The sequence below is a fragment of the Arachis ipaensis genome, chromosome B05 (assembly GCF_000816755.2).
Source record: "Arachis ipaensis cultivar K30076 chromosome B05, Araip1.1, whole genome shotgun sequence".
Classification (NCBI taxonomy): Eukaryota; Viridiplantae; Streptophyta; class Magnoliopsida; order Fabales; family Fabaceae; genus Arachis; species Arachis ipaensis.
This window is the reverse complement of record NC_029789.2, coordinates 84,485,439-84,557,527: the sequence shown is the minus strand read 5'-3', so window position 1 is coordinate 84,557,527 and position 72,089 is coordinate 84,485,439. Positions and strand designations below refer to the sequence as shown.

Here is a 72,089-nt window from a genome sequence, read left to right as displayed (position 1 = left end):
ATTTAAATCATATATACTAAACATACTCAAATTTCACCTCCAATTGGTTGCATCTCAATATCATTCCAGAATTAAAAATTATAAAGGCTCAAAGTTACTGACTTATAAAACAAAACCTAATTTTTACTGCTTAATACATCTTACTTTAAAAATTCATATCTTTAAAACCACAACTCTAACAATTCTAAATTTTTATGAAATTAAAGTACTAGGACCAGAGTTTCATTTAAAATTGGTTCCATTTCAAAATTCAAACTGGAGAATTTTTAATAGAGGAGACAAGTTGCTGCTGTCTTAAGCGTCCTGCAGAAAACCAGATTTGGCATTCCTAATTCAAAAATTTACCATAAATCATAAACTTAATGAAAAAGCCTCAAATTCACTAGTCCAGCTTCCTATATTCCAAAGCTTAATCCAGACTTGGTCCCACGCAATTCTAATCATCACAGAATTAGTTTTAGATTTTCAAAGTCTCCGGCTTCATTTAAAAGTAATGCAGAAAATCAAGTTTTACATTTTAACTTTGAAAAATCTTAACTAGTTCTATAGTTAATGCAAACTTCCCAAAATTGAATCCCAACAACAACTTTAATTACAGTTTACTCGGCCTTTACTCTCATATCATTTTGATTATTGTTGAATAACTGATTCACTTCCAAAGTCATCTTTTAATCTCAAAAATCAGATTTTCAGCAACTAGTTCAACATTTTAAGATTCAATCTTCCAATTATTCCTTAAGCCCAACTTCAATTAATCACTAACTAAACCCATTACAATAAACCAAGTCAACAGCAATAGTTTCAATTTGACTCATCAAAATATGGAAATCACAATAATCTCTCATCAAAAAATTTATAATTCAATCTCACAAAATCAACAAATTCAACCAAAGTTCCAATAAAAAATCTCAATCATTCCAATCATAATTTCAGCTACACAACTCAACTAATTCAGTATAATCACATAGAGTCAGAACTTTTCAACAATTCCATCCATATCAGAGAACACAATATCAATTACAACTTCAAACACTCACAACAAAGCCCAAAGACATTCACAGCTTTAACCTGAATTCAATAATCCAATTGAAGCACTAACACATCATCAAACTCACTCCAAATTCAATAACCCCAAACCAAACACAAATCTAACTCAGTTCATCAATTATCATTACGACAACTTTTCAATAATTAACTCATCAAATTTCAATTTAACAAGTATTATCAAATGAATCACCATTCACAGCCACATTTAATTCCAGTCACAGCTCAAAATATTCACAACAACTAACAAATTTCAAATGCATTTCAGGTCATTCATGACAATTAAGAAATTCTAAACCATTGTTAACCATTTGCACTTATTCAAATAACTTGGTGGGCATTCTAAATTAAAAACGTTAAATCCCCTACCTCAATGTCGCATTAACTACACAATCAAACCAAACATCAGCCTCAATAACATTTTTCTGATGAGTTCCCTTCCTCCGGCAACAACAAAGCAGCTCCGAACCTACGTAGCAGCATCAGAATCATCAAGGGCAGCTCCAACATTGGTTCCCAGCGACTCCAACGGTAATACCCACGGCGGCAGAGATTCAGGTAACTGCGAAAATCAAAAGCAGAGGAAGAACAGAGGACAACCGTGAGCAGGGACAAGGATGAATTACATCAGAGTCAAACAGCAACTTCGGCAGTCTCAATTAGTACCAGCGGCGGACTTCACTCACGGTGATGGCGATGGCCACAACAGCAACGTCAGTGGCTCCTCTGGCTCACAGTTCCTGCGGCAGCTTCGTACGTCACTTCCTCTCCCTCGCAGCTTCGGTCTCTCTCGCTCTCCTCAGTCGCACTTGCTTCCTCTTCCTCCGTGAATGATGACGGCAACGTCGTGGAGTGTGGCGGCAGTAGTAGCTTGAACGACGACGACAGCAAGCTCTACGGACAGCGCGACCCAACCTCCTCTCTCTCCCTCGTGACGCTACTCCCTGCCTCGGCTCCGGTCTTCCCCGTGAAGGCGTTGGCGACAGGACGGCGGCTGCGTGGCAACGGCTCCCTCATGGTGGTCGCCCTCCTTTCGGCGATGTCAGCGGCGGGACGGGCTCGACGTGCACGGCGCAACAATGGGATGGACGGCGGCGGTACCCAGCCAGCGGTGCCACGCCCTTCTCCTTCTCTTCTTCCTCTCCATCTCTGTGTTTCTTTCTCTATTTTGTGTGTGTATTGTGTTTAGGAAGAAAAGGGGGTGGAGGCTGCGTTCAGAGGCTGAGGAAAGGGAGAAAGTTAGGGTTAGGGTTTCTGATTCAATTTGGGAATTAAAGTTAGAAATTATGATTTTATAAAAGAATATGGATAGATATGAATAGATATTTTGATAAAATTGGAGGGTAGAGTAGTTTTAAAATCAAATGTACTCTATTAAAAATATTTAGAAACATTATTTATCAACATATTGCTAAGTTGAATTAATTATTTCTAGTTTAAATTATAAAATAAGCATATTAATCATATAATTATAAAATATAGTTTAAACTCAATATTAATTATTCAAATTGAATGATATAACTTTTTATTATATTTCTATTATCAAAACTCTAATTTCAATTTGTGTAGAATAACTAATTATAATAAAAATTGTACTTAAACATTAAGTAACTTAAGCTTAAACTATTTATAAAAATCAAACTAATTATTTCTAGTAAATTAATCTCTAAGAGTATAAATTAATAAAATAGAACATAATTCATTCATAATAAAAATTACTTAAATTTAAAGGTACAATTCTTTCTTATTTTTCAATTACTAACATTATAATTTCAATTATATCAAATATTCAATAAAAATTATATAAGAATTCTAATTAATTTAAACTTCAATTATCATGAAACTATATTTAATTACCTTTAATAAAATAATTTTCTTAAAATAAATCACAAATAACTAATTATTTTATTTTCAAAAACTAGGGTTGTTACACCCAAGTTTCATGGCTTACCTGATCAGGAGCCCATCAAGCACCTCAGGGATTTTCAGACAGCCTGTTCTCCTGTTAGGCATCAGGGTGCAAATAAAACTTCTATTCTGTTAACTGCCTTCCCATTTTCTCTTGAGGGAAAGGCGAGGGAGTGGTACTACTCCCAACCTGAAGCGACTGTTACCAACTGGGATACGCTTAGAAGAGAATTTTTGGAGAAATACTTTCCAGCTGAAGTTACAGACAGACTAAGGAAAGAGATCTCATGCATTGTTCAAGGTGAATCAGAAACTCTCTATGAGTACTGAGAGCATTTTAAGAACCATCTGGACGCATGCCCCCATCACATGATTGACAGGCTAGTGTTAATAAGCTATTTCACTCAAGGCATGAAGCCTCTGGATAAAACTACACTAGATGGTGCAAGTAATGGTTCTCTAAAAAAGTACAAGACCGCAGATGAAGCATGGCAACTAATCAGCGACTTAGCTGAGTCCACCAGGAATCACAGGCATAGGAATAGCCACTCAAAAGCTATTGCAGAAATTTCCTCTAGTACTGAGACTTCTGCTCTTACACAGAATATATGTGAAATGACCAACCTACTTAAGCAATTACAGTTGAATTAACAACAACAAGCTCAGCCTTCCCCACCACAACAAAGCCAACAGTTAGTTCTCCAAAGAGTATGCGGCATATGTGCTGATTATAGTCATTATACTGATGAATGCCCGCAGCTCCAATAAGAAGACAATACTGTGGCAGCTACTCATAACTTCTATGACCGCCCAAATCAAGGATACAACCAACAAGGCGACAACTACAACCAAGGTGGGAACTATAACCAAGGATGGCAAGACAACTCCAACCAAAGTTGGAGAGATAATTCCAAACATGGCTGGAGGGACAACTATAACAGAGGAAGCAGAGACAACAATGGAAACCAGAGGTGGAATAACAACAAAAGACAGCAGAATTAGAACCAACCTTACAGAGCTCCTCACTTAAGACAATCACAAGGACCCCAGCAAAACCAACAACAAGTACCTCAAATCACTTATCCCACTTCCTCATCAAATGACGAGATGCTTCGTTCTCTTGCACAAGGACAACAAGATATGTAGCCTACACTGAACTCTACTCTAAATGGTCTGAATGCCACTTTACAAGCTCTCGCTACCCGGATAGATTCATTACCTACTTCCACTAACCAACCTTTAAACTCCAGTGAAATTCCTTCTCAACCCTTACCTAACCCCAAGGGTGGCATCAATGCCATCACTTTGAGGTCTGGAACCACACTTCCAGAGAGGAATCAGGAGTAGCCAAGCCCAATAGAACACACTCCAATTGAAGACTCAGTGGAAGTAGAAGATGCTGAAATGGAAGATGCTGAAGAGGAAGATGAAGTACAAGACAAGGTTGAAGAAGAAGTAGCTCAGCAAAGGAATGGACCACCAAAGGATACAGAAGCTACAAGTGGTGCCATCCCTATCCCATTCCCACACCTTGCAAGGAAGTCCAGAAAGTAGATTGAACTTGATCCCAAAATGGTAAAAATTTTCAAAAAGGTTGAGGTAATTGTTCCACTTTTTGATGTTATTCAGCAAGTACCTAAATATGCAAAGTTTCTGAAAGATTTATGCATTCATAAAGAGAAAATTAATGAATTAGAAACTATCCCTTTAGGTAGTTCTATATCTGCTTTAATGGGAGGTATACCTGAAAAATGTAGTGATCCAGGTCCATGCATGGTTAACTGTACCATTGGAGGTGTAATATTTTCTTATTGCATGTGTGACTTATGAGCGTGTGTTAGTATAATGCCATTGTCTATGTATGATACTCTAAGGCTCCCTCCCTTAAAAAGGTCGGCAGCTCGCTTTGTGTTAGCAGATAAAAGTATTATTACAGTAGTTGGAATTGCTGAAGATGTATTAGTGAGCATTAAGGGGCTCACATTTCCCATTGACTTCTATATCCTGGAAATGCCCCCCAATGACTCAGGAAGACCATCATCAATCCTGCTTGGAAGACCATTCCTGAAAACCTCAAAGTTCAAGCTGGATGCATTCTCCGGAACATACTCCTTTGAGATAGATGGCAGAACGGTAAGTTTTAGTTTAAATGAAGCTATGAAGCACCCTCCGGAAGATCATTCTATCTTTCAGTGCGACATCATTGATGAAACTATAGCTAAAGTTCACCAAGAAGAAATATAAGAGAAGTACATGGAGCAATGTCCAAGTGTGGGGACACCCTCTGAACATAATGAAGACACCTTACCATTACCACTAGCCCCGGATGATCCAGAACCTAGCCATGAGCAGAAATTGGAATTGAAGGCCCTTCCTCCACACCTCAAGTATGCTTACCTTGAGGATAATCAGAAGTTTCCAGTTATTATTGCAAGGGAACTCACTTCTCAACAGGAGGAGCAACTGCTCAGTGTGCTGAGGAAGCACAAGAAGGTAATTGGTTGGAGCTTGGCAGATATAGTAGTCATCAGTCCTCAAGTTTGTAAGTACAGAATATATTTAGAAGAGGAACCAAAACCTGTCCATCAACCCCAAAGAAGATTGAATCCCACCATCTTAGAAGTTGTCAAGAAAGAAGTAACCAGGCTACTTGAAGCAGATATCATTTACCCCATCTCAGACAGTGAATGGGTCAGTCCAGTACAAGTGGTGCCCAAGAAGTCTGGAGTCACAACAATAAAGAATGAGCATGGAGAACTCCTGACAACAAGAGTGCAGAATTCATGGAGGGTTTGCATTGACTATAGGCGTCTCAACCAAGCTACTCGCAAGGATCATTACCCTTTGCCATTTATTGATCAGATGCTCGATCGCCTGTCAGGTAAATCCCATTACTGCTTTTTAGATGGTTATACAGGATATTTTCAAATTCATATAGCTCCTGAAGATCAGGAAAAGATCACTTTTACATGTCCCTTTGGAACGTATGCATATAAAAGGATGCCTTTTGGCCTATGTAATGCACCTGCTACTTTCCAAAGATGCATGATGAGTATCTTTTCAGATCTTATTGAGAACTGTATGGAAGTATTTATGCATGATTTTAACGCATATGGTGATTCATTTGACCTTTGCTTGGATAGTTTAGCTAGACTATTAGACAGGTGTGTTAGTACAAACTTTGTATTGAATTTTGAAAAATGTTACTTTATGGTAAAACAAGGAATTGTTCTAGGATATGTTGTCTCTAAAACTGGTATTTCAATAGATCCAGCAAAGGTAGATGTCATTTCTAGTTTACCTTACCCCTCCTCCGTGAGGGAAGTCCGTTCATTCCTAGGCCATGCAGGTTTTTACAGGAGATACATCAAGGACTTCAGTAAGGTAGCATTACCTTTATCCAGACTGCTACAGAAAGATATTGAGTTTGAGTTCAGTGAGGATTGTATGAAAGCATTTGATAAGCTGAAAATTGCCCTGACTCAAGCTCCAATTGTGAGAAGACCAGACTGAAATTATGTGTGATGCCTCCAACCATGCAGTAGGAGCGGCGCTGGCTCAGCGCGAAGGTAAGGATCCTTTCGTAATTGCTTATGCATCTAAAACCTTAGATGCTGCTCAGTCTAATTACACTACTACTGAGAAAGAGCTTCTTGCTATTGTTTTTGCTCTGGATAAATTCCGAGCCTATTTACTTGGTACTAAGGTAGTAGTGTATTCAAACCATGCAGCTCTAAAATATTTATTAGCCAAAAAAGAGTCCAAACTAAGGTTGATACGTTGGATACTGCTGCTACAAGAATTTGATTTAGAAATTAAGGATAGGAGTGGTAACCAGAATTTAGTGCCAGACCCCTTGAGTCACCTTGCGCACATTAAGGATGACTCCACTCCTATAAATGATGCTTTTCCATTTGATAGCTTGCATGCAGTATCTGAAGTAGTTCCTTGGTATGCACCTGTAGCTAATTATCTAGTTAGCCATACTTTCCCTCCCAATTTTACTAAACCTCAAAGGGACAAGCTGAAATGCGAGTCTAAATATTATATATGGGATGACCCATATATATGAAGGTGTGGTACTGACCTGGTAATTAGGTGTGTGCCTCAAACAGAATTTCAATCCATCTTAGAGGCCTGCCACTCTTCTGAGAGTGGAGGACACTTTGGCCTTCAAAGAACAGCTAGAAAAATCTTAGACTGTGGATTCTGGTGACCTACTATTTTTAAAGATGTTGCTAAATTTTGTAAATCTTGTTCCCCATGCCAAAGATTTGGTAATATATCCAAGAGGGATGAGATGCCTTAACAGATTATGCTTTTCTGTGAAATTTTTTATGTTTGGGGCATTGACTTCATGGGTCCATTTCCAAACTCTAATGGTTACCTTTATATACTGTTAGCCGTAGATTATGTTTCTAAATGGGTGGAAGCAATTCCTACCCGTACTGATGACGCTAACACTGTTGTTTCCTTTGTTAGAAACTATATTATTTGTCGCTTTGGATCACCACGAGCAATCATGAGCGATCAAGGAACTCACTTTTGTAACAGGAGACTAACAGGATTACTGAAGAAGCATGGGATTGTTCATAAAGTAGCAACAGCCTATCATCCCCAGACCAATAGACAAGTAGAAGTGTCTAACAGAGAAATTAAATGCATTCTGGAGAAGATAGTAAAGCCTCATAGGAAAGACTAGAGTGCCAGGCTATAGGATGCACTCTGGGCATATAGAACAGCATATAAGACACCCATTGGGATGAGCTCCTTCCGCTTAGTGTACAGAAAGGCTTGCCACCTTCCAGTAGAGGTGGAACACAAAGATTTCTGGGCTGTAAAGGAATACAATATGAATTTTGAAGAATCTGGTGCTGAAAGAAAGCTGCAACTAGCAGAATTAGAGAATCTTCACCTAGAAGCATATGACAATTCCAGGCGATACAAAGAGAAGATGAAGGCTGTCCATGACAAGCACATAAAAAGGAGAGAATTCAGACCAAGGGAGTTAGTTCTTCTTTATAACTCTAGACTGAGGCTTATGCTAGGCAAACTATGATCAAAATGGGAAGGTCCCTATAAAGTAGAAAAGGCAGAGCCATACAGAATTTTTCACTTGCGTCATCCTTCTAGCTCCAAATTCCTAAAGGTCAATGGACATCGCCTGAAGCTTTATCATGGAGAGAAGATGAAGGATCACAAAGAGCTAGAGGTTTTCCTCTTGGAAGACCCAACAACAGAAGTAGAATGTGCCAGAAGACCGTCCAACTTAAGGATGTAAAAGCAAAGTGCTAGGTGGGAGACAACCCACCATGGTATGATCGTTCAGCTTTAGTCTTAGTTTTATTTTACTCTATTTTGTTTTTGCTAATGACTCTTCTCATAATCTTTGCATATAGCCTGCATTTGCATTTGCATACTGCGTAAAAAAAAATGCACGCGATGCGCAAGCGTCGCTGACGTGTCCACGTCATTAGTGCATTAGAAACTAGGAAGAAAATAAGCAAAGAGTCACGCGGGAGCATGGCTGGAGGCGTGCCTTAGGCACAATCACGTCCACGTGAATGCATCCCTGACACGTCCGCGTCCCTGACGCGTCCGCGTCATTTGAAAAATTAACCCCCCACGCGTGCATGTCGCCCATGCGCACGCGTGACCCTGCGAACACGACGTAAATGGGTATATGGTAGAGAGTTATGGTGGATTAGGGCTGGAATGGTGCTGGAAGCATAAGCCCTACCACGCGAACGCGTTGATAAACCACTATTTTATGGTTTATATTGTGTTTAATTGTGTGGTTTTATCATAATCCTTACCCACTTATTCATTAATTTAGCATGCATTTATATTTCCTTCCTGAAATTATTACATGATTGAAAACTGCTTCCTAGAGACTTTTAATTATGCATTTTAATTCTCCTTTATTCCATTCGATGACGTGATCTGTGTGTTAAGTGTTTCAGGCTTTATAGGGCATGAATGAGTTGGAGATTGGAAAGGAAGCTAGCAAAAATGGAAGGAACACAAGAAATTGAGGAGATAACCAGCGAGAAGTGACGCGGCCGCATGGCTCATGCGACCGCGTGAAAGAAGAGAAATCGCAGTGACGCGGCCGCATGGCTCACGCGACCGCGTGAACTAGAAAAGCACGAGCGACGTGGAGGCGTGGACGACGTGAACACGTGGCAACGAAAAGGTCGAATGATGCGTCCGCATGGATGACGCAATCGCGTGACATGCGCGATCTGCATAATCTACAGGATTTGCTGGGGGCGATTTTGGACCCTATTTTGACCCAGTTCTCGGCCCAGAACAGCAAACTAGAGCCAGAGAACATGCAGAAACCAGGGACAACATCCATTCTACACAGTTTTAGTTTTTAGATCTAGTTTTACTCCTCCCCTAGGTTTTCTCTCTGAAGACAATGATAGTTCTTAGGATTTTATTTTTCTCTAGCTTTTTGCATTGGGATATTGAGAAGAGTTATCACCTCATCAAGACTTCGTCATTCTAGTTCGTTTTCTTTACTTGGCTTACTCTTCCATGTTCTTTGATTTGTTTAATTTTACCATTGGAATATTTTTAGGAATATTTAATACAAGGATCATTTTTATTTTTAATTGACTATTTTAATTTTTATTTACAATGTATTTCTTTAATTCCTTTTCATATGCTATGAATTTTACCTTTACAATGAGTGAGTAGTTCCCTAACTTGATGGGGAGTTAATTGAAAGGAACCCTTGAGTTGGAAGGTTCAAGAGAAAGATTGTAATTGGGTTATTGTTGGTTTGCTCTCTAGTTCCTGACACCAATCCTCCCAAGAGTGGATTGGGACTTGTGGATAGAACAGTATTCCAACTTGTTTTATCTTCCCTTACTTAGTAAAGGATAACTAAACGAAATAACTCTCAATTGTCAATTAATCTTAAGAGTGTTCCATCAAGAATAGGGCTTCCATGTAATCAACTCCTAGTCAAGGATTTTATTTACATTATTCAATTTCATCAGTTTAATTTCCTGTTTACTCAACTCAAACTTTTTCGAAAACATCTGATTAATAAAATAGCACCCTTTCCTGCAACTCGTTGGGAGACGACCTGAGATTCATACTCCCAGCATTTTAAATTTCAATTTTCTGTGACACCTTTCTAAATTGAGCGGTGGATTTCTGGCGAGTTAAGAACTATACTTGCAACGCATATATTCTAATAATTTTTAATTCACCAATTTCTGCCCGCATCACGCGTGCCCCACGCAGCCGCGTCATTTTTCAAAATATGGCCATTTACGCGTGCGCGTCACCCACGCGCACGCGTCACCCAGATTTTTGCCAAAATACATATAAAACAGAGAGTTGTGCGTACGCAAGGATGCACTAGCGCCAATAGCACAAATCAGGCCACGCGTGCGCGTGACCCACGCGTCCACATCACCTGAACTTATCACACACCATGCGATCGCATGCCCAACGCGTCCGCGTCACATGCGACGTACAGCTTATCCAGATCAGCGCCAAATATCTTATCTTGTCTTCCCCAAATCTAAATCTTTTCTTTTCCCTTCTTGTTTCTTTCTTATCTCTTCTTCTTCTTTATTCTTTCTCACTTTTTACTTTCTCCTCTCTTATTTTCTCATCCATTATCAAGGTTATTTTCTTTCTTTCCTTACTTTTTACTTTTCCTTTATTATTTTTTAATGTTTTCTTCTTTTTCTTTTCACTTTTATTATCTATAATTTCTTTTTCTTTCTTTTTTTTTTCTTTTTATTCCTTTAATTACTGTTAGAAATTTAATTGGGTGATTATTTTCTTTTACATTTTGCTTGTGAGTTATTGTGAAATTGTTTGACAATTTATATTACTTCTTAAAGGGTTGCTTGCATATTCAATTTAATACTTTCAATAACATATTCACCATGCATACTATGTGTTTGTGAAAAAGCCCGTATGGCATTGTGCATTATTTTTACATTACTCTATTCTACTACTCTAATGTCTGTTTTTTACAAAACCCCTTTTATATTTTATTGATTAAATATAATTTTCAATACAAACAGATTGTTAGTTTAAAAGAGTTGATAGTCAAACATGGACATTTAATGCTTGATCTATGCTACTCATGCCTTTGCCGGCATGCCAATAAACATCTTGCATTTAATAGCCATCACATGCACTTGCTATATTTTCATTGATGAACTTTTCACATGTAGTCATGACCATGTGTTAACGACATCCTTCTTTACTGTGCATTGATTATCACCTATACCATCCTCTTCCTTGCTCAAACCTTTAGCTTTACATATTACTTTCTTTTTCCTTTCTCAGGATGGCCACCAATAAGGGTAAAGAGAAAGCTACTCCCAAACCACCAGCAAGGAAAGGAACAAAAAGAAAACTAGTGGCAGAGCCATCTCCAACAGTAGTAAAGCCCTCAACAAAGCAAATCAAGAGGATCATCAAGGTCGATGAAAAAGAGAAAGCTTTTCCAGCAAAGGACACTGCGCGATTCACTAATCGCCACTGTGAGCAGATGTTCCCTATCCTGGATGAGAGAAACTATAACAATGGGTATTTACTAATCCTCCCGACCAACATTGTTGAATTTGTTGAGCCCCACATTGAGCGAAGACAATGGGGATTCCTACGGAGACAGCCACGGCAAATTAATCTATCATGGGTAGTTGAATTCTACTCCAATTTTCACATGCCAACCATGCCGTCTGTCTATGTCCATCAGAAGCAAGTTCCTATAACTGAAGAGGCCATTTAAAAAGCTCTAGATCTTCCCCCTGCACCAGAAGGATTGGACGCATTCCAAGAAGCCTCATTCAAACGCCAGACACACCAATTTGACTGGAACACCGTTCTCAGAGTTATAGCACAACCTGGCAGCATATGGATCTATGGATACCATCGATCTCGACCTAAGAGCATATTGGCTTCAGCACTCACCTTGGAGGCTCAAGTATGGGCACAGATTATGTCCCATTACGTCTTTCCGAGCACTCATGAGTCCTCCTTCACTGCAGACATGGTTGTTCTACTCTGGTGTATCCTTACAAACCAACACCTCAATTTACCAAGACACATTCGGCATGCTATGGAACACGTACAGATTGCGGGCAACCTACCTTTTCCAGCCTTGGTTTCAGATCTAGTCTCAGCAGCCAGAGTCTCCTACAGAGCTGGGGACACCAAGGCCATAATTCCACGGGATGATCAAGTCGTCCCTAACGGGAAGTATATCAGACCTCCAGCAGCCACTTGACGTTAGGATTTTTGCCAGTAAAGAATTTCATAAAAACAGTCGCGTTGTAGATATAGTCTCTAAACAAACAAAAATCCCTTCGTACAAACGTTTTGGTTTTCACAAGTAACAAACCCCTTTAAAATTGATAACCGAGTATTTAAACCTCGGGTCGTCTTCTCAAGGAATTGCATGGAGGTGTTCTTATTATTGGTTATGAGTCTTGTAAATTAGGGGTTTTGAAAGTAAGGAAGCAGTATGTTGAATGATAAGAAAAATAAATAATAATAATAAAATAAACTCTTGGCAAGGTATTAGAAATTGGAAGTCCAGACTTAGTTATCCTTATCAATAATAATAAAAGTTGAATCTTAATTCCATTTAGTCAACCTTTACTAAAGTAAAAGAAAGTCAAGGGATTAATTAGTTTGATCTTCGAATCCTATTTATTTCCTAAGAAAAGATTAGGATTATTGAAGTTCAATTCAATTGGCAAGATAACAATTATCAATTATGCTGTTGAATTGGATAACTCCTGAGTTACTGATTTCTTAACCAAAACCAAGAATGTAAAAAGCTAAATATAAATCACAAATCTGAAAATACCTCAATTGCATTAATAAAGAAAATCATAACATGAAAGCCATAAGCCAATTATTCAAAAGATAAATATCAATTAAAGTACTAAGGTAAATAAAAATGGAAACGAAATTAAACAGAAAAGAACATTAAACCTGGGATCGAGAGTCACTCCTAAAACTAAGAGAAGTCCTAAATCCTAATCAGAAGAGAGAGAGGGGAGAGAACCTCTCTTTCTAAAACTACATCTAAAACATGAAAAGTGAATTATGAGAGCCTCCTTATGAATGGATGCATTCTTCCACTTTATAGCCTCTAATCTATGTTTTCTGGACCGAGAACTGGGTCAGAAACAACCCAGAATTTGCTGGTCTCAAATTCAACCATGCTGGAATTCTGTCACTGCGACGCGGCCGCATGGAGCACGCGGTCGCGTCGCCTAGCATCAAAGAAACTATAGCATATTATATATCAAATCGAAGCCCCGAACGTTAGCTTTACAACGCAACTGGAACCGCGTCATTTGGACCTCTATAGCTCAAGTTATGACTGTTTGAATGCGTAGAGGTCAGGCTGATAGCTTTGCAGTTTCTTCAACTTCTTGTATACCTTCCACTTTTGCATGCTTCCTTTCCATCCTCTAAACCATTCCTACCCTGTAATCTCTGGAATCACTTAACACACATATCAAGGCATCTAATGGTAATATGAGAGGATTAATAATAAGCAAATATAAGATCAAAGAATCATGTTTTCAATCAAAACACATAATTAGGAAGGAAATATAAAACCATGCAAATAGTATGAATAAGTGTGTAAAGAGTTAATAAAAACCACTCAATTGAGTACAAGATAAACCATAAAATAGGTTGTACTGATCATACCACGGTGGGTTGTACTGATCCAGGAAGCTCCACCAATGTTTGTGATTCCAATGGCCTCCGGGATCCCAAACTAGGCGTAGAAAGCCTTCAAGTAAGTTAAAGCAAGTGACAAGGCCCCAAGAGTGCTGATTTCTTGATTGAATTCCGGGGTCCCAGACCTTGCCTTTGCACCCATCTTCTTGTTGATCATCATCATTTTTCCACTTGGGTGGTGAACAGTCGGAATTCTCACTGGGACATCCAAACAGCTTCTTAGACCCATTCAGTTGAGCTTTATACCACCCATTGCGTTTAAACTTAAAGCTTCCAACCATAATGAACCTTGCAGGATAATTCTTACCACTGGCCATCTTCCTCTTACTCTTAATGCTACAAAGAGCTCTAAGTTGACCATCCGTCTCCAGTAGCCCATATTCAAGTGGGATTAGAAAGCTAAGGGATATGAATTTTACCCACTTGAATGTTGTGAAGGATGATAGCAACTTAGGGGGAGGTGTTTTTAATGAAATTGCAAGCTCCACTCCCTTGTGCTCTTCTCTGATAATTACCACCTCTTTGCAAGCTTCTTCAATTTCAACCTCTTCTTCTTGGTAGCTTTCTTCCAATTCAATCTCCTCTTCATTGCTTTCCAAGGGCATGGGATGTTGTGCTTCTTCTTCTTGAATCTCCATCTCTTGATCAACCTCTTCCAAGTCTTCAACTGTGATATGCCTTGGAGGTTGTACACCCTCCTCAGCATCAATTTCAAATGTCTTGAAAGGGGGTTCTATGACTGGACTTTCCCATGGAGGTTCTGCATCTCCTAAGTCTTCAACCACTTCTTCTTCTTCAATAATTCCGGCTTCCTCCACTTGTTCCAGTACAAAGTCATGTTCCGTACTGTTCACTGGAGTTTCTAGTATCTCTTTCATGCTACGTTCTTCATTAGATTGTCCACATGAAGCCATGTGGGTTCCTTGAGTGTCTGAACGTCGGGAAGCTAATTGAATTATCGCTTGCTCCAATTGACGAATGGTTGCATGAAATCGATCCACTGTTTTGTTGGAACGATCCTTTGTCTCTTGATGCACTCGGTTTTGATAAATAGGATCATAGTGCTCTTGGATTGATGGATATGGAGATGGTGAATATTGAAGTGGTGGTTCTTGTGAGTAATTGGGTTGGAATTGGGGTGGTTCTATGTATGGTTCATATGGCTCATAAGGTGGTTGGTATGGTGGTTGAGGGTTAGGGTCATATGGAGGTAAATGGTGTAAAGGGGCTTATGAGTTTGGTGGTCCAAAGTTATGTTGAGGAGAGGGTTCATAGGCATATGGTGGTGGTTGTTGATAGTCCATTGGAGGTGGTTGTTGCCATGAGGGTTGATCAAATCCCTGTGGCTCCTCCCATCTTTGATTGTTCCAACCTTAATGCCTGTTCTCATTGTAATTTCTTCTTCCTGCAACATTATTGTAACCAGACTCATAGCCAAAGGGGTGAGAGTTCATAGTAGCAAATAAAAATTAAAAAATAAAAATAAATTGAAATTAAAAGGTTATTTAAATTTTGAATTTGAAAATTAAATTTTGAAATTTGAATTTTAAATTTTTGAAATTTGAATATTTTTGAAATTTGAAATTTGAAAAATTTTAAATTTGAATTTAAAAAAAAAATTTTTAATTTGAATTTTGAAAATTGAATTTTGAAATAAGATAAGATGAGATAAAAATTTTAAAATAAAAATCAATAACCTCTTAATTTATGAAAAAGTAAAATAATAAAAATAAAAATAAAAACAAATCAAAAAGCAAATATTTACAATAACCAATAATAAGGCACACGTTTGCAATTCCCCGGCAACGGCGCCAATTTGACGTTAGGATTTTTGCCAGTAAAGAATTTCATAAAAACAGTCGCGTTGTAGATATAGTCTCTAAACCGACAAAAATCCCTTCGTACAAACGTTTTAGTTGTCACAAGTAACAAACCCCTTTAAAATTGATAACCGAGTATTTAAACCTTGGGTCGTCTTCTCAAGGAATTGCAGGGAGGTGTTCTTATTATTGGTTATGAGTCTTGTAAATTGGGGGTTTTGAAAGTAAGGAAGCAGTATGTTGAATGATAAGAAAAATAAATAATAATAATAAAATAAACTCTTGGCAAGGAATTAGAAATTGGAAGTCCAGACTTAGTTATCCTTATCAATAATAATGAAAGTTGAATCTTAATTCCACTTAGTCAACCTTTACTAAAGTAAAGGAAAGTCAAGGGATTAATTAGTTTGATCTTCGAATCCTATTTATTTCCTAAGAAAAGATTGGGATTATCGAAGTTCAATTCAATTGGCAAGATAACAATTATCAATTATGCTGTTGAATTGGATAACTCCTGAGTTACTGATTTCTTAACCAAAACCAAGAATGTAAAAAGCTAAATATAAATCACAAATTTGAAAATACCTCAATTGCATTAATAAAGAAAATCATAACATGAAAGCCATAAGCGAATTATTCAAAAGATAAATATCAATTAAAGTACTAAGGTGAATAAAAATGGAAACGAAATTAAACAGAAAAGAACATTAAACTTGGGATCAAGAGTCACTCCTAAAACTAAGAGAAGTCCTAAATCCTAATCCTAAGAGAGAGAGAGGAGAGAACCTCTCTCTCTAAAACTACATCTAAAACATGAAAAGTGAATTATGAGAGCCTCCTTATGAATGGATACATTCCTCCACTTTATAGCCTCTAATCTATGTTTTCTGGGCCGAGAACTGGGTCAGAAACAGCCTAGAATTTGCTGGTCTCGAATTCAACCACGCTGGAATTCCGTCACTACGACGTGGCCGCATGGAGCACGCGGTCGCGTCGCCTAGCGTCAGCGAAACTATAGCATATTATATTTCAAATCGAAGCCTCGGATGTTAGCTTTCCAACGCATCTAAAACCGCGTCGTTTGGACCTCTGTAGCTCAAGTTATGACTGTTTGAATGCGAAGAGGTCAGGCTGACAGCTTTGCAGTTTCTTCAACTTCTTGTATTCCTTCCACTTTTGCATTCTTCCTTTCCATCCTCTAAACCATTCCTGTCCTGTAATCTCTGAAATCACTTAACACACATGTCAAGACATCTAATGGTAATAAGAGAGGTTTAATAATAAGCAAATATAAGATCAAAGAAGCATGTTTTCATTCAAAACACATAATTAGGAAGAAAATATAAAACCATGCAAATAGTATGAATAAGTGTGTAAAGAGTTAATAAAAACCACTCAATTGAATACAAGATAAACCATAAAATAGTGGTTTATCACCACTACTAGCCGACCTGCCGAACCGGCCGAAGATATTCCTACTCCTTCCACATCACAAGCACCTTCAACAAACCAACTACTCCATCAGATAATTGAGAGGCTAGACCGGCTTGACCGGAAAGGAAAGCAAAGGGAGTGCCGTAACAAGCGCCGATTTACATACCTCAAGGAGCTGCTTGTAGGTCACCACCCACCTAAAGAAGACCCAGACACCCCGGACTCCACTTCATTTACTAGCACAGGGAGCCTTGACGGTCCCGATTGTGGAGATGCTGCTGCCATCCCCCCTTTGTTCCTAACTGATGGCACCGAAGACGGTGCCAAGCTTTAAGTGTGGGGAGGTCGGTCAGTAACTGACTTCTAGAGGTAATTTCTCTTTCTTAGCACCAATAGAATAGGATATTTATTTAATTTTTCTTATGTTTAGGATAGGATAAATTGCATAGTAATAGGTTATTTGCATGCATGTTCTATTTGGTTAGAAAATAATAAGTTTCTTTTTAAGACCCTATTTTTGAAAGATTTCACTAATTTACATCAAAACTTTTGTGTTAAACTTGTTTGGAAGTTGTATTTGGAACATAGTTAAAAGCTAGAACACACAACCTGTGAGACTTGAGCTTAATGACATGGTTACAATATTTAACCATAAAATTTTATTCTTGTGTGTTTGCTTCTCTATGATTGTAATCTGTATTTTGTTCCATCCTATATGTCCAATATGTAATGTGTTACATGCATGCATATGATTGAGGTCATTACTTTATTAACTCACTTACCCCAAATAGCCTACCCTTCCATTTACCTTTGTTAGCCAAATTTAGCCTTTTAATCCCATTTGTTCTATATTTTACCACATCACTAGCTTTAAGTAGAAAAACAAGTAATACCCCAAATTGAATCTTTGGTTAGCTTAAGATAGAAATTGTGTGTCAATAAAGAGTGAGAAAATTGTGGGAACATGGGTTAACAAGGGAATGTGTAATGCTAAAATAATTGGAAATTTGGGTACCTACTCATGTGAAACTAGAAAAATTATAAATCCATGTGCATTGATAAGCTATGTTTATATTTTCAAAAAAAATCCCAAAAATATTCAATTAAATAAGTAATTAGATAAATGAATAAGGGGACAAAATTACCCCAATGCTAAGTTCAGTTTAATGAAAAATCAATGCATATGTGATATAAGTTAAAGAGAAAAGTTGATGCATGAGTATGTAATACAAAAGAGGGAAAATTTTGGGTAGCTAAGGCATGATTTAAGAGGAAAATAGAGTATGTATGTTAGGTGATCGCTTAGGATAATCAAGGATTCAATTTATAACTCACTTAGCCATATATATACCCTCACCTTTACCTTAACCCCATTACAACCTTGAAAAGACCCCATGATGTTTGCATTGGTGCATTAAATACTTGTTGATTGGTTAGGTGAAGAACAAGGTTTAGAAAGCATGATTAGAGAAGAGTAGAGTGATTACCCTATACACTAGAGTGACTATAGTGCATATACACCATCAGTGAGGGTTCAAATGCTTAATTCTATGTCCCCTGCTTTCATGAGCTGTCTTCCTACAAGTTTACTTGTTTTTACTGTATAATTTGAATTAGTGAAATTTGATTTATTTTTGTCTTGAAGAACTTATTTATTTTTAAGTAAGTAGGCAAAATCATTTTATCATATAGTTGCATTCATATACATAGGTTGTATTACATTACATGAGTCTCACTTTTCCCTACTCATTTGTTTTATCTCCTTAAGCTAAGCATGAGGACATGCTAATGTTTAAGTGTGGGGAGGTTGATAAACCACTAGTTTACGGTTTATCTTGTGTTTAATTTAGTGGTTTCATCAAGTCTTCACCCACTTATTCATACTAATTGCATGATTTTACATTTTTCTTCCTAGTATTGTTCTATGGTTGAAAACTTGTTTCTAGAGATCTTTAGTTAGTATATTTTAATTATCCTTTATACCATTCGTTGTCGTGATCCGTGTGTTAAGTTTTTCAGGCTTTATAGGACAGGAATGGCTTAAAGAATGGAGAGGAAGCTTGCAAATATGAAAGGAACACAAGAAACTAAGGAGATGACTAGCGAACACTAACGCGCGTGCATGGCTCACGCAAGCGCGCGGAATGGAGAAAATTGCAGCGACGCGTGCGCGTGCCTGACGCGTACGCGTGGATTGGAGTCTGCACAAATGACGCAAACATGTAGATGACGCATACGGGTGACAAGAAAAATCGATGAATGACGCGCACGCGTGGACGACGCATACGCGTGACCTGCGCGATCTGTAGAAATAACAAAAAATGCTGGGGGTGATTTTGGGCCGCATTTTGACCCAATTTTCGGCCCAGAAACACAGAATAAAGCCAGGGAACATGCAGAGACTCAACACAATTTTTTTTACACACATTGATACATTCTCATTAGGATAGTTTTAGGTTTTAGATCTGAATCTAGAGAGAAATTACTCTTCCTCTAGGTTCTCTTCTACATTCATAGTTTATTAGTTTTATGCTTTTCAATAATGAAGAGCCATTACCTCCGTTGAAGATACTATTCTAGTTTGTTTCCTTACTTACTCTTTTATTTATTTGATATTCTTAATTCTTGTTTAAAGTAGTAATTTGATTATTTTCATGGATTGTTAGTGAAAAGGATTACTTTTATCTTTAATTAATTCTCAAAGCTTTATTTTATTCAATTCATCATGTCTTCTTCTTATATTTCTATGAGCGTTATATTCATGTCAATGGAGTAGATTCCCTACTTGACATGGGGGTTGATTAAAAGGAGACACTTGAGTTGGAAGGCTTAAGTGCTGATTAAACTAGAAGTTGTTGTCTAGTTCTGTATTTACTAACGCTAGACCTTCCCAAGGGAAAGGACTAGGATTTGCGAATAAGAGTTAGCTCAATTACTTGACTTTCCTTTATTTAGTAAGGGTTAACTAAGTGAAAACAACAACCTTTTTAATACTACACTTAACTTACGAGATCCCAACAAGGATAGAACTTCTAATTAATCACTGCCCCAATCAAGGCTTTTTATCTAGAATATTAATAATCATTCTTAGTTTTTGTTGCTTTAATTTACATTTATTTAATTACTCATTATCCAAACTCAAACTCTCTTGGAAATTCCTAATTAATAAAATAGCATCCTTTCTCGCAACTTGTTGGGAGACGACCTGGGACTCATACTCCTAGTGTTTTTATTCTAAATTTTTGTGACACCTTTCTAAATTGGTGAGGCGGATTTTAGCTGGTTAAGAGCTATACTCGCAACGCTGTTCTTATATCACAATCTCTTAATTGGCCTAAATTCTGCCACGCACCATTTCGCTTGCCTATTTTTGGCTATTGTAAATATGTCAATATGTGAATATCTTGCTTTTTGTTTGTTATCCTGATTTTGCTTGTATGGAAAGTAAATTTTGGTAGCTCATAGCTTGTTAGACACTCCCTCTAAACTTGGTCCAACCAATGGAGAGTTGGGAGACTCAAGCATTGTTAGAGCTCTCCATAAGTCCAACATAAGGACATTAAACCAAAGTGTTAGGTGGTAGACACCCCACCATGGTAACATTGTTTCACTTCTCTTTGTTTATAATTTGCCTTAATTACATTTTTGTTTGATTGGTTCACTTATAATTAGTTTAATTTTCAGATTTGATAGGTTAATTTTGGTTTGGATCATGAATTTATGGGTTCTTGCATGTTTTGATGTCGAGTTTTGATAACCAGTGATAAGAAGATGGTTAAGGCTTGGAGATGCTTTGTTCTTCTGGATTAATCTTGTCTTACTATCTCCTTCAACTGTGAATGATTTCTTCTATGGCAGGCTATATGTGATCAACACCGGTTGAGAGGTCGCCAATGCTCCTCCAGATCTGAACCCCAGGGTTAGTGTAGATCCATTTTGATTGAGGGTGAAGCTCCTGCAGTTCATTCTCCTTAGTGATCCTACTCAAAATGCCACAAAGAAGGTTAAATCTTCCGGATCAGAGAATGCTGCACCTTTGGTTCTAGCCTCTACCACAAGGACTCTAATCTCTCTATACCTAGGTTGAACTGGTGTCTTGAGAAGTTCCCAACGAAGTCGTGGATTAGACGTCTAAGAGATGTATGATCAAGCTAGTGGTTCATTGTTGTCCGATGAAAGACTCACTCTGAACCCACGTAGAATGAGATAACCTTGGTGACTGTTTGGGCTGAGCTTGATTGAGATCTATGTGCTAGGAGGCCTCTAGGGTATTGAACACTGGCTAAGTGGTCCTTCTTGGGCGTTGGATGCAAGTCTCTTCTCATTTGGGTGTTGGATGCCTAGACTGTGGTAGATGGCTGTCGTTGAACGCCAGTTTTCGGCCTTCAATTCAGAATCAAAGTATAAACTATTATATATTTCTGGAAAGCCCTGGATGTTAGCTTTCCATAGTCGTTAAGAGCGCTTCATTTGGATGTTTGTAACTCCAGAAAAGCTCTTTCAAGTGCACAGAGGTCAGATCTAGACAGCATCTGTAGTGCTTTCTTCGCCTCTAAATCAGACTTTTGCTTCATCTCCTCAATTTCAGTCAGAAAATACCTGAAATTGCATAAAAATACAAAAACTTATAGTAGAATCAAAAAATGTGAATTTTACACTAAAACCTATGAAAATATAATAAAATTTAAACAAAAGATACTAAAAACTATATGAAAACAATGCCAAAAAGCGTATAAAATATCCGCTCATCAGAACACCAAACTTAAACTGTTGCTTGTCCACAAGCAAAAAAAAATAATGTAGGATAAAAAAGAAGAGTGAGGTACAATAAATCTTAGAGTTTCCAATGAAGCTTAGTTTCAATTAGATGAGCGGGACTTAATAGCTTTTTGCTTCTGAATAGTTTTGGCATCTCACTATCCATTGAAACTCAGAGGTGTTGGCATCTTTAGGAAATTAGAATCTAGATGATATTATTGAATCTCTTAGTTTAGTTCTTTTTTATTCTTGAACACCGCTTTTTAGAGTCTTGGCCGTGGCCCTAAGCACTTTTTTTTCCTGTATTACCACCGGATACAAAAATGCCACAGACACTTAACTGGGTGAACCCTTTAGGATTGTGATTCAGCTTTGCTAGAATCCACAGATAGAGGTGTCTAGAGTTCTTAAGCACACTCTTTTTGCTTTGGATCACGACTTTAACTGCTCAGTCTCAAGCTTTTTACTTGACACCTTCACACCACAAGCATATGGTTAGGGATAGCTTGGTTGAGCTGCTTAGGCCAAAAACTTTTTGTTTCTTTTAGGCTCTCCTAACCATTGATGCTCAAAGCCTTGGATCCTTTTACCCTTGCCTTTTGGTTTAAAGGGTTATTGGCTTTTTCTGCTTGCTTTTATCATCATTCTTTCAAGAGCCAACATTCTTAATTCCAATTTCAAATATGCACTGTACATTCATACATTCAGAAAACAAAAGCAATGCCACCACATCAAAATAATGGTCTTTTCTTATTATAAAACTCGAAATTCATGTATCTCTCAATTCTTTTCAAATAAAATTTTCTTTCAAGTAAGGTGAGAGATATACGAAACATTTTATAACTATAATGTAATGGCCCAATTTTCAGTATATCTAGATGATAACGGGAACTGAGCGTCACCAACTTGTCTTCCTAATTATTATCTATTATTTATTATATGAGTCGGATTCGTTGTTAAGAGCGTAGTTATTTAGCGAGGTACTTTTTTTTTTGAAAATGTTTGGACTAATAAACAGAATCATTCACAATCAATTCGCAAATAATAACATATACAACAGTTATAAACAACCACACTTATATACATCTCAAACAGTTAACAACACTCGGTTATGTTCTTAGGTGGTCCTTAAGCACTTTTTCCTCCAAAAACACATCAAGAACAACTTTGAATCCATAAAACCTCAGCTGAACAAACCTTAATCAACATGTTAAGAAGGGATTCCTCACCTTAAACGTGCTGGGAATTGAAGATATTTGGCCCACAACTCAAGCTAAGCAAGAGATCTAAGGAAGAACATCAAGAAAACACATGTTTATGCATGTTTTCTTGAAAACTGAATTCAAAGGGGAAAGGAACAGCCATCTGACCTTATTTCCAGCCTTGATAAGTTACATGGTTATGTAGAAGAAGAAGAGAGGATCATTGATAAACCACTATTTTATGGTTTACCTTGTGCTAATTTGAGTGGTTTTGATCAACTCTCTGCTCACTTATTCATATAATTTGCATGGTTTTACAAATCCTTTCTAATTCTGTGATATAGTTGAAAACATGTTTCCTAGGCCTTTAAACTATCAAATTTAATTATCCTTTATTGCCATTCGATGTCGTGATCTGTGCGTTAAGTGTTTCCAGGCTTTTTAGGGCAGGAATGGCTTAGAGGATGGAAAGAAAACATGCAAAAATGGAAGGAGCACAAGAAATAAAGGAGATAACCAGCGAGAAGTGACGCGCACGCATGGCTCACGCGTGCGTATGAATTGGAGTTTGCACGGCGATGTGTGCGCGTACCTGACGCGTACGCGTGACACGCGAAGATGACCAGCGACGCGCACGCATGACTGACGTGATGCATGACGTGCGCAGCCTGCAGAAATCACAGAAAATGCTTGGGGTGATTTTGGGCTGAGTTTGGACCCAGTTTTTGGCCCAGAAGCACATACTAGAGCCAGAGGACAAGCAGAGACTCAACACACATTCTTATTAGCATAGTTTTTAGTTTTTAGCTTTGAATCTTAGAGAGAAATCACTACTTCCTCTAGGGTCTTCATATTCATAGATTTCTAGTTTTAAGCTCTTGATGCTTTGATTTAGATATTGAGAAGAGTCACTACCTCCGTTGAAGTTGCCATTATTCTAGTTTGTTTTCTTATTCCTTTACTCTTTTGATTACCTATTAACCCTGTTCAGATAAGGATGGTTATGATTTTGGCATTTATTAATGCAAAGAACTACTTTTACCTTTAATTATTTTTCCGTTATTATTCTATTTAAGTTATCATGTCTTCCTCTTATTCCCTGTATGTATTTGTGAAAGCAGTATCCATGTCAATAGAGTAGACTCCCAACTTGACTTGGTGGTTGATTAAAAGGAGACCCTTGAGTTGGAATACTCAAGTGTCAATTTCAATTGGAAGTTGTTGGCTAACTCTCTATTGACTAACTCGAATCCTTCCATAAGAGAGGATTAAGACTTGTGAGTAAGAGTTAGCTCAATCACTTGACTTTTCTTTATTCGGTAAGGGTTAACTAAGTGAAAACAATAACCTCTTGCTATTACACTTGGGAGAAATTCAACAAGGATAGAACTTCCAATTAATCTTCCCTCGGTCAATGCTTTTATTTTGATTATATAAATTTTCTCGCTAATTTGCATTGCGTTAGTTTACAATCATTTATTTTTCTGTCCTCCAACTCTTAAATTTCTCAGAAAATTCCTAACTAATAAAATAGCACTCTTTTGTCAACTCGTTGGGAGACGACCTCGGATTTCTACTCCTAGTATTTTTATTCTAAATTTGTGAAAACCCTTTTAAATTTATAAGCGGAATTTTGTCGGTTAAGAACTGTACTTGCAACACTGTTCTATTTATAAATTCTTAAACGGCAATTTTCCGCCCGTTCAATTTTTGGCGCCATTGCCGGGGAGTTGCAATATTGTGCTAAATTATTGGTTGGTGTAAATATTTTTAATTTTACATATTTGCATATTTTTATTTTATTTTATTACCATGAGCTGTATGTTTCTTTCATTGAATAACGCGTTCACTGCCTGATCTGAGCTTTGCTGCGTTTGATCCTAAAATTGAAAGATCTATTTCACGTATTAGGCGAGCTCAGCGCAGGTTAGCCTCTGAGGTTTGTGAGGTGGTTACTACTAATTCACCAGTCTCTTCTAAAGGCGAATTTGAAGCGCCATATGAGGAAAAAACAAGCTCCTCTGCTACTGATTTTGTTGATTTACGTGCAGGTAATATAGCGGAGCCCAGAAGGATTACTCTCTAGGAAGCAGGAGCTCCAGACTTTACACTGCAACCGTATCAAGTGTGTCACCCAAATCTGGCTACAGATTTTGAATTGAAGACTGCGCTAATCAACTTACTGCCCAAGTTTCACGGCTTACCTGCTCAGGAGCCCATAAAGCACCTCAGAGATTTTCAGACAGCCTGCTCAACTACTAGGCGTCATGGTACAGATGAAACTACTATTTGGCTATATGCCTTCCTATTTTCTCTTGAGGGAAAGACAAGGGAGTGGTTCTACACTCAACCCGAAGCAGTTGTCACTAACTGGGATCTGCTCAGAAGGGAATTCCTGGAGAAGTACTTTCCAGCTGAAGTTACAGATAGACTGAAGAAAGAAATTTCCTACGTTATCCAAGGAGAGTCAGAGACTCTATATGAATATTGGGAACGCTTCAGGAATCTCCTAGACTCATGTCCCCACCACAAGATTGACCAGTTGGTGTTGATCAGTTATTTCACACAAGGCATGAAGCCGCAAGATAAGACTACGCTAGATGCTGCAAGTAATGACTCTCTGAAGAAGTACAAGATGGTGACAGAAGCGTGGCAACTGATAACTGATCTAGCTGAATCTACCCGAAATTTCAGGCACAGGAACAACCATCCCAAGGCTATTGTGGAGGTTTCCTCTAGTAGTGAGACTGCTGCTCTCACACAGACTCTGGGAGAGATGACCAACATACTGAAGCAGCTACAGCTGAATCAACAACAACCTCAGCTTCCCCCACAACAACACTGTCAACAGTTGGTTCCTCAGAGAGTGTGCGGAATATGTGCCTGCTATACTCATTACACTGATGCGTGTCTACAGCTCCAACAAGAAGACAACACGTTGGCAGCTATTCATAATTTCTATGAGCGCCCAAATCAAGGATACCATCAACAAGGCAGTAATTATAACCAAGGTGGGAAATACAATCATGGTTGGCAAGATAACTCCAGCCACGGCTGGAGAGACAATTCCAACCAAGGATGGAGGGACAACTATAACCGAGGAGGCAGAGACAACGATGGAAATCAGAGGTGGAACAACAACAATAATCAGCAAAACCGGTATCAGCAGAACCCTCCTTACCAACAGCAAAACCAAAACCAGCCTTACACAGCACCTTACCAAAGGTAGTCCCAAGCACCTCAGAACAACCAACAGTAGGCCCCTCAAATTACTTATTCCCCTTCTTCTACCAATAATGAGATGCTTCACTCTATTGTACAAGGGCAGAAAGACCTTCAGAATTTGCTTACCTCTAGCATCACTGGTCATACCTCCACTTTACAAGCTCTTATCTCCCGACTAGAACCACCTTCTTCCCCCAACAATCAACCTGCAAGCTCCAATGCACTACCCTCTCAACCCCTACCCAACCCCAAAGGTGGAATCAATGCCATTACTTCGAGGTTTGGAACCACACTGAAATAGAAGAGTCAGGAGGAGCCAAGCTCAAAGGAAGATATCCAAGCTGAAGACATTGTTGAGGTGGAGGATGTTGAAGAGGAAGAGGAAGTACAGGACATGGTTGAAGAAGAAGTAGCTCAATCAGGGAATGGAGTACCAAAAGAAGCTGAAGTTACAAGAGATGCCATTCCCATTCCATTTCCACTCCTTGCTAGGAAATCCAGAAAGCAGATGGAGCTAGACCCCAAGATGGTGGAGATCATCAAAAAGGTTGAGGTAACGATTCCACTTTTTGATGCCATTCGCTAGGTACCTAAGTATGCGAAGTTTCTAAAAGATTTATGCATGAATAAAGATAAAATACAGGATTTAGAAACTATTCCTCTAGGTTACTCTATTTCTGCTTTAATGGGTTATATACCTGAAAAATGTAGTGATCCAGGTCCATGCATGGTTACTATTACTATAGAAGGTGTAAAATTTTCTGATTGCATGTGTGATTTAGGCACGTGTGTGAGTATTAAGCCATTATCTGTATATGATGTTCTGAGGCTCCCTCCCTTAGAAAAGGTCGGCAGCACGTTTTGTTTTGGCAGATAAAAGTATAATCTCAGTGGTAGAAAATGCTGAGGACGTGCTGGTGAGCATTAAGGGGCTCACATTCCCTATTGATTTCTACATATTGGAGATTCCCCCTAATGACTCAGGAAAACCATCATCCATCCTCCTTGGAAGGCCATTTCTGAAAACCTCAAAGTTCAAGTTGGATGCATTCTCAGGAACTTACTCCTTTGAGATAGATGGCAGAGCAGTGAGCTTCAACCTGGATGAAGCTATGAAGCATCCTCCGAAAGATCATTCCATTTTCCAGTGCGACATCATTGATGAGACTGTAGCTACAGTTCACCAGGAAGAAGTAGAAGAGAGGCACATGGAGCAAGGTGCAAGTGTGGGAAAGCCCCCTGAACAAGATAAATACACATTGCCACCTTCACTAGCTCCAGATGATCAAGTGCCTGGCCATGAGCAGAAAATGGAGTTGAAGCCCCTTCCACCCCACCTCAAGTATGCTTACCTTGAGGATCATCAGAAGCTCCCAGTTATCATTGCAAGGGAACTCACTTCCTAACAGGAGGAGCAGCTGCTTAGTGTGCTGAGAAGACACAAGAAAGCAATTGGGTGGAACTTGGCAGATATAGTCGGCATCATCCCTCAAGTTTGTGAGCACAAAATATTTTTAGAAGAGGGAGCAAGGCCTGTCCCTCAACCTCAAAGGCGGCTGAATCCTACCATCTTAGAAGTTGTCAAGAAGGAAGTGACCAGACTACTCGAAGCTGATATCATCTACCCCATCTCAGACAGTGAATGGGTCAGCCCAGTACAAGTGGTGCCCAAGAAGTCTAGAGTTACAATAGTGAAGAATGAGCATAGAGAGCTCCTGACAACTAGAGTGCAGAATTCTTAGAGGGTGTGCATTGATTACAGGCGCCTCAACCAGGCCACTCGCAAGGATCACTACCCCCTGCTGTTTATCGATCAGATGCTTGATCGCCTGTCAGTTGATGATTGGATTTTTGATGGTATAAAATTCACAATAAATTCTCGTTGCAAGTATAGTTTCTAAACCAACAAAGAATCCTTTCATACAAAAGATTGTTTGTCACATTTACAAACCCCTAAAATTTATAAACCGAAGTATTGGAACCTCGGGTCATTCTCCGTAGGAATTGCAATAATGTGTTCTTGTTATTGTTTATGACGTATGTTTAGGGTTTTTTGATAAGATACATGAAAGATAAATGGCAAGGAAGTAAACTAATGGCTAAAAAGGTCTTGGTAAGGTTTGGTGGTCAAGGATCTCTATCCCTATCACCAACCACAACATGAGAATTGGCAAGGATCAACCCCACTAAGTCATCCTCTAACTAGTAGTAAAGGAAAGTCAAGTGAGCTATATCAATCCAAGTCCATAAGTCCTAGCTCTCCACCAATTCAATTAGAGAGACCTAGAGTTAATGGCTCCCAATCATCAATTACTTGGACATTAGTAACTCAAGGGTTCCTAAGTTACCTTCCCAAGCCAAGAGAATAAAATTCTACTCTAAAATCCAACCAAGCATTTTATCAAACACTTGGAAGGCATAAAAGGAAAGCATAGTAAAATTGCAAGGAAAGTAAATCTACACTACTCAATTGCAAGGAATTAAACAACAACAATTCAATTGAACAATAAAAGAACATGAATCATAAATTGCATTAAAAGAGGAAATAGAAGAAACAAAAGTGCATCAACATAAGAGTAGAGAATTAAAAGAATTAAATGCTAAACTAGAGAGAGGAGAAGTAGAGGAAGAAAAATTGATAAAGGAAAAGTAAATCTAAACATGAAATTAACCTAGATCTAAGAAATTCTAATCTAGATCTAACCTAATCCTAATTCTAGAGAGAAGTGAGAGCTTCTCTCTCTTAAACTAACTTTCCCTCCAAAACTAATCTAAACTAAGCTAATAATGACTAGATGTCTCATCCCACTTCAATCCTTGGGTTAAATAGAATCAGAAATGAGTTGGATTGGGCCCAAAATGCACCAGAAATCACTGGCCACGAGTTGCACTTAAGTGGGTCACGTGCAACATCAGCACGTACACGTATAGTGCACGTGCGCGCCTCTAAACACGATACAACTATGACAAATTTTATATCATTTTGAAGCCCCGGATGTTAGCTTTCCAACGCAACTGAAACCGCCTCATTTGGACCTCTGTAACTTAAGTTATGATCAAATAAGTGCGAAGAGGTTGGGCTTGACAGCTTTGCGATTCCTTCATTTCTTCATGAGTTCTCCATTTCTACATGCTTTTTCTTCATTCCCTTGATCCAATCTTTGCCTCCTAAACCTGAAATCACTTAGCAAACACATCAAGGCATCTAATGGAATCAAGGTGAATTAAATTTAGCTATTTTAAGTCCTAAAAAACATGTTTTCACTCTTAAGCACAATTAAAGGAGAATTTACGAAATCATGCTATTTCATTGAATAAATGTGAGAAAAGGTTGATAAAATGCTCTAAATTCAACACAAGATAAATCCTAAAAATGGGGTTTATCATCAGGTAAATCACACTACTACTTTTTAGATGGTTACACTGGCTATTTTCAGATTCATATAGCTCTTGAAGATCAGGAGAAAACTATTTTTACGTGTCCCTTTGGAATGTATACATACAAGAGGATGCCTTTTGGCTTATGTAATGCATCGTCTACTTTCTAAAGATGCATGATGAGTATTTTCTCAGATCTTATTGAGAACTGTATGGAGATTTTCATGGATGACTTTGATGACATGTCACCATGTCATGTTTTTCTATGCTTATTCATACAAGAAATTGATGATTTGTGCTTGAATAATGAATACTTTTGTACTTAAATGGTATATTTTCTTGATCTTTTGATTTTATAAATTTTGTAGGAGATAAGAGGAAAAATAAGCAAAAAGCACAAAATAAGCTAAAAAGGAGAAAAAAAGAGCTTTGGGGCACACTTTGGAGGCTTAGGCCACGCTTTTAAAAGCGTGGCCCATGACCAAATTAAAGGGAATTGGCAATCAGCACACAAAGCTCCGCTCTTGCCAAGAGCGGAGCATTATCGTGATGCAAAGATGAACTTGGAAGCAAAATTTTCGCTAAGTTAAAATCTGGGCGCTCATAGCATGACTATGCCTCCTTCAAAGGGCTATAACTTGAGCTACAGACGTCCAATTGATGTACTTCCAGTTGCGTTGGAAAGCTGACATTCAGAACTTTCCAACGATATATGGCAATTTATATTTGGCACAAAATTGAGACACGAGTAAAAGGCATCTTTAAGGACCAAAAATAAGCAAAAAATATACCAAAGTGCAACCACCAAGGTTCGAAGCTGGAACCTCACTCCAAAGCAATGTAGCGCTCTACATCATTATTATGCTCCGCTCTCTTGGAGAGCATTGTCGTGCTCTCTCCAAGAAAAATTCAAAGGAAAATGTTTGCTAGTGAAGTCACAAGGATTTGAACATGAATACCTCACCAAGGAAGCAAGGATGTTGCGCTCTTGGTGAGAGCGAAGCGCTACTTTGATGCTTGGACCTTGTCACGCACCAAAATTGACTTGGCCAGGGACACAAATTGAATGCTGTGCTCTTGTGGAGGTGTCCCACACCAAACCAACTTGAACCAAGCTTGAACCATGCTCCAAACCAATTAAACCAAGGCCAACCAAACCCATCTCTCTTCAAATTCAAAGCAAGCAAAGCCCACATCATCACTCAAAGGCACAAGAACAAGCTAGAATTAGGATTTTCATTTAATTTGTTTTCATTTCAATTTCATTTTATTTTGTAAAAAGCCTATATAAAGGCATCATTCTCATTTTCAAAGGGGGAGTTCCATTAGAGAGTATAGGGTCAGCTCTATTAGAGAGCTCTCTCTTAGTTTTCATTCTTGTCTTGGATCTTGGGTGAAAAATTGAAGAAATTCTGTTTCAATCTCACCTTGAGATCTCTTGTTTATTTTTTTGCATAACTTTAGAAATTGTGATTTGAATTCAAATTCTGTTTACTGCCTTCTTCTACTTCTTTTGCACTTTACTACTCCATTTTCTTTTTCAATTGTTCTTGGGTGGATCAAGAAAGGATTTGAGATCTAGACTTGTTTTCTAGTCTCATCAAACCCTTGAGATCTTAAATTTCCCGTGAGCTATTGTAGAGCTATATTTTGCTTTCTGTTTGGTTTCTCAAGTAATTCATCTTCTCTTTTTTAGATCTGTTGCATTTTAATTCATCTTTTACTTCTCTGTTTAATGCGATTTTACTTTCTCTTGTTTAATTTCTATAATTCCAGCACCAAATTCAATTTACTTTCAAGCAATTTAATTCTTCTGCACTTGTTTGGCATTTTACATTTCTGTTCATGATTTGATTTACTTTTTCAGCAAGTTTAATTTTCTGCAGTTGCTTTAAGCCTTAAACTATTGCTTTCTTTAAATTTCCTGCACCCAACCCCCTCTACTTTTTATGCAATTTACATTTCTTGTCATTTAAGTTTTTGCAATTTACATTTCTTGCTCTTTAAGTTTCAGTCACTTTACTTTCTGCACTTTAACTTTACTTGCTATTTACTTTTTGTTGATCAACTTCACACAATTCACTCAATGTTAGCTTGACTAAACTAATCACCCACTAAAGTTGCTTGATCCATCAATTCCTGTGGGATCAACCTCACTCTAAGTGAGTTTTACTACTTGATGCGACCCGGTACACTTGTCGGCGAGTTCTAGGTGTTTTGGAATTCGTTTTCCAAAATATCCATCAGACTTTAGTGTGTATGGTGATTCATTTAGCCTTTGCTTGGATAGCTTAGCTAGAGTATTAGACAGGTATGTTAGCTCAAAACTTGTATTAAACTTTGAAAAATGTCATTTTATGGTAAAACAAGGTATTGTTCTAGGACATGTTGTTTCTAGTACTGGTATTTCTGTAGATCCAGCAAAGGTAGATGTGATTTCTAGTTTACCTTACCCCTCCTCCGTGAGGGAAGTCCGTTCGTTCCTTGGTCATGCAGGTTTCTACCAGAAATTTATCAAGGACCTCAGTAAGGTAGCATTGCCTTTATCCAGACTGCTGCAGAAGGATGTTGAGTTTGAGCTGAGTGAGGACTGTAGGAAAGCGTTCGATAAGCTGAAGATCGCCTTGACTCAATCTCCGATTGTGAGAGGACCAGACTGGAGCCAGCCTTTTGAGATTATGTGTGACGCCTCCAACCATGCAGTGGGAGCGGCGTTGGCTTAGCACGAAGGTAAGGACCCTTTTATAATTGCTTATGCTTCTAAGACCGCAGACGCTGCTCAGTCAAATTATACTACCACTGAAAAAGAGCTTCTGGCTATTGTTTTTGCTCTGGATAAATTCCGAGCCTACTTACTTGGTACTAAGGTGGTAGTATACTCAGACCATGCAGCTTTAAAATATTTGTTAGCTAAAAAAGAGTCAAACCCAAGGTTAATACGTTGGATATTGTTGCTACAAGAATTTGATTTAGAAATTAAAGATAGAAGTGGTTCCCAGAATTTAGTGGCAGACCACTTGAGTCGCCTAGAGCACATTAAACATGACTCCACTCCTATCAATGATGCTTTTCCGTTTGATAGCTTGCACGCAATATCCAAAGTAGTTCATTGGTATACACTTGTAGCTAATTATCTAGTTAGTCATACCTTCCCTTCTAATTTTATTAAGCATCAAAGGGACAAGCTGAAAAGCAAGTCCAAATATTATATATGGGATGACCCATATTTATGGAGGTATGGTTCCGACCAGATAATTAGAAGTTGTTTGCCTCAATCAGAATTCCAGTCAATTTTAGAGGCTTGCCACTCCTCTCACAGTGGTAGATATTTTGGCCCTCAAAGAACAGCTAGAAAAATTTTAGACTGTGGATTCTGGTGGCCCATTCTTTTTAAGGATGCTACTGCCTTCTGTGAATCTTGTTCCCCATGCCAAAGGTTTGGCAATACATCCAAGAGGGATGAGATGCCTCAACAGCTTATGCTATTCTGTAAAATTTTTTATGTTTGGGGCATTGACTTCATGGCTCCATTCCTAAACTCTAGTGGTTTCTTATATATATTGTTAGCTGTAGATTATGTTTCTAAATGAGTGGAAGCAATTCCTACCCGTACTAATGATGCTAACGTTGTTGTCTCCTTTGTTAGAAATTATATTATCTGTCGCTTTGGATCACCACGATCAATCGTGAGTGATCAAGGCACTCACTTTTGTAACAGGAGATTAGCAGGTCTACTGAAGAAGCATGGGATTGTTCATAAGGTAGCAACAGCTTACCATCCCCAAACCAATGATCAAGCTGAGGTGTAGATAGTCAAGCCTCATAGGAAGGACTGGAGCACCAGGCTTGTAGATGCCCTCTGGGCTTATCAGACAGCATACAAGACACCCATCGGAGTGAGCCCCTTCCGCCTAGTGTATGGAAAGGCTTGTCACCTCCCAGTGGAGGTGGAACACAAGGCTTTCTGTGCAGTAAGGGAATGCAACATGGGATTTGAGAAGCCTGGTGCTAAAAGGAAGCTGCAACTGGCAGAACTGGAGACCCTTCAACTCGAAGCATATGACAACTCCAGACTATATAAAGAGAAGGTGAAGGCTTTGCATGACAAGCATATCAAGAGAAGACATTTCAGACCTGGGGAGCTAGTTCTCCTTTACAACTCAAGGCTGAGGCTTGATGCACGGGAATTTGCCTCTCAACAAAATTTCCTATCGGCAAGTGCACCGGATTGTCGTCAAGTAAAAAGTCACTATAGAGTGAGGTCGAATCCCATAGGGATTAGTAGATTGAGCAATGTTAATTGGAGAATTATACTAGTTGACTGAAATCGGATTTGGCTGAGAATTGCAGAATGTAAATTGGCGGGAAGCTTAAATTGCAAGAAAGTAAATGAACAGAAATTAAATTGCTGAAATTAAAATGATTGAAGCTTAAATTGCAAGAAATTAAATGGGAATGGGAATTAGCATGAAATTAAAGAGTAAAAAATAAATAGAACCGGTAGATCAGAGATAGGGATTCATTGGGTTTCAGGAGATATTGAATTCTCCAGATCAAATCATTTTCATATCTTCCTCAATCAATGCATTCATTGACATTGCTTGGCAATCTTAGATGATTGGATCCCAATATCTTGGCTCACCAATCTCTCTTAGCATGAACAATTACCCAATGTCTTGATTTAATTGCTCATGGGAAGAGTTGAAGTTCAGTCACTGACTATACAACACAAATTTATAGGTCAAAGTATTAGTAGGATTACATGTCACTATATCTGACGTTAGGATTTTTGCCAGTAAAGAATTTCATAAAAATAGTCGCGTTGTAGATATAGTCTCTAAACCAACAAAAATCCCTTTGTACAAACGTTTTGGTTGTCACAAGTAACAAACCCCTTTAAAATTGATAACCGAGTATTTAAACCTCGGGTCGTCTTCTCAAGGAATTGCAGGGAGGTGTTCTTATTATTGGTTATGAGTCTTGTAAATTGGGGGTTTTGAAAGTAAGGAAGCAGTATGTTGAATGATAAGAAAAATAAATAATAATAATAAAATAAACTCTTGGCAAGGTATTAGAGAGAACATTAAACCTGGGATCGAGAGTCACTCCTAAAACTAAGAGAAGTCCTAAATCCTAATCCTAAGAGAGAGAGAGAGGAGAGAACCTCTCTCTCTAAAAGTACATCTAAAACATGAAAAGTGAATTATGAGAGCCTCCTTATGAATGGATGCATTCCTCCACTTTATAGCCTCTAATCTATGTTTTCTGGGCCGAGAACTAGGTCAGAAATAGCCCAGAATTCGCTAGTCTCGAATTCAACCACGCTGGAATTCCGTCACTGTGACGCGGCCGCATGGAGCACGCGATCGCGTCGCTTAGCGTCAGGGAAACCATAGCGTATTATATATCAAATCGAAGCCTCGGATGTTAGCTTTCCAAATGCAACTGAAACCGCGTCGTTTGGACCTCTGTAGCTCAAGTTATGACTATTTGAATGCGAAGAGGTCAGGCTGACAACTTTAAAGTTTCTTCAACTTCTTGTATTCCTTCCACTTTTGCATGCTTCATTTCCATCATCTAAACCATTCCTGTCCTTTAATCTCTGAAATCACTTAACACACATATCAAGGCATCTAATGGTAATATGAGAGGATTAATAATAAGCAAATATAAGATCAAAGAATCATGTTTTCAATCAAAACACATAATTAGGAAGGAAATATAAAACCATGCAAATAGTATGAATAAGTGGGTAAAGAGTTAATAAAAACCACTCAATTGAGTACAAGATAAACCATAAAATAGTGGTTTATCAACCTCCCCACACTTAAACAATAGCATGTCCTCATGCTAAGCTCAAGAGAAACTATAAAGGTGAAGAGGAATGATAGAATGTATGAAATGCAACCTACCTATATGAATGCAACTACATGCAAAATGTTTCTACCTACTTGGTTAAGAGTAAATAAGTTCTCCAAGACAAATACAAACCAATTTCCACTAATTCAAATCATACAATAAAAAGCAAGTAAACTTGTAAGAAGACAGCTCATGAAAGCAGGGAACATAGAATTTAAGCGTTGAACCCTCACTGGAAGTGTATATTACTCTAATCTCTCAAGTGTATAGGGTAATTCACTCTGGTCTTCTCTAATAATGCTTTCTAAAACTTTGTTCTTCATCTAACCAATCAACAAATATTTAGCATACAAATTCAAACATCATGAGGTCTTTTCAAGGTTGTAATGGGGCTAAGGTAAAGGTAAGGATATATATATGGCTAAGTGAGCTATAATTTGAATCTTTGACTAACCTAAGTTCTCACGTAACATACATACACTCTATATAACTTTAAAATCATACCTAGCTACCCATAATTCAAACTTTTGTATGATTCCCATACTTATGTACCAAATTTTGATATTTCTTTACTTTTGTCACATGTGCATTGATATTTTCATTAATAAATAATGTAACCATGTAAATAAGCTCAAAATCTCACAGGTTGTGTATTTTTTAGCTCAAAAATCATGTTCCAAATACAACTTCTGATAAGTTTAACACAAAAATTTTGATTTTAAATTAGTGAAATTTTTTCAAAAATAGGGTCTTTAAAAAGAAACTTATTATTTCTCAACCAAGCAATAGCTAAATGCATAAAATCAAACAAACATGCAATTAAATATGCAGATGCAATAATGAACAAACAAAGAAAATAAAACAATGGTGTTGAAAAGAAAATACTAAACCATGGAGATCGGTATCGACCTCCCCACACTTAAAGATTGCGCCGTCCTCAGTGCATGTTAAGATGTACAAGTGGATGGGCTACTCCAACTGATGCTTTTCTCCAAGGATTTGTGCAGATGGACTTGTCCATCTCCCCATGTAAACGTCTTCCGGTTCTCTTTCTGGTGGCCATCCTGAAAGAAAAAGGGAAGAAAGGTAACCTAATAATAGAGATAAGAAAATAAATGAAGTATGGTTGGGATAATGCCAATTGGTAAGGGTCTCAATTACATGGAAGCTTTAACATGTACGTGAGAAAACAAATAAAAGCACATGGCAATTCAAGAATGGAATAATTTGCATCAATAGGGAAGAGAGTGTGGGTAAGGAGAGGTAATGTAAATTCATGTCAATGCAAAAAGTAATACAGGTATAAAAGATATAATATAACCTATCCAGAATAAAACAAGTCACTAAGCACCCAAAAATAATTCAAGGGAAGATGCAACAGTTAAATATGAAAATTTTAACACCAAAGGAAAAATAATTAATTTTAGAAAAGAAAATAAAAATATGCACAAAATTAAGATGCAATGAATGAAATATGCAAATAAACTAAGTAAAATAAAATGGAGGTGAAAGAAAATAAGAAAGGAAGAAGAAAGAAATAAGAAAAGATAAAAAAATAAGGATTATAGAAGAAAAGATAAGAAAATTGGCTGATCTGGATATTCTGTGCGCCGCTTGTGACGCGGACGCGTGAGTGACGCGGTCGCGTGGTGCGCGAGAAGGTCAGGTGACGCGGACGTGTGGGTCACGCAATCGCGTGGCCTGTTTTGTGCGATTGGCGCGAGTGCAGCCTCGCGGTCGCGCAACTCTCTGTTCGAAAATCTTTTTGCCAAAATTCTGGGAGACGTGATCGCGTGGTCGACGCGATCGCGTGAGTAGCCTTTCTTTTAAAAATGATGCGGACGCGTGGGGCACGCGTTCGCATGGTAGGGCTTGGGCTTCCAGCACGAGTCCAGCCCAACTCCAGCTCAACTTTCTGCCATACACCCTTTTTACGCCGATTTCAGGTCACGCGGCCGCGTGGGTGACGCGGTCGCGTGGGAGGCTATTTTTCCAAATGACGCGGACGCGTCATCAACGCGGTCGCGTGGAGTCAATTTGTGCTAATGGCACACCTCCAGCCACGCTTTTCGCGTGACTCTCTGTTCAACCTCATTTTCTTCCAAACGCACATACGACGCGGACGCGTCGGTGACGCTGTCGCGTCGCGTGCAAAAATCCCTTTTTTTTTTTGATAATCTGAAAAAAATGCAGAATGCAGTGTTAATATGAATGTGATGCAAAACTCCAGGTTCAATATAAAATAAAATAAAACTCAAAAACAAACAAAACTAAATAAAAATAAAAAAGGAATGATCATACCACGGTGGGTTGTCTCCCACCTAGCACTTTTAGTTAAAGTCCTTAAGTTGGACATTGGATGAGCTTCCTGTGTTATGGTGGCTTGTGCTTGTACTGATCCAGGAATCTCCACCAATATTTGTGATTCCAATGGCCTCCAGGATCCCAAACTAGGCACAGAAAGCCTTCAAGTAAGTTAAAGCAAGTGACAAGGCCCCAAGAGTGCTGATTTCTAGATTGAATTCCGGGGTCCCAGACCTTGCCTTTGCACCCGCATGGGATGTTGTGCTTCTTCTTCTTGAATCTCCATCTCTTAATCAACCTCTTCCAAGTCTTCAACTGTGATATGCCTTGGAGTTTGTACACCCTTCTCAGCATCAATTTCAAACGTCTTGAAAGGGGGTTCTATGACTGGACTTTCCCATGGAGGTTCTGCATCTCCTAAGTCTTGAACCACTTCTTCTTCTTCAATAATTCCGGCTTCCTCCACTTGTTCCAATACAAAGTCATGTTCCGTACTGTTCACTGGAGTTTCTAGTATCTCATTCATGCTACGTTCTTCATTAAATTGTTCACATGAAGCCATGGGGTTTCCTTGAGTGTCTGAACGTCGGGAAGCTAATTGAATTATCGCTTGCTCCAATTGACGAATTGTTGCATGAAATCGATCCACTGTTTTCTTGAAACGATCCTTTGTCTCTTGATGCACTCGGTTTTCATAAATAGGATCATAGTGCTCTTGGATTGATGGATATGGAAATGGTGAATATTGAACTGGTGGTTCTTGTGAGTAATTGGGTTGGAATTGTGGTGGTTCTATATATGGTTCATATGGCTCATAAGGTGGTTGGTATGGTGGTTGAGGGTTAGGGTCATATGGAGGTAAATGTTGTAAAGGGGCTTGTGAGTTTGGTGGTCCAAAGTTATGTTGAGGAGAGTGTTCATAGGCATATGGTGGTGGTTGTTGATAGTCCATTGGAGGTGGTTGTTGCCATGAGGGTTGATCAAATCCCTCTGGCTCCTTCCATCTTTGATTGTTCCAACCTTGATGCCTGTTCTCATTGTAATTTCTTCTTCTTGCAACATTATTGTAACCAGACTCATAGCCAAAGGAGTAAGAGTGCATAGTAGCAAATAAAAATTAAAAAATAAAAACAAATTGAAATTAAAAGGTTATTTAAATTTTAAATTTGAAAATTAAATTTTGAAATTTGAATTTTAAATTTTTGAAATTTGAATTTTTTTGAAATTTGAAATTTGAAAATTTTTTTGAAATAAGATAAGATGAGATAAAAATTTTAAAATAAAAATCAATAACCTCTTAATTTATTAAAAAGTAAAAAAATAAAAATAAAAATAAAAACAAATCAAAAAGCAAATATTTACAATAACCAATAATAAGGCACACGTTTGCATTTCCCCGGCAACGGTGCCAATTTGACGTTAGGATTTTTGCCAGTAAAGAATTTCATAAAAACAGTCGCGTTGTAGATATAGTCTCTAAACCAACAAAAATCCCTTCATACAAACGTTTTGGTTGTCACAAGTAACAAACCCCTTTAAAATTGATAACCGAGTATTTAAACCTCGGGTCGTCTTCTCAAGGAATTGCAGGGAGGTGTTCTTATTATTGGTTATGAGTCTTGTAAATTGGGGGTTTTGAAAGTAAGGAAGCAGTATGTTGAATGATAAGAAAAATAAATAATAATAATAATAATAAAATAAACTCTTGGCAAGGTATTAGAAATTGGAAGTCCAGACTTAGTTATCCTTATCAATAATAATGAAAGTTGAATCTTAATTCCACTTAGTCGACCTTTACTAAAGTAAAGGAAAGTTAAGGGATTAATTAGTTTGATCTTCGAATCCTATTTATTTCCTAAGAAAAGATTGGGATTATTGAGGTTTAATTCAATTGGCAAGATAACAATTATCAATTATGCTGTTGAATTGGATAACTCCTGAGTTACTGATTTCTTAACCAAAACCAAGAATGTAGAAAGCTAAATATAAATCACAAATCTGAAAATACCTCAATTGCATTAATAAAGAAAATCATAACATGAAAGCCATAAGCCAATTATTCAAAAGATAAATATCAATTAAAGTACTAAGGTAAATAAAAATGGAAATGAAATTAAACAGAAAAGAACATTAAACATGGGATCGAGAGTCACTCCTAAAACTAAGAGAAGTCCTAAATCCTAATCCTAAGAGAGAGAGAGGAGAGAACCTCTCTCTCTAAAACTACATCTAAAACATGAAAAGTGAATTATGAGAGCCCCCTTATGAATGGATGCATTCCTCCACTTTATAGCCTCTAATCTATGTTTTCTGGGCCGAGAACTGGGTCAGAAACAGCCCAGAATTCGCTGGTCTCGAATTCAACCACGCTGGAATTTCGTCACTGCGATGCGGCCGCATGGAGCACGCGGTCACGTTGCCTAGCGTCAGGGAAACTATAGCATATTATATATCAAATCGAAGCCCCGGACTTTAGCTTTCCAACGCAACTAGAACCGCGTCGTTTGGACCTCTGTAGCTCATGTTATGACTGTTTGAATGCGAAGAGGTCAGGCTGACAGCTTTGCAGTTTCTTCAACTTCTTGTATTCCTTCCACTTTTGCAAGCTTCCTTTCCATCCTCTAAACCATTCCTGCCCTGTAATCTCTGAAATCACTTAACACACATATCAAGGCATCTAATGGTAATAAGAGAGGATTAATAATATGCAAATATAAGATCAAAGAAGCATTTTTTCAATCAAAACACATAATTAGGAAGGAAATATAAAACCATGCAAATAGTATGAATAAGTGGGTAAAGAGTTAATAAAAACCACTCAATTGAGTACAAGATAAACCATAAAATAGTGGTTTATCACCACTACTAGCCGACCTGTAGAACCGGCCGAAGATATTCCTACTCCTTCCACATCACAAGCACCTTCAACAAACCAACTACTCCATCAGATACTTGAGAGGCTAGACCGGCTTGACCGGAAAGGAAAGCAAAGGGAGTGCCGTAACAAGCGCCGATTTACATACCTCAAGGAGCTGCTTGTAGGTCACCACCCACCTAAAGAAGACTCAGACACCCCGGACTCTACTTCATTTACCAGCACAGGGAGCCATGACGGTCCCGATTGTGGAGATACTACTGCCAGCCCCCCTTTGTTCCTGACTGATGGCACCGAAGACGGTGCCAAGCTTTAAGTGTGGGGAGGTCGGTCAGTACCTGACTTTCAGAGGTAATTTCTCTTTCTTAGCACCAATAGAATAGGATATTTATTTAATTTTTCTTATGTTTTGGATAGGATAAATTGCAAGTAATAGGTTATTTGCATGCATGTTCTATTTGGTTAGAAAATAATAAGTTTCTTTTTAAGACCCTATTTTTGAAAAATTTCACTAATTTACATCAAAACTTTTGTGTTAAACTTGTTTGGAAGTTGTATTTGGAACATAGTTAAAAGCTATAACACACAACCTGTGAGACTTGAGCTTAATGACATGGTTACAATATTTAACCATAAAATTTTATTCTTGTGTGTTCGCTTCTCTATGATTGTAATCTGTATTTTGTTCCATCCTATATGTCCAATATTTAATGTGTTACATGCATGCATATGATTGAGGTCATTACTTTATTAACTCACTTACCCCAAATAGCCTACCCTTCCATTTACCTTTGTTAGCCAAATTTAGCCTTTTAATCCCATTTGTTCTATATTTTACCACATCACTAGCCTTAAGTAGAAAAACAAGTAATACCCCAAATTGAATCTTTGGTTAGCTTAAGATAGAAATTGTGTGTCAATAAAGAGTGGGAAAATTGTGGGAACATGGGTTAACAAGGGAATGTGTAATGCTAAAATAATTGGAAATTTGGGTACCTACTCATGTGAAACTAGAAAAATTATAAATCCATGTACATTGATAAGCTATGTTTATATTTTCAAAAAAAAATCCCAAAAATATTCAATTAAATAAGTAATTAGATAAATGAATAAGGGGACAAAATTACCCCAATGCTAAGTTCAGTTTAATTAAAAATCAATGCATATGTGATATAAGTTAAAGAGAAAAGTTGATGCATGAGTATGTAATACAAAAGTGGGAAAATTTTGGGTAGCTAAGGCATGATTTAAGAGGAAAATAGAGTATGTATGTTAGGTGATTGCTTAGGATAATCAAGGATTCAATTTATAACTCACTTAGCCATATATATACCCTCACCTTTACCTTGGCCCCATTACAACCTTGAAAAGACCTCATGATGTTTGCATTGGTGCATTAAACACTTGTTGATTGGTTAGGTGAATAACAAGGTTTAAAAAGCATGATTAGAGAAGAGTAGAGTGATTACCCTATACACTAGAGTGACTATAGTGCATATACACCATCAGTGAGGGTTCAAATGCTTAATTTTATGTCCCCTGCTTTCATGAGCTGTCTTCCTACAAGTTTACTTGTTTTTACTGTATAATTTGAATTAGTGAAATTTTATTTATTTTTGTCTTGAAGAACTTATTTATTTTTAAGTAAGTAGGCAAAATCATTTTATCATATAGTTGCATTCATATACATAGGTTGCATTGCATTACACGAGTCTCACTTTTCCCTACTCATTTGTTTTATCTCCTTAAGCTAAGCATGAGGACATGCTAATGTTTAAGTGTGGGGAGGTTGATAAACCACTATTTTATGGTTTATCTTGTGTTTAATTGAGTGGTTTCATCAAGTCTTCACCCACTTATTCATACTAATTGCATGATTTTACATTTTTCTTCCTAGTATTGTTCTATGGTTGAAAACTTGTTCCTAGAGATCTTTAGTTAGTATATTTTAATTATCCTTTATACCATTCGTTGCCGTGATCCGTGTGTTAAGTGTTTCAGGCTTTATAGGATAGGAATGGCTTAAAGAATGGAGAGGAAGCTTGCAAATATGGAAGGAACACAAGAAACTAAGGAGATGACCAGCGAACACTAACGCGTGCGCATGGCTCACGCGAGCGCGCGGAGTGGAGAAAATTGCAGCGATGCGTGCGCGTGCCTGACGCGTACGCGTGGATTAGAGTCTTCAAAAATGACGCGAACACGTGGACGACACATACGCGTGACAAGAAAAATCGCTGAATGACGCGCACGCGTGGACGACGCGTACGCGTGACCTGCGCGATCTGTAGAAATAACAGAAAATGCTGGGGGTGATTTTGGGCCACATTTTAACCCAGTTTTTGGCCCAGAAACACAAAATAAAGCCAGGGAACATGCAGAGACTTAACACACTTTTTTTTACACACATTGATACATTCTCATTAGGATAGTTTTAGGTTTTAGATATGAATCTAGAGAGAAATTACTCTTCCTCTAGGTTCTCTTCTACATTCATAGTTTATTAGTTTTATGCTTTTGGATATTGAAGAGCCATTACCTCCGTTGAAGATACTATTCTAGTTTGTTTCCTTACTTACTCTTTTATTTATTCGATATTCTTAATTCTTGTTTAAAGTAGTAATTTGATTATTTTCATGGATTATTAGTGAAAAGGATTACTTTTTTCTTTAATTAATTCTCAAAGCTTTATTTTATTCAATTCATCATGTCTTCTTCTTATATTTCTATGAGCATTATATTCATGTCAATGGAGTAGATTCCCTACTTGACATGGGGGTTGATTAAAAGGAGACACTTGAGTTGGAAGGCTTAAGTGCTGATTAAACTAGAAGTTGTTGTCTAGTTCTGTATTTACTAACGCTAGACCTTCCCAAGGGAGAGGACTAGGATTTGCGAATAAGAGTTAGCTCAATTACTTGACTTTCCTTTATTTAGTAAGGGTTAACTAAGTGAAAACAACAACCTTTTTAATACTACACTTAAGAGATCCCAACAAGGATAGAACTTCTAATTAATCGCTGCCCCAGTCAAGGCTTTTTATCTAGAATATTAATAATCATTCTTAGTTTTTGTTGCTTTAATTTACATTTATTTAATTACTCATTATCCAAACTCAAACTCTCTTGGAAATTCCTAATTAATAAAATAGCATCCTTTCTCGCAACTCGTTGGGAGACGACCTGGGACTCATACTCCTAGTGTTTTTATTCTAAATTTTTGTGACACCTTTCTAAATTGGTGAGGCGGATTTTAGCTAGTTAAGAGCTATACTCGCAACGCTGTTCTTATATCAAAATCTCTTAATTGGCCTAAATTCTGCCACGCACCATTTTGCTTGCCTATTTTTGGCTATTGTAAATATGTCAATATGTGAATATCTTGCTTTTTGTTTGTTATCCTGATTTTGCTTGTATGGAAAGTAAATTTTGGGAGCTCATAGCTTGTTAGACACTCCCTCTAAACTTGGTCCAACTAATGGAGAGTTGGGAGACTCAAGCATTGTTAGAGCTCTCCATAAGTCCAACTTAAGGACATTAAACCAAAGTGTTAGGTGGTAGACACCCCACCATGGTAACATTGTTTCACTTCTCTTTGTTTATAATTTGCCTTAATTGCATTTTTGTTTAATTGGTTCACTTAGAATTAGTTTAATTTTCAGATTTGATAGGTTAATTTTGGTTTGAGTCATGAATTTATGGGTTCTTGCATGTTTTGATGTCGAGTTTTGATAACCAGTGATAAGAAGATGGTTAAGGCTTGGAGATGCTTTGTTCTTCTGGATTAATCTTGTCTTACTATCTCCTTCAACTGTGAATGATTTCTTCTATGGCAGGCTATATGTGATCAACACCGGTTGAGAGGTCGCCAATGCTCCTCCAGATCTGAACCCCAGGGTTAGTGTAGATCCATTTTGATTGAGGGTGAAGCTCCTGCAGTTCATTCTCCTTAGTGATCCTACTCAAAATGCCACAAAGAAGGTTGAATCTTCCGGATCAGAGAATGCTGCACCTTTGGTTCTAGCCTCTACCACAAGGACTCTAATCTCTCTATACCTAGGTTGAACTGGTGTCTCGAGAAGTTCCCAACGAAGTCGTGGATTAGCCGTCTAAGAGATGTATGATCAAGCTAGTGGTTCATTGTTGTCCGATGAAAGACTCACTCTGAACCCATGTAGAATGAGATAACCTTGTGCCAATTCAATGCATTCATAATGATGAAGAACGAAGATACATCTTAGAATAGAGAATCAAACACGAATTGAGAAAGAACAGTAGTACTATATTAATCCATAAAACTCAGTAGAGCTCTTCCCCTCAACCTAGGAGGCTTAGAAACTCATAGTGACAGAAAATACAATGATAAACATGTCAAGTGGTGGAAGATCGAAAAAGTCCTTAACAAATAGTGATCTTCTACTTTAAATACTAAACTAATGACTAAGGATTACATGAAAAGGGCAAAATAGTCTTTTAGTGCAAAAATCCACTTTTGGGGCCTACTTGGTGAGTGTTTGGGCTGAGCTTGATTGAGATCTACGTGCTAGGAGGCCTCTAGGGTATTGAACTCTGGCTAGGTGGTCCTTCTTGGGCATTGGATGCAAGTCTCTTCTCATTTGGGTGTTGGATGCCTAGACTGTGGTAGATGGCTGTCGTTGAACGCCAGTTTTCGGCCTTCAATTCAGAATCAAAGTATAAACTATTATATATTTCTGGAAAGCCCTGGATGTTAGCTTTCCATAGCCGTTAAGAGCGCTTCATTTGGATGTTTGTAACTCCAGAAAAGCTCTTTCAAGTGCACAGAGGTCAGATCTAGACAGCATCTGTAGTGCTTTCTTCGCCTCTAAATCAGACTTTTGCTTCATCTCCTCAATTTCAGTCAGAAAATACCTGAAATTGCATAAAAACACAAAAACTCATAGTAGAATCAAAAAATGTGAATTTTACACTAAAACCTATGAAAATATAATAAAATTTAAATAAAACATACTAAAAACTATATGAAAACAATGCCAAAAAGCGTATAAAATATCCGCTCATCAGAACACCAAACTTAAACTGTTGCTTGTCCACAAGCAAAAAAAAACAAAGTAGGATAAAAAAGAAGAGTGAGGTACAATAAATCTTAGAGTTTCCAATGAAGCTTAGTTTCAATTAGATGAGCGGGACTTAATAGCTTTTTGCTTCTGAATAGTTTTGGCATCTCACTATCCATTGAAACTCAGAGGTGTTGGCATCTTTAGGAACTTAGAATCCAAATGATATTATTGAATCTCCTAGTTTAGTTCTTTTTTATTCTTGAACACCGCTTTTTAGAGTCTTGGCCGTGGCCCTAAGCACTTTTTTTCCTATATTACCACCGGATACATAAATGCCACAGACACTTAACTGGGTGAACCCTTTAGGATTGTGATTCAGCTTTGCTAGAATCCACAGATAGAGGTGTCCAGAGTTCTTAAGCACACTCTTTTTGCTTTGGATCACGACTTTAACTACTCAGTCTCAAGCTTTTTACTTGACACCTTCACACTACAAGCATATGGTTAGGGATAGCTTGGTTGAGCTGCTTAGGCCAAGAACTTTTTGTTTCTTTTAGGCCCTCCTAACCATTGATGCTCGAAGCCTTGGATCCTTTTACCCTTGCCTTTTGGTTTAAAGGGTTATTGGCTTTTTCTGCTTGCTTTTATCATCATTCTTTCAAGAGCCAACATTCTTAATTCCAATTTCAAATATGCACTGTACATTCATACATTCAGAAAACAAAAGCAATGCCACCACATCAAAATAATGGACTTTTCTTATTATAAAACTCGAAATTCATGTATCTCTCAATTCTTTTCAAATAAAATTTTCTTTCAAGTAAGGTGAGAGATATACGAAACATTTTATAACTTTAATGTAATGGCCCAATTTTTAGTATATCTAGATGATAATAGGAACTGAGCGTCACCAACTTGTCTTCCTAATTATTATCTATTATTTATTATATGAGCCGGATTCGTTGTTAAGAGCGTAGTTATTTAGCGAGGTACTTTTTTTTTGAAAATGTTTGGACTAATAAACAGAATCATTCACAATCAATTCGCAAATAATAACATATACAACAGTTATAAACAACCACACTTATATACATGTCAAACAGTTAACAACACTCGGTTATGTCCTTAGGTGGTCCTTAAGCACTTTTTCCTCCTAAAAAACATCAAGAACAACTTTGAATCCATAAAACCTTAGCTGAACAAACCTTAATCAACATGTTAAGAAGGGATTCCTCACCATAAACGTGCTAGGAATTGAAGATATTTGGCCCACAACTCAAGCTAAGCAAGAGATATAAGGAAGAACATCAAGAAAACACATGTTTATGCATGTTTCCTTGAAAACCGAATTCAAAGGGGAAAGGAACAGCCATCTGACCTTATTTCCAACCTTGATAAGTTACATGGTTATGTAGAGGAAGAAGAGAGGATCATTGATAAACCACTATTTTATGGTTTACCTTGTGCTAATTTGAGTGGTTTTGATCAACTCTCTGCTCACTTATTCATATAATTTGCATGGTTTTACAAATCCTTCCTAATTCTGTGATATAGTTGAAAACATGTTTCCTAGGCCTTTAAACTATCAAATTTAATTATCCTTTATTGCCATTCGATGTCGTGATCTGTGCGTTAAGTGTTTCCAGGCTTTATAGGGCAGGAATGGCTTAGAGGATGGAAAGAAAACATGCAAAAATGGAAGGAGCACAAGAAATAAAGGAGATAACCAGCGAGAAGTGACGCGCACGCATGGCTCACGCGTGCGCATGAATTGGAGTTTGCACGGCGATGTGTGCGCGTACCTGACGCGTACGCGTGACACGCGAAGATGACCAGCGATGCGCACGCGTGACTGACGCGACGCATGACGTGCGCAGCCTGCAGAAATCACAGAAAATGCTTGGGGTGATTTTGGGCTGAGTTTGGACCCAGTTTTTGGCCCAAAAACACATACTAGAGCCATGGGACAAGCAGAGACTCAACACACATTCTTATTTGCATAGTTTTTAGTTTTTAGCTTTGAATCTTAGAGAGAAATCACTACTTCCTCTAGGGTCTTCATATTAATAGATTTCTAGTTTTAAGCTCTTGATGCTTTGATTTAGATATTGAGAAGAGTCACTACCTCCGTTGAAGTTGCCATTATTCTAGTTTGTTTTCTTATTCCTTTACTCTTTTGATTACCTATTAACCCTGTTCAGATAAGAATGGTTATGATTTTGGCATTTATTAATGCAAAGAACTACTTTTACCTTTAATTATTTTCTGTTATTATTCTATTTAAGTTATCATGTCTTCCTCTTATTCCCTGTATGTATCTGTGAAAGTAGTATCCATGTCAATGGAGTAGACACCCAACTTGACTTGGGGGTTGATTAAAAGGAGACCCTTGAGTTGGAATACTCAAGTGTCAATTTCAATTGGAAGTTGTTGGCTAACTCTCTATTGACTAACTCTAATCCTTCCATAGGAGAGGATTAGGACTTGTGAGTAAGATTTAACTCAATCACTTGACTTTCCTTTATTCGGTAAGGGTTAACTAAGTGAAAACAATAACCTCTTGCTATTACACTTGGGAGAAATTCAACAAGGATAGAACTTCCAATTAATCTTCCCTCGGTCAATGCTTTTATTTTGATTATATAAATTCTCTCGCTAATTTGCATTGCGTTAGTTTACAATCATTTATTTTTCTGTCCTCCAACTCTTAAATTTCTCAGAAAATTCCTGACTAATAAAATAGCTCTCTTTTGTCAACTCGTTGGGAGACGATCTTGGATTTCTACTCCTAGTATTTTTATTCTAAATTTGTGACAACCCTTTTAAATTTATAAGCGGAATTTCGTCGGTTAAGAACTGTACTTGCAACACTGTTCTATTTATAAATTCTTAGACGGCAATTTTCTGCCCGTTCAATTTTTGGCGCCATTACCGGGGACTTGCAATATTGTGCTAAATTATTGGTTGGTGTAAATATTTTTAATTTTACATATTTGCATATTTTAATTTTATTTTATTACCATGAGCTGTATGTTTCTTTCATTGAATGACGCGTTCACTGCCTGATCTGAGCTTTGCCGCATTTGATCCTAAAATTGAAAGATCTATTTCACGTATTAGGCGAGCTCGGCACAGGTTAGCCTCTGAGGTTTGTGAGGTGGTTATTACTAATTCACCAGTCTCTTCTGAAGGCGAATGTGAAGCGACATCTGAGGAAAAAACAAGCTCCTCTGCTTCTGATTTTGTTGATTTACGTGCAGGTAATATGGCGGAGCCCAGAAGGATTACTCTCCAGGAAGCAGGAGCTCCAGACTTTACACTGCAACCGTATCAAGTGTGTCACCCAAATCTGGCTACAGATTTGAATTGAAGACTGCGCTAATCAACTTACTGCCCAAGTTTCACGGCTTACCTGCTCAGGAGCCCATAAAGCACCTCAGAGATTTTCAGACAGCCTGCTCAACTACTAGGCGTCATGGTACAGATGAAACTACTATTTGGCTATATGCCTTCCCATTTTCTCTTGAGGGATAGACAAGGGAGTGGTTCTACACTCAACCCGAAGCAGTTGTCACTAACTGGGATCTGCTCAGAAGGGAATTCCTGGAGAAGTACTTTCCAGCTGAAGTTACAGACAGACTGAAGAAAAAAATTTCCTACGTTATCCAAAGAGAGTCAGAGACTCTATATGAATATTGGGAACGCTTCAGGAATCTCCTAGGCTCATGTCCCGACCACAAAATTGACTAGTTGGTGTTGATCAGTTATTTCACACAAGGCATGAAGCCGCAAGACAAGACTACGCTAGATGCTGCAAGTAATGGCTCTCTGAAGAAGTACAAGATGGTGACAGAAGCGTGGCAACTGATCACTGATCTAGCTGAATCTACCCGAAATGTCAGGCACAAGAACGACCATCCCAAGGCTATTGCGGAGGTTTCCTCTAGTAGTGAGACTGCTGCTCTCACACAGACTCTAGGAGAGATGACCAACATACTGAAGCAGCTACAGCTGAATCAACAACAACCTCAGCTTCCCCCACAACAACACTGTCAACAGTTGGTTCCTTAGAGAGTGTGCGGAATATGTGCCTGCTATACTCATTACACTGATGAGTGTCTACAGCTCCAACAAGAAGACAACACGTTGGCAGCTACTCATAATTTCTATGAGCGCCGAAATCAAGGATACCATCAACAAGGCGGTAATTATAACCAAGGTGGGAAATACAATCATGGTTGGCAAGACAACTCCAGCCAAGGCTGGAGAGACAATTCCAACCAAGGATGGAGGGACAACTATAAGCGAGGAGGCAGAGACAACGGTGGAAATCAGAGGTGGAACAACAACAATAATCAGCAAAACCGGTATCAGCAGAACCCTCCTTACCAACAACAAAACCAAAACCAGCCTTACACAACACCTTACCAAAGGTAGTCCCAAACACCTCAAAACAACCAACAACAGGCCCCTCAAATTACTTATCCCCCTTCTTCTACCAATAATGAGATGCTTCACTCTATTGTACAAGGGCAGAAAGACCTTCAGAATTTGCTTACCTCTAGCATCACTGGTCATACCTCCACTTTACAAGCTCTTATCTCCCGACTGGAACCACCTTCTACCCCCAACAATCAACCTGCAAGCTCCAGTGCACTACCCTCTCAACCCCTACCCAACCCTAAAGGTGGAATCAATGCCATTACTTCGAGGTTTGGAACCACACTGAAATAGAGGAGTCAGGAGGAGCCAAGCTCAAAGGAAGATATCCAAGCTGAAGACATTGTTGAGGTGGAGGATGTTGAAGAGGAAGAGGAAGTACAGGACATGGTTGAAGAAGAAGTAGCTCAACCAGGGAATGGAGTACCAAAAGAAGCTGAAGTTACAAGAGATGCCATTCCCATTCTATTTCCACACCTTGCTAGGAAATCCAGAAAGCAGATGGAGCTAGACCCCAAGATGGTGGAGATCATCAAAAAGGTTGAGGTAACGATTCCACTTTTTGATGCCATTCGCTAGGTACCTAAGTATGCGAAATTTCTAAAAGATTTATGCATGAATAAAGATAAAATACAGGATTTAGAAACTATTCCTCTAGGTTACTCTATTTCTGCTTTAATAGGTGATATACGTGAAAAATGTAGTGATCCAGGTCCATGCATGGTTACTATTACTATAGAAGGTGTAAAATTTTCTTATTGCATGTGTGATTTAGGCACGTGTGTGAGTATTAAGCCATTATCTGTATATGATGCTCTGAGGCTCCCTCCCTTAAAAAAGGTCGGCAGCACGTTTTGTTTTGGCAGATAAAAGTATAATCTCAGTGGTAGAAAATGCTGAGGATGTGCTGGTGAGCATTAAGGGGCTCACATTCCCTATTGATTTCTACATATTGGAGATTTCCCCTAATGACTCAGGAAGACCATCATTTATCCTCCTTAGAAGGCCATTTCCGAAAACCTCAAAGTTCAAGTTGGATGCATTCTCAGGAACTTACTCCTTTGAGATAGATGGCAGAGCAGTGAGCTTCAACCTGGATGAAGCTATGAAGCATCCTCCGAAAGATCATTCCATCTTCCAGTGCGACATCATTGATGAGACTGTAGCTACAGTTCACCAGGAAGAAGTAGAAGAGAGGCACATAGAGCAAGGTGCAAGTGTGGGGAAGCCCCCTGAACAAGATAAATACACATTGCCACCTTCACTAGCTCCAGATGATCAAGTGCCTAGCCATGAGCAGAAAATAGAGTTGAAGCCCCTTCCACCCCACCTCAAGTATGCTTACCTTGAGGATCATCAGAAGCTCCCAATTATCATTGTAAGGGAACTCACTTCCCAACAGGAGGAGCAGCTGCTTGGTGTGCTGAGAAGACACAAGAAAGCAATTGGGTGGAACTTGGCAGATATAGTCGGCATCATCCCTCAAGTTTGTGAGCACAAAATATTTTTAGAAGAGGGAGCAAGGCCTGTCCCTCAACCTCAAAGGTGGCTGAATCCTACCATCTTAGAAGTTGTGAAGAAGGAAGTGACCAAACTACTCGAAGCTGATATCATCTACCCCATCTCAGACAGTGAATGGGTCAGCCCAGTACAAGTGGTGCCCAAGAAGTCTGGAGTTACAACAGTGAAGAATGAGCATGGAGAGCTCCTGACAACTAGAGTGCAGAATTCTTGGAGGGTGTGCATTGATTACAGGCGCCTCAACCAGGCCACTCGCAAGGATCACTACCCCCTGCTGTTTATCGATCAGATGCTTGATCGCCTGTCAGGTGATGATTGGATTTTTGATGGTATAAAATTCACAATAAATTCTCGTTGCAAGTATAGTTTCTAAACCAACAAAGAATTCTTTCATACAAAAGATTGTTTGTCACACGTACAAGCCCCTAAAATTTATAAACCGAAGTATTGGAACCTCGGGTCGTTCTCCCTAGGAATTGCAATAATGTGTTCTTGTTATTGTTTATGACTTATGTTTAGGGTTTTTTGATAAGATACATGAAAGATAAATGGCAAGGAAGTAAACTAATGGCTAAAAAGGTCTTGGCAAGGTTTGGTGGTCAAGGATCTCTATCCCTATCACCAACCACAACATGAGAATTGGCAAGGATCAACCCCACTAAGTCATCCTCTAACTAGTAGTAAAGGAAAGTCAAGTGAGCTATATCAATCCAAGTCCATAAGTCCTAGTTCTCCACCAATTCAATTAGTGAGACCTAGAGTTAATGGCTCCCAAACATCAATTACTTGGACATTAGTAACTCAAGGGTTCCTAAGTTACCTTCCCAAGCCAAGAGAATAAAATTCTACTCTAAAATCCAAACAAGCATTTTATCAAACACTTGGAAGGCATAAAAGGAAAGCATAGTAAAATTGCAAGGAAAGTAAATCTACACTACTTAATTGCAAGGAATTAAACAATAACAATTCAATTGAACAATAAAAGAACATGAATCATAAATTGCATTAAAAGAGGAAATAGAAGAAACAAAAGTGCATCAACATAAAAGTAGAGAATTACAAGAATTAAATGCTAAACTAGAGAGAGGAGAAGTAGAGGAAGAAAAATTGATAAAGGAAAAGTAAATCTAAGCATGAAATTAACCAAGATCTAAGAAATTCTAATCTAGATCTAACCTAATCTAAATCCTAGAGAGAAGTGAGAGCATCTCTCTCTTAAACTAACTTTCCCTCCAAAACTAATCTAAATTAAACTAATAATGACTAGATGTCTCATCCCACTTCAATCCATGGGTTAAATAGCATCAGAAATGAGTTGGATTGGCCCCAAAATGCACCAGAAATCACTGGCCACGAGTTGCACTTAAGTGGGTCACGTGCAACATCAGTGCGTACGCGTATAGTGCACGTGCGCGCCTTTTAACGTGATGCAACTATGACAAATTTTATATCATTTTGAAGCCCTGGATGTTAGCTTTCCAACGCAACTGAAACCGCCTCATTTGGACCTCTGTAACTTAAGTTATGATCAAATAAGTGCGAAGAGGTCGGGCTTGACAACTTTGCGATTCCTTCAGTTATTGAAGTTCAATTCAATTGGTAAGATAACAATTATCAATTATACTGTTGAATTGGATAACTCCTGAGTTACTAATTTCTTAACCAAAACCAAGAATGTAAAAAGCTAAATATAAATCACAAATCTGAAAATACCTCAATTGCATTAATAAAGAAAATCATAACATGAAAGCCATAAGCCAATTATTCAAAAGATAAATATCAATTAAAGTACTAAGGTGAATAAAAATGGAAACGAAATTAAACAGAAAAGAACATTAAACCTGGGATCGAGAGTCACTCTTAAAACTAAGAGAAGTCCTAAATCCTAATCCTAAGAGAGAGAGGAGAGAACCTCTCTCTCTAAAACTACATCTAAAATATGAAAAGTGAATTATGAGAGCCTCCTTATGAATGGATGCATTCCTCCACTTTATAACCTCTAATCTATGTTTTCTGGGCCGAGAACTGGGTCAGAAACAGCCCCGAATTTGCTGGTCTCGAATTCAACCACGCTGGAATTCCGTCACTGCGACGCGGCCGCATGGAGCACGCAGTCGCGTCGCCTAGCGTCAGGGAAACTATAGCATATTATATATCAAATCGAAGCCCCGAACGTTAGCTTTCCAACGCAACTGGAACCGCGTCGTTTGGACCTCTGTAGCTCAAGTTATGACTGTTTGAATGCGAAGAGGTCAGGCTGACAGCTTTGCAGTTTCTTCAACTTCTTATATTCCTTCCACTTTTGCATGCTTCCTTTCCATCCTCTTAACCATTCCTGCCCTGTAATCTCTGAAATCACTTAACACACATGTCAAGACATCTAATGGTAATAAGAGAGGATTAATAATAAGCAAATATAAGATCAAAGAAGCATGTTTTCATTCAAAACACATAATTAGGAAGGAAATATAAAACCATGCAAATAGTATGAATAAGTGGGTAAAGAGTTAATAAAAACCACTCAATTAAGTACAAGATAAACTATAAAATAGTGGTTTATCAATATCCATCCAACCCCCAATCTAATCCAATATTAGAAAGCAATTCTAGCATGAACTCTTCATTCCTCTCTCGAGGCACCGAAGAATTCCAATTAGGGATAGCTTTTCTCTCAAGACAACTATCCAATTAAATTAAGACCGAAAGCTTTCTAACAAAAAGCAAGAAAAAAGAAAGAAGAAGAAGAATGAAACTAATATTGATCCATTGAATTACAATAGAGCTCCCTAACCCAATGAAAGGGGTTTAGTTGTTCATAGCTCTTAGATAAATCTCATTTTTAGGGTTTATCTTGTGTTGAATTTAGAGGGTTTTATCATTTTTTCCCACATTTATTCAATGAAATATCATGGTTTCGTAAATTCTCCTTTAATTGTGCTTAAGAGTGAAAACATGCTTTTTTTAGGTCTTAAAATAGCTAAATTTAATTCACCTTAATTCTATTAGATGCCTTGATGTGTTTGCTAAGTGATTTCAGGTTTAGGAGGCAAAGATTGGATCAAGGAAATGAAAGGAAATGCATGTAGAAATGGAGAACTCATGAAGAAATAAAGGAATCGCAAAGTTGTCAAGCCTGACCTCTTCGCACTTAATTGACCATAACTTGAGCTACAGAGGTTCAAATGAGACGGTTCTAGTTATGCTGGAAAGCTAACATCCGGAGCTTCAAAATGATATAAAATTTGCCATAGTTGCATCACATTTAGGGATGCATACATGTAACATTTTGATGAATGGATTTTTGACAGTATAGAATTTCACTAATGAAATCTCGTCGAAGTATAGTTTCTAAACCAATCAATAATCCTTTCATACAAATATTTGTTTGTCACAAGTACAAACCCCTAAAATTATAAACTGAAGTATTTAAACCTCGGGTCGTCTCTCAAAGAAATTGTAGGGTAGTGTTCTTGTTATTGGTTATGAGTTGTATATTTTGGGGTTTTGGATAAGAAACAAGAAAAGTAAATGGCAAGGAAGTAAACTAATAGCTACAAAGGTCATGGCAAGGGTTGGTGGTCAAGGATCTCTATCCCTATCACTAACCACAACATGAGAATTGACAAGGATCAATCCCACTAAGTCATCCTCTAACCAATAGTAAAGGAAAGTCAAGTGAGCTATATCAATCCAAGTCCATAAGTCCTAGCTCTCCACCAATTCAATTAGTGGGACCTAGAGTTAATGGCTCCCAATCATCAATTACTTGGACATTAGTAACTCAAGAGTTCCTAAGTTGCCTTCCCAAGCCAAGAGTTAAAATTCTACTCTAACATCCTTCCAAACATTTCATCAAACACTTAGAAATGTAAAATTGCAAGAAATGTAAATCTACACTACTCAATTACATGGGAATTAACAACAACAAAGCAATTCAACAATAGAGAAACATGAATTATAAATTGCATTAAGAGAAAATTGAGGAAACAAAAGTGCATCAACATAAAAGTAGAGAATTACAAGAATTAAATGCTAAACTAGAGAGAAGAGATATAGAAGAAAAAGAATTACAAAGGGAAAAGTAAATCAAAGAATGAAATCAACCTAGATCTAAGAAATCCTAATCTAGATCTAACCTAATCCTAATTCTAGAGAGAAGAGAGAGCTTCTCTCTCTAGAAACTAACTTTCCCTCCCAAAACTAAACTACAACTCACTAACTAACTAGATGCCTTATCTCTCTTCATTCCTTGGGTTAAATAGCATCAGGAATGAGTTGGATTGGGCCCAAAATGCACCAGAAATCGCTAGCCATGAGTTGCACTTAAGTGAGTCACGTGCAACATCGGTGCGTACGTATACAATGCACGTACACATCCCTAAACGCGATGCAAATATGGCAAATTTTGTATTATTTTGAAGCCCAAGATGTTATCTTTCCAACATAACTAAAACCGCCTCATTTGGATCTCTGTAGCTCAAGTTATGGTCGATTAAGTGCGAAGAGGTCAGGCTTGACAACTTTGCGATTCCTTCATTTCTTCATGAGTTCTCCATTTCTACATGCTTTTCTTTTCATTCCCTTGATCCAATCTTTGCCTCCTAAACCTAAAATCACTTAGCAAACACATCAAGGCATCTAATGGAATTAAGGTGAATTAAATTTAGCTATTTTTAGACCTAAAGAAAGCATGTTTTCACTCTTAAGCACAATTAAAGGAGAATTTACGAAACCATGCTATTTCATTGAATAAATATGGGAAAAGAAGATAAAAACCCTCTAAATTCAACACAAAATAAACCCTAAAAATGGAGTTTATCAACCTCCCCACACTTAAACCATAGCATGTCTTCATGCTAAACCAAGAAGGATAAGAGAAGGGGTATGGACATTTATTCAATGCAAATAACCTAAATGCATCTATCTATATGAATGCAACTAAATGCAAAATGATTCTACCTACTTGGTTAAAAATAAATCAATCTCCAAGACATACATGCACAAGTACGGCCAAGATCGATTTATGAATCCTTCCAATTCAAATATCAAAATGAAGTTCAAGTAGACTTGCAAGAAGAACGCTCATGAAAGCCGGGAATCAAGTAATTGAGCATCGAACCCTCACCAGAAGTGTTTGCACTCTAGTCAGTCAAGTGTGTAGGGTCGATTCTCTCAATTCTCTCCTAATCATGGTTTCCACGATTTGTTTTTCATCAAACAATCAACATTTATTTCATGCATGCATACAACTATCATGAGGACTTTTCATAGGTTGTAATGGGGCTAGGGTCAAGGTAATATAAGGATGCATATTTGGTGAAGTGGACTTGAAATTTGAATCTTTGATTACCTTAAACTTCCCACCTAACCTATATAGCAACCTATACAATTCAAAGCTAACCTAACTACCCATTCTTCACTTTTTCACATACTCATGCATTTTTTTCCTTGATCACAACACATATGCGTTGACTCTTATTGGACTTCACTTTGGGGCATTTTGTCCCCTTCTTATTGTTTTTCTTCTTTTTTTTCTTTTTCTATTTTTTTCTTTTTTCTTTTCTTTTCTTTTTCACATTTTTTTTTTCTTTTTCTTTTTTTTTCTCATTTTTTTTCTTTTTTCAATAAGGTATATACAAAAGTATCAATGCATATGGTTTTACATTTAATTAACACATGAGCATGTACCCAATTCTCAATATTACCAACAATAATATAATACACCCTTTTATCCCAACTAATGTCCCAAGTTTTCCCACACTTGAATGATACACACTCACACTAGCCTAAGCTAATCAAAGATCCAAATTCAGGACATTTATTATTTTTTTCTTTAAGGCTTGTAATGTGCTAAAATAAAGAACAATTGGGTCAAGCGTAGGCTCAAAATTGGCTAACAATGGAAGATAAAAGGTAAGGCTATTTGGGTTAGTGAGGTACATGAAATGATGGCCTCAATCATATAAATGCATGTATACACAAAATAATGGACATAAAGAATCAAGCAAATCAAAGATCACAATCATAGAAAGAAAACAATTGCACACAAGAAGGAAAAATAAATGGTTATAAGATGTAACCAGACTATTAGGCTCAAATCTCACAAGCTTGTGTTCTTAGCTCAAAAACCATGTTCCAAAATAAATTCTTCAAGCAAGTTTAACAAAATTTTTTTTTCAAATTGGTAGGGTACCCCAAAACAGTTTCTTGGAAAAGAAATCATCACCCTAACTAAGTAGTCCTAATACGAAAGAAGTAGTAAAATATGTACAAATTATAACTAACATGCAACCTATCATACAATGCAACAACTAGCTAACATTGGTGACGAAAAAGAAAATTGTTACCCGTGAAGATCGGTCGAACGACCTCCCCACACTTGAAGATTGCACCGTCCTCGGTGCATGCAAAGAAGAGCAAGTGGACAGGTTGCTAAAACTGATGAGCTTCTTAAAAAGATTGTGCGGATGAATTGTTGGTTGCCCTATTTAAAAGCTTTTCCTTTTCCTCTTCTTTCTTGGTGGCTTGCCTAAAAAGAGCAAAAAAGAAAGAAAATTAAGCCTACAACAAAGATATTAAAGCAAAGAGAACATAGGCGCGGCTAATGCCAAATAAGAGTAAAGTTCTCTACTACATGGTAGCTAAGCATGTGGGTGAGAAGGCAATATAAGCTAATGGCATGTCAACTAATACTTGATGCAAGAGTAAAGTCAAAGCATGAAGAGCATATTGAGCATCAAGTTCAAATAAGAAAAAGTGGATCATGAAAAACAATATGAGCTCATATCAATGCACAAGGGATACAAGAGTCATAAAAGATGAAGCGTTAATTTAAAAGTTTCATCTCTCATTAATATCAAACAAGTCACGAAGCACCAAAATAATGCAAGAAATTCTCAACAATTGAGTAAGAGAATTCAATACCATTATTAAAATAAGAAACTCGAAAAAAAATAAAGTAAAAACAAGCAATAAAAACAAAATAAAAATGCAAAGAATAAAAGTATGCGAATGCAATGGACAAAAGAAAATGGAAGATGAGAAAAAAACTTTTTTTTCTTTTTTTTTTACCGACGCGGACGCGTCATGCACGCCCACGAGTCGATGCGCAGTTTCGCAGAAGGACGCGTGCGCACACAGCGTCAGCCCAAGGTTGGCCCAACTCTCTAGAAAATGTACCAGGGATGCAGGTGGCGCAATCAACGCACGCGTGTACAGCATGCGTACGCGTGCATTGCGCAATTAGAATCAAGGACGCGTACGCGCCAGTGCAGGCCTAACTCTCGGGTTTTTCGGCTTGGAATGAAATTTTTGCATCCATGCATACGCGCCATGTACGCGTGCGCGTGGATGGTCGAAAATGCTTGGGTCACGTGTACGCGCCAAGTGCGCATACGCATCGGTTGGTGCTCTGTTTTTCAAAATTTTTCCAAGTTCTTGCACCAAACCAAGCCGTCCAAACCTCCAAACAGCTACCAAAACACCATGAAACCTTATTTAACATAACAAACTACCAAATAAACTTAACAAACAAAACAAAACAAGAAATCAAACCTATTCTACCAATATTTACAAAAGGGAAAAATGAAAAGAGTTTACCCTGGTGGGGTGTCTCCCACCTAGCACTTTTGTTTATTGTCCTTAAGTTGGACCTATGGGGGGCTCTTCATCAAGGTGGCTTGTGCTTGAACTCATCTTGGAACTCCCACCAATACTTGGTTTTCTATTGTGCCCCAAGATTTCTAATAAGTTGCACCAAGTCTTGATGGATGAAAAGAGCGAAACTCTCGCGCGATCTAGAATTTTCTAAAAAATAAATTCCCGTTGTAAGTATAGCTTCTAGACCGACAACAATTCCTTCCTTACAAAAGTTTTGTTTGTCACTTAAGCAAACCCAATAAAATTGATAACGGAGTATTTAAACCTCGGGTCGTCTTCTCAAGGAACTACAGGGAGGTGTTCTTATTATTAGTTATGGAAAACAGTGTTTTGGGTTTTAAAAAAGTTTGAACAAGATAAATAAATTGCAGGAATTAATAAATAATAAATAATAAAACTCTTGGCAAGGTATGAAAACTGGAAGTCCTATCCTAGTTATCCTTATCAATGGTGATGAGAATTATATTTTTTTTCCCACTAAGTCAACCTCTAACTATGAAGGTAAGTCAAGTGGATAAATCAATTTAACACCTAAAGTCCTAGTCAACTCCTAAGGAAAGACTAGAGTTATAGAAATTTAAATCAATTAGCAAAGATAACAATTATCAATCACGATGAGTTTGACAACTCAAGAGTCACCAATTAATCAACCAAATCCAAAAGGAAAAAATCTAAATTATTTTAGATAAATAAAGGAAAGCAATCATGAGTATGAAATACCTCAAATAATAATAGAACATTCAAATCTTGACATGAAAATGTTCATAAGCTAAATTGAAACATTAACAAGTAAAAGCTTTGGAATAAATGGGAAAATATTATGGAATAAATGCGAAATATAAGAATCTTAAATTAAAGGAACATTGAACCTGTGATTGAAGAAGTTGAAATCCTAAAACCTAAGAGAAATCCTAATCCTAAATTCTAAGAGAGAGGAGAGAACCTCTCTCTCTAAAAACTACATCTAAAACTAAAAATTATGAATTATGAGCTGATGATTATGAATGAATAGATTCCCCCACTTTATAGCCTCTAATCTGTGTTTTCTGGGCCAAAAACTGGGTCGAAAACAGCCTAGAAATCGCTGGAGAAGAAATCTGCCACGCTGATTTTCGTCACTGCGATGCGTCCACGTGGAGCACGCATTTGCATCGCCTAACGTCAAGGGAACTATGGTATATTATATATCAAATCGAAGCCCCAGACGTTAGCTTTCCAACGCAACTGGAACCACGTCGTTTGGACCTTTGTAGCTCAAGTTATGACTATTTTAGTGCGAAGAGGTCAGACCGGACAGCTTTGCAGTTCCTTCAACTTCTTGTATTCCTTCCACTTTTGCATGCTTCCTTTCCATCCTCCAAGCCATTCCTGCCCTGTAATCTCTGAAAATAATTAACACACATATCAAGGCATCGAATGGTAATAGGAGAGGATTAATAATTAGATATTTAAAGGCCAAAGAATCATGTTTTCAACCATAGCACAAAATCAGGAAGGAAAACGTAAAACATGCGATTAGTATGAATAAGTAGGTAAAGAGTTGATAAAAATCACTCAATTGAGCATAAGATAAACCATAAAATAGTGGTTTATCAACCTCCTCACACTTAAACATTAGCATGTCCACATGCTAAGCTCAAGAGAAGCTATAAAGGAGTGAAGAGGAATGGTAAAATGTATGAAATGCAACCTATCTATATGAATGCAACTACATGCTAAGATGTTTCTATCTACCTGGTTAAAAGTAAATAAGCTCTTCAAGACAAAAATAAATCAGATTTCACTAATTCAAATCATACAATAAAAGACAAGTAAACTTGTAAGAAGATAGCTCATGAAAGCAGGGAACATAGAATCAAGCATTGAACCCTCACTGGTAGTGTATATCACTCTAGTCTCTCAAGTGTATAGGGTAATTCACTCTACCCTTCTCTAATCATGCTTTCTAAACATTGTTCTTCATCTAACCAATCAACAAATATTTAATGTACCAATGCTAACATCATGAGGTCTTTTTAGGGTTGTAATGGGGCTGAGGTAAAGGTAAGGATATATGTATGGCCAAGTGAGCTTTATAAAGTGAATCCTTGATTAGTCTAAGATCTCGCCTAACATATACATACTTTATATAATTTTAAAATGCTTTACCTAGCTACCCAAATTTTTTCCACTTTCGTATTACATGCTCATGTATCAAACTTATTTTTGAATTTTGTCCCATGTGCGTTGATTCTTTTTATTTTGCATTTGGGGTAATATTATTTTTCTTTCTTTTTTTTTATTTTTTTTTGTATCCCCTTATTTAATTACTTAATATTTTTTTCAATGCACATGTTAATTTAATTATTTTGATTTCACATGAGCATGCTTCCCAAATTTTCAAATAACTTATTCAATTTAATTCCTCTTTTTTTTTTCTATCATCCCATGTTCCCATAAAATTCTACACACTTAAATTATACACAATATCTATCTTAAGTTAACCAAGGATTCAACTTGAGATTTTTATTTTGTTTTTCTGCTTAAGGCTAGTAATGTGGTTATGAAATAGAAGGGGGTTAAAAAGTTCAAAGTGGCTAACAAGGGTGATGTAAAAGGTAGGCTTATTTGGGATAAGTGAGCTAATAATAAATAATGGCCTCAATCATATGCAAGCATGTAAATACACTAAATAATGGACATATAGAATGGAACAAAGCAAAGATTGCAATTATAGAGAAGAAAACACACAAGAATAAAAATTTATGGTTAAATAATGTAACCTTGTAAATAAGTTCAAAATATCACAGGTTGTGTGTTCTTTGGCTCAAAAACCATGTTCCAAATACAACTTCAAACAAATTTAACACATAGAAAATTTTAATTTTTTTAATTTAAATTAGTGAAATTTTTCAAAAATAGGGTCTTAAAAAGAAACTTATTATTTTTCAACTTAGTAGTGCTTAAATGCAAACAATCAACTACACATGCAATCTATTATGTAATGCAACAATGAACTAATAAAGAAAATAAAACAATGGTGTTGGAAAGAAGAAAATAGCTAACCCATTGAGATCGGTATCGACCTCCCCACACTTAAAGATTGCACCGTCCTCGGTGCATGTTATGATGTACAAGTGGACGGGTTGCTTCAACTGATACTTTCCAAAGATTGTGCAGGTGGACTTGTTTCTCTTCCCATTAAGAAGCTTTTCCTCTCCCTTCGTGGTGGCCATCTTGAAAGAAGAAGGAAAAGAAGAAAAGTAACCCAAAAATAAAGCTAGAAAATAAATAAAATATGGGTGTTAATGCCAGATAATAAGGGTCCCAATTACATGGTAGCTACAACATGCAAGTGAGAAAACAGTAGAAGTACATGGCAAATCAAGAGTGCAAAAATTTGCAACAATGGGGAAGAGAGTGCAAGACAATATAAAGTAATGTCAATGCAAAATTAATACAAATATCATAAAAGATTAGCATTGACTTAAATAATATTACCCAACAGTGTAAAACAAGTCACTGAGCACCAAAATAATACCAGAAAAGAGACAACAGTTGAATATGAACAAGTGACACCAATGGAAAAATAATAAATTTAGAAAAGAAAAGAAAAATATGCACAAAATTAAAATGCAATGAATGAAATATGCAAATAAATTAAGTAAAATAGAATGAAGGTGAAAAAGAATGAGAAGTGAAAGAAATAAAGTAAGAAAGAAAGAAGAAAAAAGAAAAGATAGAAGAGATTAGGATTAGAAAATAAAAGACAAGATAATTGGCATTAATCTGGATAAGTTGTGCGGCGCAGGCGATGCGGACACGTGAGTGATGTGGTCGCGTGGTGCGCGATAAGGTCAGGTGATGCGGACGCGTGGGTCACGCGATCGCGTGACCTGATTTGTGCGATTGGCGCGAGTGCAGCCTCGCGTTCGCGCAACTCTCTGTTCGAAACTCTTTTTGCCAAATTTTTGGGTGACGCGGTCGTGTGGTTGACGCGATCGCGTGGATGGCCATATTTTGAAAACGACGCGGCCGTGTGGGGCACGCGGTCGTGTGGTAGGGCTATGCTTCTAGCATGGTTCCAGCCCCATTCCAGCCCAACATACTGCCATACACCCCTTTATGTCGATTTTACAGAGCCACGCGTTCGCGTGGGTGATGCGGACGCGTGGGGAAGCTATTTTTCAAATGACGCGGCCGCATCGGCGACACGGTCGCGTGGGCATATTTGTGCCTAAGGCACGCCTCCAGCCACGCTTTCGCGTGACTCTCTGTTCACTTTTCTTTTCTTCCTAATGCACTGTGACGCGGACGCGTCGGCGACGCTGTCACGTAGCGTGCGATTTTTTTTTATTAATGCAGTATGCAGAATGCAATGCTAATATGAGTGTTATGCATGATTCCAAGTCCAATCAAAACTCAAAAACAAACAAAATAGACTATAATTAAAACTGAAAAAGGGACGATCATACCATGGTGGGTTGTCTCCCACCTAGCACTTTTAGTTAAAGTCCTTAAGTTGGACATCTGATGAGCTCCCTGTTATGGTGGCTTGTGCATGAACTCGTCTTGAAACTTCCACCAATGCTTGGACTTCCATTAAGCTCTATCAATACCAAGTAAATTCCTCAGGCTTTGATGGAGTTCTTCACAAGCTTTGAGATCCCAAAATTGATCCTCATATATTCCTGGATCCCAAATCTTGTTTCTACACCCGTCTTCAAGTTGATTATCATGATTCCATCCGGGTGGTTCAGCCTTAGAATTCTCACTGAAGTGTCCAAACAACTTCCCATACCCATTCAATTGAGCTCTACACCAACCTTTGCGTTTAAACTTAAAGCTTCCAACCATAATGAACCTTGCAGGACAATTCTTACCACTGACCATCTTCCTCTTACTCTTAATGCCACAAAGAGCTCTAAGTTGACCATCCGTCTCCAGTTGCCCATATTCAAGTGGGAAGGTAAAGGTCAAGGATAAGAATTTTACCCGCTTGAACATTGTGTTGGACGGTAATGGCCTTGGGAGAGGTGTTTCTAATAAACTTGCAAGCTCCACTCCCTTGTGCTCTTCTCTGACAACTTCCACCTCCTTGTAAGCTTCTTCAATTTCAACCTCTTCCTCTTGGTAGCTTTCTTCCAATTCAATCTCCTCTTCACTGCTTTCCAAGGGCATGGGAGGTTGTGCTTCTTCTTCTTGAATCTTCATCTCTTGATCGACCTCTTCCAATTCCTTAACCATGACATGCCTTGGAGGTTGTACACCCTCCTTAACATCAAATGCAACCGTCTTGGAAGGAGGCTCTATGTCTTGACTTTCCCATGGAGGTTCAGCATCTCCTAAATCTTCAACCACTTCTTCCTCTACAACTATTATGGCTTCCTCCACTTGTTCCAATACAAAGCCATGCTCCTCATTGTCCACCGAAGTTTCTAGTGTCTCCTTCATGCTATGCCCTTCTTTTGATTCTCCACATGTAGCCATGGGAGTACTTTGAGTGCTCAGATATTGGGAAGCTAATCGATTTACTACCTCGGTTAAGGCAGTCGCGAGTTCCAGTACATTCCTTTGCATCCTCGCTTGTCCTTGAAGAAGACCACGAAGGATGTCATCCATTGGAGATTGGGGTGGATATGAGGGTTCATTATTTTGGAGAAAGGGTTCATAATAGGAAGGTGGTTCTTCTTGATAAGAATATGGAGATGGTGAATATTGAGGTGGTGGTTCTGGGTGTGGTTCATATGGTGTTTGGTGTGGTGGATATAGGTTAGGGTCATATTGTGGTGTTTGGTGGTAAGGGGCTTGTGAGTATGGTGGTCCAAAGTTGTGTTGAGGAGATGGTTCATAAGCATATGGTGGGGCTTGTTGGTAACTACAAGGGTGTCCACCATAGTCATCATTTTAGTATGCATCACAGAATGGTTGTTGGTTATAGTGCATTGGAGGGGGTTGTTGCCAAGAGGGTTGATCAAATCCTTGTGGCTCCTCCCATCCTTGATTCTTCCAACCTTGATGCCTATTTTCATTATAGTTTCCATTCCTTACAACAACATTGGAACCAAACTTAAAGCGATGGGGGTGAGAACTCATAATAGGAAATAAAAATTAAAAACGAAAATAAAAACAAATTTAAATTAAAAGGTTATTGAAATTTAAATTTTGAATTTTGAATTTTAAATTTTGAAATTTGAAATTTTGAAATTTGGATTTTAAATTTTGAATTTTGAAAAAGTCAACAATATAAGATAAAAATTTGAAAAAGGTTTAAATTTTGAAAAGGTTTGATTTTTAAAATTTTAAATTTAAATTTTGAAATTTGAATTTTGGAATTTAAATATTAAAATTTGAAATTTGATTTTGAAATAAGATAAGATAAGATTTTGAAAAAGATATGATTTTTGAAAAAGATTTGAATTTTGAAATTTAAAACAAAGATAAGATAAGATAAAAATTTAAAAAAAAATCTAAATATTTTTTTTATGCGAAAATCAAAAATTCAATTAAAATAAATAGAAAAGATTTTTTTGAATTTAATGATGAAAGAGAAAATCAACAAAATGACACCAAACTTAGAATTTTTAGATCAAAACAAAGAAAACAACTAAGAACAACTTGAAGGTCAAGATGAACACGAAGAACAACTTGAAGATCAAGATGAACACCAAGAACAAATTTTTTAAAAAATTTTTAATAACTAAATAAAAACCAATAACCTCTTAATTTACGAAAAAGAAAAAATAAAAACAAAAATAAAAACAAAAAAACAAGAAAAGAAAAATATTTACATTAACTAATAATAAGGCACACGTTTGCAATTCCCCGACAACGGTGCCATTTTGAAAAGAGTGAAACTCTCGCGCGATCTAGAATTTCCTAATAAATAAATTCTCGTTATAAGTATAGCTTCTGGACCGACAAGAATTCCTTCCTTACAAAAGTTTTGTTTGTCACTTAAGCAAACCCAATAAAATTGATAACCGAGTATTTAAACCTCGGGTCGTCTTCTCAAGGAACTACAGGGAGGTGTTATTATTATTAGTTATGGAAAACAGTGTTTTTGGTTTTAAAAAGGTTTGAACAAGAGAAATAAATTGCAGGAATTAATAAATTAATAAATAATAAAACTCTTCGCAAGGTATGAAAACTGGAAGTCCTATCCTAGTTATCCTTATCAATGGTGATGAGAATTATATTTTTGCTCCCACGAAGTCAACCTCTAACTATGATGGTAAGTCAAGTGGATAAATCAATTTAACACCTAAAGTCCTAGTCAACTCCTAAGGAAAGACTAGAGTTATAGGAATTTAAATCAATTAGCAAAGATAACAATTATCAATCACGATGAGTTTGACAACTCAAGAGTCATCAATTAATCAACCAAAGCAAAAAGGGAAAAATCTAAATTATTTTAGATAAATAAAGGAAAGCAATCATGAGTCTGAAATACCTCAAATAATATTAAATAAAACATTCAAATCTTGACATGAAAAGGTTCATAAGCTAAATTGAAACATTAACAAGTAAAAGCATTGGAATAAATGGGAAAATATTATGGAATAAATGCGGAATATAAGAATCTTAAATTAAAGGAACATTGAACCTGTGATTAAAGAAGTTGAAATCCTAAATCCTAAGAGAAATCCTAATCCTAAATCCTAAGAGAGAGCAGAGAACCTCTCTCTCTAAAAACTACATCTAAAACTAAAAATTATGAATTATGAGCTGATGATTATGAATGAATAGATTTCCCCACTTTATAGCATCTAATCTGTGTTTTCTGGGCCGAAAAATGGGTCGAAAATAGCCTAGAAATCGCTGGAGAAGAAATCTGCCACGCTGATTTTCGTCACTGCGACGCGTCCACGTAGAGCACGCGTTCGCGTCACCTAGCGTCAAATCAACTATGGCATATTATATATCAAATCAAAGCCCTGGACGTTAGCTTTCCAACGCAACTAGAACCGCGTCGTTTGGACCTCTGTAGCTCAAGTTATGACTATTTGGTGCGAAGAGGTCAGGCTGGACAACTTTGCAGTTCCTTCAACTTCTTGTATTCCTTCCACTTTTGCATGCTTCCTTTCCATCCTCCAAGCCATTACTGCCCTGTAATCTCTGAAAATACTTGACACACATATCAAGGCATCGAATGGTAATAGGAGAGGATTAATAATTAGCAATTTAAAGGCCAAAGAAACATGTTTTCAACTATAGCACAAAATCAGGAAGGAAAACGTAAAACATGCGATTAGTATGAATAAGTGGGTAAAGAGTTGATAAAAACCACTCAATTGAGTACAAGATAAACCATAAAATAGTGGTTTATCAATGGAGTTCTTCACAAGCTTGGGGCTCCCAAAGTCGATCCTCTTCATGTAATCTGGGATCCCACACTTTATTTTCACACCCGTCGTGAAGTTGATCATTATTAATCCTTCTGGGTGGCATGACTGTAGAATTCTCTTTTAAGTGGCCAAACATTCTCCTAGGCCCAAGTGATCTAGCTCTATACCTACCCTTACAATGCCAACAACTAACCATCTCTCTTTTGCTTTTAAAGCCACAAATATTTCTAAGTTGACCATCGTCTTAATCAGACCATATTCAAGGGGAATAATAAAGCTTAAGTATAAGGAATTTATCCACTTGAATGAAAGAATGGATGGTGATGGCTTGGGGAGAGGTATCTCCAATGTCCTTGCAAGCTCCACTCCCTTATATTCTTCCTTGACTACCTCCACCTCCCTTATATTCTTTCTATCTCATTGGGAGAAGGTTCTTCATTTGCAAAGGATTCACCACCGAATAGGGTTGATGCATGATCTTCATCACCAAGCCTTCATTGAAAAATTGTTTTGGAGATTGTGCACTCTACTCCTCAACATCAAATTCAATCTTCTTGGAAAGGTTCTCTTCGACTCTAGGTTCCCAAGAAGGTTCCGTATCTCCTAAGTCTTCAACCATTTCTTCCTCTTCTTCAATGATCATAGTCTCCTCTAATTGCTTTAATACAAAATAACATCCCTCATTTTCCACAGGAGTTTCCAATCTCTCCTTCATGCTATGCTTTTCAATTAATTCTCCACATGTGACCATGGGAGTACTTTGAGTGCTCAAGCATTGGGAGGCTAAAGTGCTTACTACCTTGGTCAAGGTAGCCATAAATTCTAGTGTCTCTCTTTGCATTTCTCCTTGCCCTTAAAGTATAAGGCCAAGGATTTCATCCGTTGGGGATTGGAGTGGATAAGAGGGTTCACTGTCTTGGAGAAAGGGTTCATAATACGAAGGTGGTTCTTCTTGGGAAGGGTATGGTGGTGTGTCTTGAGGTGGTTCTTGGGAGTATGGATATTGGAATGGTGGTTCCATGTATGGCTCATATGGTTCAAAAAGTGGTTGGTATGGTATATATGGATTAGGGTCATATAGAGGTGTATGGTGGAAAGAGGCTTGTGAGTATGGTTGAGGTTCATGTTGAGGATATGATTCGTAGGCATATGGTGGTGGTTCTTGAAAGTCACAAGGAGATTCACCATAGCCATTGGATTGATATGCATCAAAGAATGGCTCTTGTTCATAGTCTATTGGTAGAGGTTGTTGCAATGAAAATTGATCATATGTATATGGCTCCTCCCACCATTGATTATCCCATCCTTGATACACATCTTCATTGTAGCCCTCATTTTCTACAACATAGTTAAAACCAAACTCATAGCCAAAGTGAGAATTTATAATGAAAAGAGAAAATAAAATTCAAAAGCTAATAGAGAAATAATGAAACAAAGTCCTAAAACTAGCAAAACTAACAAGCAATCCAAAAATAAAGCTATTCACAATATTCACATATCTACAATAACCAATAACATAACACCATTGAAATTCCCCGGCAACGGAGCCATTTTGATGAATGGATTTTTGACGGTATAGAATTTCACTAATGAAATCTTGTCGAAGTATAGTTTCTAAACCAATCAACAATCCTTTCATACAAGCATTTGTTTGTCAAAAGTACAAACCCTTAAAATCATAAACCAAAGGAAGTAAACTAATATCTACAAAGGAATTGCAGGGTAGTGTTCTTGTTATTGGTTATGAGTTGTATATTTTGGGGTTTTGGATAAGAAACAAGAAATGTAAATTGCAAGGAAGTAAACTAATAGCTACAAAGGTCTTGGCAAGGGCTGGTGGTCAAGGATCTCTATCCCTATCACTAACCAAAACATGAGAATTGGCAAGGATCAATCCCACTAAGTCATCCTCTAACTAGTAGTAAAGAAAAGTCAAGTGAGCTATATCAATCCAAGTCCATAAGTCCTAGCTCTCCACCAATTCAATTAGTGAGACCTAGAGTTAATGGCTCCCAATCATCAATTACTTGGACATTAGTAACTCAATAGTTCCTAAGTTACCTTCCCAAGCCAAGAGCATAAAATTCTACTCTAACATCCTTCCAAGCATTTCATCAAACACTTGGAAGGCATAAAAGGAAAGCATAGTAAAATTGCAAGAAAATTAAATCTACACTACTCAATGCAAGGGAATTAACAACAACAAAGCAATTCAACAATAGAGGAACATGAATCATAAATTGCATTCAGAGAAAATAGAGGAAACAAAAGTGCATCAACATAAAAGTAGAGAATTACAAGAATTAAACGCTAAACTAGAGAGAAAAGATGCAGAAGAAGAAGAATTACAAAGGGAAAAGAAAATCAAAGTATGAAATTAACCTAGATCTATGAAATCCTAATATAGATCTAACCTAATCCTAATTCTAGAGAGAAGAGAGAGCTTCTCTCTCTAGAAACTAACTTTCCCTCCCAAAACTAAACTACAACTCACTAACTAACTAGATGCCTCATCCCTCTTCAGTCCTTGGGTTAAATAGCATCAGAAATGAGTTGAATTGGGCCCAAAATGCACTAAAAATCGCTGGCCATGAGTTGCACTTAAGTGAGTCACATGCAACATCGGCATGTACGCATACAGTACACGTGCGCATCCTTAAATGCGATGGGACTATGGCAAATTTTATACATTTTGAAGCCCCGGATGTTAGCTTTCCAACGCAACTGAAATTGCCTCATTTGGACCTCTGTAGCTCAAGTTTTGGTCGATTAAGTGCGAAGAGGTCAAGCTTGACAGCTTTTGCAATTCCTTCATTTCTTCATGAGTTCTCCATTTCTACATGCTTTTCCCTTCATTCCCTTAATCCAATCTTTGCCTCCTAAACCTGAAATCACTTAGCAAACACATCAAGGCACCTAATGGAATTAAGGTGAATTAAATTTAGCTATTTAAAGACCTAAAAAAAGCATGTTTTCACTCTTAAGCACAATTAAAGGAGAATTTACAAAATCATGCTATTTCATTGAATAAATGTGGGAAAAGATGATTAAATCCTCTAAATTCAACACAAGATAAACACTAAAAAAGGAGTTTATCACTCTCAAAATGGGAATTACAGTTGAAAGAGACATTGCTGAAAATTAAAGAATTGCAGAAAGTTAAATTGAACTCAAAAGTGAAAAAGTCCCGAAAAAGGCCCAAAGGTTCTTTTCAACTTAAATTCTAAGCTATTTATACACTCTCTTCCATTGATCTTCAATCTCTAAATTGGGCTTTTGGCCTTGATGGAATTGGGTTGAAACTGGCTCCAATTGGTTTCCCTTGCTGTTGAGAAGAGATTGGTTTGAATTGCAGAGTCTGATGCTTCACGTTGGAGTCAACGTTTAATGGGCAACGTTGACTCAAACGCTATTTAGAAGAAAACCAGAAAAATTAGATACTTTGCTGTCATTGGCGTCTGACTCAACGTTGGAGGGCCAATGTTTTGCTATCCACGCGTACGCGTGCTGCACGCGTGTGCGTGGATGCAAAGATTTCATTTTACAGCTTTAAAACAATGCAGGGGACGTTGGCCTCAGCGTTGAACTTCCAACATTCCCTCCAACGTTGGCGTTTTCACGCGTGCACGTACTCCATGCTTACGAGTGAATCGCCCTTTTCCCCATCCAGGCGTATGTGTCGATTCAAGTTTTTCAAATCCAAAGTATGGGTTCCTTATCGCGGACATTGGAGGCTAGTGTTTGAGGTAACGTTGGACTCCAACATTTGTATAATTAGAATTCTTATCATTCTCGTAGATTCAAGTTTTTCAAATCCATGCTTTCCTTCACCTATCATCAACCAATAAATGCATCAAAGCCTTGCTAAAGTCATGAAAATTCTTATCATTCTTAGCATACAAGTAATCATAGCATGAATCATCATGAAATTGCATCAAATTACTCATGCTTTAATGAATCTAGGCATACATGAATTTCTACCCAATTTGCTTACTTATAGCTCAAGAAACTGCATAAAACCTATTAAACTAAAGGAAAAAGGATAGTGAAACCAGCCTATGATTCCCTGGTGATAAACCCCATTTTTAAGGTTTATCCTATATAGATTTTGAGAGTTTTATCAATAATCTTTCACACTTATTCATATCAAAATGCATGATTTTGTGTTCCTTTCCCAGTTTTTCCTCATGGATAAAAACATGCTTCTTTCGCATTGAAATAGATATATTTTAATCCTCCTCTATTACCATTCGATGCCGTGATCCGTGCGTTAAGTGATTTCAGAGCTTATAGGGCTGGGATGGCTTGGAGGAGAGGATGGAAGCATGCATAAAAGGGAAGGAGAATGGATAAGTTAGAGTTTTGGAACTTGGGCATGGACGCGCACGTGCACCGTACGTGTACGCGTGAATGTGCATCCTCAGAGCCAGCGCGATGGAACCGAAACGAGAAGCCGGCGCACTTACATGGCTGGGCTAGAAATCCTTGGACGCGCCTGCCCGCGGATTGCAAAAAGCCCAGGGAGGCGTGCGCGTGCTGTGCGCGTACGCGCCG

General features: G+C 37.7%; 1 long non-coding RNA gene across 1 annotated transcript; it reads right to left on the bottom strand.

The window, feature by feature from the left end:
• LOC110262900 lies at positions 1,221–1,757 on the bottom strand. Its single transcript, XR_002347913.1, has 2 exons — positions 1,711–1,757; positions 1,221–1,606 (listed from the first exon to the last, which is right to left on the bottom strand). It is a non-coding gene; the product is annotated as an uncharacterized LOC110262900 (long non-coding RNA).